This window comes from Macrotis lagotis, chromosome X (genome assembly GCF_037893015.1).
Source record: "Macrotis lagotis isolate mMagLag1 chromosome X, bilby.v1.9.chrom.fasta, whole genome shotgun sequence".
In the NCBI taxonomy this organism is placed as follows: domain Eukaryota; kingdom Metazoa; phylum Chordata; class Mammalia; order Peramelemorphia; family Peramelidae; genus Macrotis; species Macrotis lagotis.
Window position 1 is genome coordinate 14125446 of NC_133666.1, and position 72089 is coordinate 14197534.

At 38.1% G+C, this 72089-nt stretch overlaps 1 protein-coding gene and 1 pseudogene across 1 annotated transcript; both read left to right on the forward strand.

Moving 5' to 3' along the window:
* The first annotated feature begins 7899 nt into the window (after positions 1-7899).
* On the forward strand, positions 7900-35985 carry LOC141498609 (large ribosomal subunit protein eL31-like; annotated as a pseudogene).
* An 8506-nt stretch (positions 35986-44491) lies between these two features.
* On the forward strand, positions 44492-45640 carry LOC141500684 (ankyrin repeat domain-containing protein 54-like). The gene is given in 2 exon segments (XM_074204081.1): positions 44492-44509; positions 44512-45640. Coding segments are annotated over 2 exon segments (546 nt in total). The 3' UTR covers positions 45040-45640.
* The last annotated feature ends 26449 nt before the right edge of the window (positions 45641-72089 follow it).

Genomic DNA, 72089 nt, shown 5'->3' on the forward strand with positions numbered 1-72089 from the left:
TGTATACCAACAAGGTGGTTAAGGGCAGATTTGCTTCTGATTTCTACTTTGTCAGGTTTGTGTGTTCACGTTCTGATTTTAACATGAGATCTGACTCAGAGCTGAGATAATAGACGCTAATGGAAGGTGGAATATTTATGGAATATTTATGCTGAAGAGCTCTCAACATCATTGTTAATACTGGTTCCAATGTCTAAGTTACTTACGGAACATGCACCAGGTAAGCACCCTTGATAATAATCACTTTTGTTCACATTTACTCAGCCTGCCCACCTGCAACCTCCTTGTATCTTCCACAGTATCTAACAGGAAATCTGTACATGGCACAGATGCTCAGAAAATGTTTCCTGATGAACTGAATGAATCTTAATGAAAACAGAACAACTCAGTAAAAATTGTGAGAATGGAAATTTTATAGAGATGAAAATCATATTTTATTTTAAAATCATCATAAATAAAATCAGGCTAATACCAAAAAAAAACCCCACAATAAAATTCTCTGTGAGCAAGTATATGAAAGTATTCATTGACAATCAATCATTAAACATTTCTTAAGCACCTTACTATAAAACTGTGCATATTCTTTGACCTAGTGATACCACTACTATGTCTGTATCCGAAAGGGATAAAAAGCAAAAAATAAAAAGCACTTATCTATACAGAACTGTTTATGGTAGCTCTTTTATCAATGGAAAAGAATTAGAAATTGAGACAATGTTCATATATTGAGAAACAAGCTATTGTATGTAATTGTGATGAAGTACTATTTTCTATAAGGAATGATGAGCAGGATGCTCTTAGAAATACCTGTAAAAGGGGTGGCTAGGTGGCTTAGTGGATAAAGCATCGGCCCTAGAGTCAGGAGTACCTGGGTTCAAATCCGACCTCAGACACTTAATAATGACCTAGCCGTGTGGCCTTGGGCAAGCCACTTAACCCTGTTTGCCTTACAAAAAAACCCTAAAAAAAAGAAATACCTGTAAAGACTTACATGAATATCAGTAAAGTAAAATAAATAGAACAATGGCATTGTACACAATATAGTAATGTGATATGATGATCTACTGTGAATAACAGCTGTTCTCAGCCAAACAATAATCTAAGGCTATTAAGGAAGGATTTATATAAAAGCTACTGTCCATCTCCAGAGAAAGAACTGATAGTTTTCTTTATTTTTTCTGAGGTTGTTTTTGTCTGTCTTTTGTTAAAACAGGACTTACATGGAAATATACTTTGCATGACTACACATGTATAGCCTGTATTATCTTGCTTGCCTTCTCAATGGATGAAAGGGGAGGGAGGGAAAGAGTTTGAAACTCTACATTTGAACAAAGGAATGTTGAAATTATTTTATATGTAATTAGGAAAAACAAAATTTAATTTTTTAAAAATCAGTATTACTTGAGGTCTGGGGGAACGTAATTAATTATTAAAGTATCAAAGATTGCCTTATAAAAGAAATTATAGTTTATTGTTGGTTAAAGGATATTCATGAATTCAATAATATAAAGAAGGAAAAAATTCAGATACAGGGGAAAATGCAAAGACACAAAGGCAAGAGAGTTCAAGTTGTTTACCTAAGTCACAGAACAATTCCAATAATTCAGTGGAATACATGCTATGGAGTAGTGCTAGCCCAGTGAGCACCAAGGGTTAAGGAGCTACTAGAGATTTTTAAGTTATTGGGTTTTTTTTTAGATTTTTCAAGGCAATGGGGTTAAGTGGCTTGCCCAAGGCCACACGGCTAGGTAATTATTAAGTGTCTGAGGTCGGATTTGAACCCAGGTACTCCTGACTCCAGGGCCGGTGCTTTAACCACTATGGCATCTAGCTGCCCCTAAATAAAATCTTTAATTAAAAATAATATGCATATGCAATGCTAACCTGACTGCCACCAAGGGGAGTGGGAAGGGAGGGTGGAAGGAAATTTTGTAACTTAAAAATATACATGTATTTATGGATAAGGATAAATTAATTAATTAATTGAAAAGAAAAAAAGAAAAATGCTGGGTTCAAGTTTTTTTTTTTTAGGTTTTTGGCAAGGCCAATGGGGTTAAATGGCTTGCCCAAGGCCACAGGGCTCGGTAATTATTAAGTGTCTGAGGTTGGATTTGAACCCAGGGACTCCTGACTCCAAGGCCGGTGCTCTATTCACTGCGCCACCTAGCCTCCCCTAGAGATTTTTAAACAGAGGTGTAACCTGATTTTGATTGTTTTTCACTGATGTCAGGCTCATCATGACTCCAGTTTTTCTTGACAGAAATACTAGAGTAGTTTGCTATTTCCTTCTCCAACTCATTTTACAGATGAGAAGCTAAGGTGAACAGGATTAAAGGAAGAGACCAGGGTTACATGGCTAGTAAATGGCTAAGACCAGAAGATGAGTTTTCCTCATTGCGGGTCCATCCACTGCACCACCCAGCTGCCCTCATAATATGATTAGATCTACATAAAGGTAAGTAAATGCTTGCAATAGTGTAGCAGGTAGAATGAATCAGGGGTGCTTGGAGAGGTAGGAGAAGAGAGGGGAAAAATGCACTTAGATTTTTGTAATAATTGTCAGGTGGTGAAAAGGTCTATGATCACCATGAATAGTAAAAGGAACAGTTGTAAGAGATACTGTGAAAGTAAAGCAGAGGAGACAGTAACTGTTTGGATAACAAAATTGAGAGGAGAAGAATTCAAAAATTCTAAAATGATGGCAAGGTTCTTAATAGGGAAACCTAAATTAACTAACAGAAAAAGTAAAGTTGGACATAGAAACAAGTATGGAAGAAAGATACTAAGCACTTTCTCCAGGCCGGTAAATCATGATGGTGATGTTTGTCCTTAAACATGTGATGAGAGACCAAGTTATTTCAAACTTTCTTCTTTCACCAACAAAAGGCCTTATGAAATTATTGACAATGTACTATCAAGATTAGTTTTTCATTAAAACAAATCAGTTCATAGAATTTAATATATAAATGTCTTTCACACAACTCCTGGCAGTTTTTCTCTTTCCCAAAAGAAATCAGCAAATATTTCTGATAACGTAACTATTATATTTTTCTTCTTAATAACACATATAGATTCCCAAATTTGTTTCAGATTCAATAAATCCCAATTGCTACAGAACTTCCAAATAAATACCTTGAACTGAAAGGTGAGTCTACTGGTTTCAGACAGGAAAACCCGTCAGTCCCAGTTTTTTCTTATTAGATTACGAATTTTACTCTTTGAACACAAGGGGATCAAGAATTTTCCCTTCAAAAATCTCTCAGGTTCTCTCTTTTCACAGAGGAACTTTCAAGATGCATTCAGTGGCCTTTGCTATAGAAATGCACAAGTGAGTTCCAGGCCAATTCAAGGAAACTAGACTGCTTTGCAACACCTCAATTTATAGTTGATGCTTCCTCCATGAACTGGGCATTGGGAGTGTTAAAGTTTATTATTACAGAGATTGATTTGCTTTTTATGGTTGCTTTCAATGGAATACAGTTTCTCTGTTTATTATTTTTGAATATTTTCTTTTGCACTGTCAGATACAATATTTGCAATTTCTACCTTTTTTGGAATAACTGGATGGATGAATAGTAACTTTTTCCCATCTCCTCAAGTTTATTTAGTGTATGTCTTTGTATTTTAATTTTGTTTTCTTCTCTAATATATCACTTTCTCATTTTAGTTAGTCACAAATAATTCCTGGTACCTAAATTCAACTGGTCCCTGATTGAAGCAAGGCAATCTTTTCCCATCTCTAAAAGCAACTCAGTATCCCAATTACCGCACACCACTTTTCCCAAACTTTATCATCTCTCACCATATTTCACATAGGGTCCCCTCACCCCACTCTCTTAGCTTAGAATATTCTTTCATTTCATTGAGAAAACTGAGCCTATTCACTCAGAGTTCCCACTTCTCACTTCTCCCACATCTCCTATAGCTCACATGCCTTCCTCCATTATCTCCCCCTCCCTTGACTCTTACGATGATGTCATTCTTCAGATCTGGTGAGAGATGGGATGTTTGAAGTACAAATGGATTCTACCTAATCTTGGAGAAATGTCTTCTTTGTGGTTTTTAGTAATAAATGAATTAATTGAAAGTGCATTTTCCCTAATAAAGTAGAACATACAAACCTATGTACACCCAGTAGATCTCAGCCCCCTGCAAATGTATAACGGGCTATGGCTATTTGTTCTTGTTCCATTAGTTGTTTTAATGGACTAGCACTGATATATTCAATGGGTGTAAACAGAAAAGGAAAATATGGAGCATTCAGTACTCATTGGGCAGATGGGCACCAATTGTCCCATCTGTTTTTTAGCATGGGATTAAAAAAAGCAGGACTGTTCAAACAATGGAGAGCAGGAGGAGGGTCCAGATCAAAGGAGCCAGGCTGAATACTTCTTTTATACGGAAAATTTTGTGAAGATAGCAGTAACCAGTTCCCCAGCCCTAATCACTGGTCATGGTGACTAGTCCATCTCCAAAGAGACATCACATCCTGAATTGCCTGCATTCATTCTAGCTCCTTATCAGGTCTGTGTTATGATTCATATGTCAAGAGGAGGGGGAGCATTCTTCCCCATTTGTCTCTGGACACCAGGTGGCCATGATCATAAATCATTGAATATTACAAACCTGGATATTGGCACCCATGTAAAACACACCCAAGTATATCTATTGAGAGTGACAGGTAGAGAGACAGAGACATAGAGACTAGTGACATAGAGACCCCAATAAGTCTATATCCCTGAACCAAATGCATGAGGAACTATGCAAGTTGCCAGAATAGCTTCTGAACTTTAAGGTATATTTCCCATGCCAAGGCAAAGTGTTGTAAGGTTGAGCATCATCTTATTTTAAAATCTGAGCACTTTTACAAGCATCATCATCTCATTTTCATAAGACCAAAGTTCAAGAGGTACCATTTTAAAAGCAATATATTTGTTATCCCCCTTTTTCTTGCCCTGATCTTGCCATCTGCTCTTAGAGAGGTAGTGAGGTAGTACAGAACAGGACTGATATGGGAGTCATGGGTATAGTTAATCAGTACTTAAGTTAGACCTGTGTGACCTCCTCTCCAATGAATTAGAGAATTAAAACAAGTCACCTCCTCATTGAGAGCCTCAATCTTCTCAACTGTAAAATTATCTGAAGGTACTTACTTCACTAACTTCCAAGGTGACTGTGAGGTGAGAGTTTTCAAACCTTAAAGCTATATAAAAAAGAGCTTGAGGATGTTGAGGTATATGGGGTAAGAATTTACCAAACTCTTTTCAGGACTGCTCATCCACCTTTGGTGTACACCTGTTACCCAACTCTCACCTGTGGCTTCAAAAAGCTGTAACATGCAAAGTGGCCACACCTCCTTGGCAGACAGACAACCAGGTTGAGGATAACTGAGGGGTCTCAAACTTGACAGTGAGTTGGGGGGTACCTAACCACAAGTATGTAAAGACTTCCTCTGGTGGAATGGGCAGATGAGCATAATTTATTTCAATGTCCATGAAGGCAACTGAAGCAGGTGCTATGGAGCACTTACAGCTTGGTCAGACATCAAAGACTACAAGGGTATACAACTGTAGCCTGGACTATTGTCAAGTGGCAGGACTTTTGTTCTGCCACTAAACTTCAGTGACTGAAGGAGAGAGTGAGGATGACAACTTTGTGTAACTCTGCCTCACTTAAATCCAGTTCACAGGCAGGTCAAGACATAACCCATAATGATGTCAGAAAAGGAAGAATGAGCAGCAACAGCAATAAAAAGGAATTATGTCATTGAACACTCTAAGGCTTGCAAATCATGTTCTGTTTGTAAAGGAGGGAGTCAAACAATCACTTATTCTGGATACTTTTAACAAGTCAATGGAACAGAGGTTGACCCATGCCTTAAGGAGGCCAGGACATCTCTGGCATGTCAACTCCCATGTCAGAACATCAGTCCAGATTGGCTGAGAGACTTGGTCCTGCCCTGTGAGGTGTGGATAAAATCACTAGACTAGTCTGGCCAAGATCAGGGAAGGGAAGCATGGAGCAGAAAAAGACCTTGAAGGGAACAAAGGATTTGTGGACCTGTCGTTCACCATCCTAGCACTATGCATGATGACCAGCCCAGAAAGTCTGAATCAGGAGTTGAAGGCAGATGGGACACAAGGAAAAAAGGCAGATTCAAGGCTCCATAAGTAGCCCAGAAGAAAAGCTTCATTGTAAACAGGGGGAACAGCTTGAGGACTCCAATGAAAGAATGTCTTTTGCCACAAGTGTTTCCTGTGCTGGAATCCATTTTTCCCTGGGCCTTGCATAATCTGGGGTGGGGGGGGGGAGGCTGTGTTACTGAATCAGGGGACAGGGTGGGGTTGAAATTGGTTCCAACTCTATTCTTATAGTAAATACTCATGATTAAGCCACTTAAATGAAGTGATATCAAATGATTATCATTATGGAGCCACCTTGTTGGAAGCTTGTGAGCCATGATGCCATAACTCATTCCCTCAGAACTTTTTTCTATAAACCAGAACAGAGATGGAGTAGTTACCCTTTGGACACCTGAGTTGTCAGTGGAAGTGGGGGCACAGAGAGTAACTCCCTAGTTTGGACTAGGCATATGTGACCTCTCTTGATTCTCACAGTATTATTATTCCTTTTTTACAGGTGAGAAATCTGAAACTCCAAGAGCATAAATCATTTCCTAAGGCCACATAGTGTCAGAGGAAGGGTCCACACCCTGTTTCTTCAGCCTCCAAGTCTCTTATTCTGACCATATACCATTCTGCTGTACTTTGTATTTCCTTTTTGTAAAACAAAACAAAACAAGACCCTCAGAAAAGGTTTTTGCATCAGTCATTTGCAATATTCACCCTCTACAATACAACTATCAGTTGTAACAAAGAAATGAGTTATCCAAAATGAACTTACAATGTGACCATATCTAAAATTACATACAATATTCTGCAGGTACAGTCCCCGACTTCTGTCTAAAGAGTTTAGATGACCACAACATCTTGTGACAAAGTGTTAGGTATAGATATAATTCAAGGACTCATGATGGGACCATCTCCCACACCCTCTTTCTATGAAATCCTTCTAACTGCTCTAATAATTATACCATTCACGGGTTAACCTTGAATCCCTTATGATTTCTCTTTCATTTTTACCTTTTTGTGCTTCTCTTGAATCCTATAGGTGAAAGTCACATTTTCTCTTCAGCTGGTCTTTTCATCAGGAGTGCTTGCAAATCCTCTATTTCATTAAACATCTTTCCCCCCATTTCTTATCCGTTTTGGGAAAAAAGGTTATTCTGTTTTTGCTAGGTACGTTATTCTTGGTTATAATCGCAGTTGTTTGCCTTCCAGAATGACATATATCAAGGGCTCCACTCCTTTAACGTGATAGATGCTATCTTGTGTGATCCTGACTGTGGTTCTATTATATTTTCTAATGGTTTCTTTCTGGCTGTTTGAAGCATTTTCTCTGATCCAGGAGCTCTGAGATTTGGCTACAAGATTGCTGGAAGTTTTTGTTTGGAGATCTCTTTCAGGAGGTTGATTCTTTCAATTTCTATTTACCCTCTGGCTCTGGCACATCGAGGAGATGGAGGAATAGGCATATTCTCAGAGACATCGACTATCTTCTCCGAAGGTTCGGAGACTAGATGTGCTTCCACGGAGAGCAAGCCTGTAGCGACTGAAATGTTCTCAGAGACAGTGTCTCTAGTCCAAAGTAGCCTCTCTGCTGAGTAGGCCATAGTTGTACTAACTTTTTTCCCTCCCTACAACCAAAAAGAATACTATTTGTCGCATGGGATAGCTCTCAGGGAGCAGGAGAGGGCCGGGGAAGGTCGTGATGCCAAATCAGAAAACATTAATGAAAAAATGTAAAAAGAGGTGAAGAATCTGAAGGATGATAATAGAGATGGGGAGAAGCTTGGGATGTGCAGAAAGACCACCAGCCCCACCGCGGCCGCCAGCTCTGGGGTTTGATGTGAGACGCCAGGCGCTTGGCAGTCTTTTGCCTCTGCTCCACCCGGCTGCCTCTAGTCTGACATCGACTTCCATCCAGCATAGCTCAGGTACCTTCGGTCTGCCCCGGTCCTCCCCAGGCTTTGCCCGTGTCTAGTCCCCGCGTTTCTGCTCCGCCCCCGGGTGTTCTTGTTCTCCGTGGCTGGACCCGGGACCCATGTGGTCCTCCTCTGGCGGGCGCTGGGAGGGGGATGATGGAGGGGGTGGGGGAGGGGAAACAAAAAGGGTGAGGGGCTGGGGAAACAGCTGGAGAGGTGGAGAGAGCACTTACTTCACACACTCTGAGTGGAGGGAATAGAGGAGCCAACCCCGCCCCTAGAAGGCATCATAGACTTAAATCTCCAGCTCAAAGCATCCTCAGTCCACCTATTCTAATCTCCTTAGTCTTAAGAGAACAGTGAAGCCCACATAGGTAAAGAGACTTGGCCCAAATCACTTAGGCCCAGAGATTTAGACTTGGAAGAGACTTCAAACATCAACTAGTCGAACCTTCTAATTGTACAGAGGAAAAGACTGAACCCCAGAGGAGTGATGGGAATTGTCCGAGGCCACACAGCCAGCATCAGAGGAAGACTTTGAACCTAGCTCCTGCCTACTCAGAATTGAGAGGTCTATCCATTAGATTCAGCTTGCCCTTATACTTACAACTCACAACAGAGAAAGAAAATTACAGACCTATCTCCCTGATGAATATAAATGCAAAAATCTTAAATAAAATCTTAGCGAAATGATTGCAACAAGATATCACTAGAATAATATATTATGACCAAGTAGGATTTATCCCGGGAATGCAGGGTTGGTTCAATATTAGGTAAACTGTTAGTACAATTAATTATATCAACAACAAAGCTATCAAAAATCATATGATTGGGGCGGCTAGGTGGTGCAGTGCATATTTGGAGTCAGGAGGACCTGGGTTCAAATCCGGTCTCAGACACTTAATAATTACCTAACTGTGTGGCCTTGGGCAAACCACTTAACCCCATTTGCCTTGAAAAAAAATCATATGATTATATCAATAGATTTTGAAAAAGCTTTTGACAAAATACAGCACCCATTCCTGCTAAAAACACTAGAAATTGTAGGAATAAATGGACTGTTCCTTAGAATATTAAGCAGTGTCTATCTGAAACCATCAACAAACATTATATTCAATGGGGAGAGGCTAGAGGCATTCCAAGTAAGATCAGGGGTGAAACAAGGGTGCCCATTATCACCACTACTATTCAATATCATATTAGAAATGATAGCTTCAGCAGTTAGAGAAGAAAAAGTAATTGAAGGAATTCGAATTGGGAAGGAAGAGAGAAAACTCTCTTTGCAGATGACATGATGGTATACCTAGAGAATCCCCAAAAAATCATCTAAAAACTACTAGAAATAATTAGCAACTTTAGCAAAGTCACAGGATATAAAATAAACCCTCATAAATCCCCAACATTTTTATCTATATATGACTAGCAAGATGCAGCCGAAAGGGGGCTGCTAGGTGGCGCAGTGGATAGAGCACTGGCCCTGGAGTCAGGAGTACCTGAGTTCAAATCCGGACTCAGGTGCTTAATAATTACCTAGCTGTGTGGCCTTGAGTAAGCCACTTAACCCCACTGCCTTGCAAAAACTAAAAAAAAAAAAATAGATGCAGCAGAAAGAGCTAGAAAGAGAAATCCCATTCAAAGTAACTTCAGACAATATAAAATACCTAGGAGTCTATCTGCCAAGGAAGACTCAAAAACTTATTGAAAAAAATTACAAAACACTTCTTACACAAATAAAATCAGATTTAAATAACTAGATAAATCTTGACTGCTCATGGATAGGCCAAGTTAATAGAAGACTTTCAGTTCACTAGACTACCCTTATCTCTAGAAGTTCTCCGATTAGAAGGATGAAAACTCTGTCTTTTTTTTTAATGTCAAAAGAAAGTCATTTCCAAAAACTATCCGATTTCACCTTATAAACATTCAGTAACTACTTATTGGCCTGAAGTGAATTCTTTGGAAGAATTAGTGTCTATATGCTATTCTCTCTATCAATGGTGAGAAGTCCTTATCCCAATTTTACCTTTGGCTGCAATGATTTACACAACAGTTTAGTTTAAATGAAATATTAACAGATTTTAAAAGACTATTACTTCAACACCAAATACAATGAAAAACTCTCACTGTCCTCTCAGTAAACTACCCAATCTTGTAATAGTCACACATGCATGCATCAGAGAGACCCTGAGGGCATGTTAGCACAAACACCTTGTGGTTCTTCAAAAACATTACATCTGATACATCCAGATTCACACTGGTCATGACCACAGACAACAATGTATCATCAGCAAAAAGCAAAAAGACAGATACTCTATAAAACTTGAATCCAGGGAGATCACTTCCCCCAAAAATCTCATTCATCTTGTACCTGCTTTGCTATAACAGAATAATGATAGATACAGTCCAAGATACCATTTCATTTCCTTTTCCCAATCTAAAAATCATTGAAAGTGAATTTGTGAAGTACTGATGTGAAATTCACCAAGATACTGTTTTCATTTCAATCTCAAGTCCTGTGTTATAGGACTAAAGTCTACAGTATTTCTCCATAACATAGGTCTGGTCCATGAATTCTTGTTCCCTACTAAAACAGCAATCAGTTTTCCCCAAAAGGTAACAAAACTTTCCTGGAGCCTCATTTTATACCTCCCCTAATTAGCTCATTATCCCACTCACCATAGTGCCTCTTCAGAAATTTTTCATCCCTCCTCAGACCTCACATGGCTCCATCCCACACTCACCTACCCTCTCATCTGAGAAGCTTGCCTCATATTTTACTGAAAATATGGGTCATTTCTTAACAGCTTCTTCTCCTCTCCTCTTCTCTCACATAACTCATTTGCCTTCTGCCACTACCTCTCACACAGAAACGCTACCTCTCGCACAAAGAGATATGCTTACTCCTTATCAAACCAAACCCCTCTACATCCACAAATGGCCCCATTACATCCCACTTCCTCCAGCAGATTGGTCCTTCTATCATCCCTATTCTCTCACTTATCTTCAGTCCTTGCCTGAGTACTGATTGCTTCCCTATTGCCTACAGATATGTCCATGTCTCCTCCATCCACAAAAGCTATCCCTGAATTCATCTATCTCCTCCATCATGCTATATATCATGTCACTTTTGTGATTAAATTCCTTGAAAAAGTCATCTATAAGAGTGACTATATAGTCTGACTTCTTGCTTCATCATTCAACTGATACTCCTCTCTCCAATGTTATTAAAAATCTTTAAAATCTTAATCTAATGTCCTCTTCTCAAACCTCATTTTATTCTAACTACTCTGCAGCTTTTAAGATGGTGGCTGAGCCTCTTCTTCATACTTTTGTCTCTCTAGGTTTTCATAACTTTATTGTCTCCTGGTTCTCCTCATAATCAGTTAGTTAGTAAACATTTTAAGTGCTTATTATAAGCCAAGCTTAGTACTAGGCACTAGACATACAAAGAGAAGCAAAAAGTAGTACCTGTCCTCAAGCACCTCACCATGACCAGTCCTTAGTATCCGTAACTGTATCTTCATCCAGATTGCATCTGTTAACCATGAGTGGTGACCTGCTGGGCTCTGTCTTAAGTTGTCTTCTCTTCTTGCTCTATCCTATTTCACTTAGTAATCTCATCAGTTCCCATGGATTCAATTATCATCTCTATGCAGAAAATTCTCAAGTCGACTTCTCCAATTTTAACTTCTGTACCTGACCTCGTCTTTCTTCCCCAACTCACTTATTAGGCCTATCCAACTGCATGTTCTATAGACATCTGAAATTCATCATGTCAAAAACTGAAATCATTCTATTCTCTCTGCCCCTACTATTCCTCCCTTCCAAACTTCTTATTACTGTTTATGGTATCACCATCTTCCAGTGGTCAAGATTCACAATCTATTTGTCATCCTCCACTCCTTATTTTTTCACCACCCCCAACACAGTTTTACCTTTGCGCCGATAATATATAACCTCTTATCTCCTCTGACACTGCCACCCCCCACAGTGGGACTTCCCATAACTGAAACAGCCGTCTGGTTGGGGGTTTTGACATCCAGTAAATCCTCATTCCAGCCTATACTACACTCAGCTCTCAAAATCAACTTTCAAAACTTATGTGCTTTCTCTTTTCTGGCCGTCTATTCAATAAAATCCAAGTGGCTTCTTATCAACTGAAGTAACAAGTATAGGATACTCACTGGCATTCAAAACCTTTTGTAACCTCACCACCCTCATACTTGCAGTTTTCTCCCACTTTACACAACCCCCTCCCCACCACCATCATGTTCCCCTGAAACATTCTCCCTTCATCTCTGCAACCTGACTTCTCTGAATATCTATAATAGAATGAAATGAAAATTGAATTTGCTTTTTCTTCTGGCTCTGAGTTCTAGAGATGGGTGGTGGGTACATAGGTCAAAGAAATAAAGCATATAGATTCATTGTTCCAGAATCCAGAGCCTGGATTATTTTTTAAAAAAATAGCTCTATAATTTTATTTTTTAAAATAAAATTTTGTTTTTTTCAGTTACATGTAAAGACAATTTTACATTCATTTAAAAATGCTGAGTTGTGCTTAATTTATATTAAAATTACACAATCTATTGTGGGTGTGTGTGTAGTGTGGATATGCTACCATCACTCCAAATTTGTCTTGACAGAGTAGCTAGCAATTCTAAAGCTGGGGTTCTTTGTTTTTAAATTATTTTTATTGATTTATTTAAGGCAATGGGGTTCAGTGGCTCACCCAAGGTAACACAGCTAGGCAAATTATTAAGTATCTGAGGTCGGATTTGAACTCAGATCCTCCTGACTCCAGGGTCAGTGCTCTATCCACTGTGCCACCTAGTTGCCCCATTAAAGCAGGTGTTCTTGAACCAGTGTCTCTGCATTGATTTTAGTGGGGTTCTGTGAACTTGGGTGGGAAAATATATTTTTATTTCCAATGCCTTCTAACTGAAATTTACCATTTCTTTCAATTATTTAAAAACATTCTGAACACTTGCCCACAGACTTCAATAGATAGACCCAAAGGGCTCCATGACACACACACATGAAGAACTCCTGTATTGGGGGCAGCTGGGTGGCGTAGTGGATAAAGCACTGGCCTTGGAGTCAGGAGTGCCTGGGTTCAAATCCAGTCTCAAACACTTAATTGCCTAGCTGTGTGGCCTTGGGCAAGCCACTTAGCCCCATTTGCCTTGCAAAAAAAGAACTCCTGTATAAGAGATTCGAGAAGAAGAGCTAATGATTTTTAGTGTGATTGTGTCAGTTTGTGTTATTCCTGGTAAAAATAGAGTTTGACATTTTGACAGAAAACTCTTCTTTCATGTCACCAGACCACTGCCAATTCTACATAAGGGCTTCAGGCCCAAGAAGAAGTATGCCCAGGCCAACAACAGATTGCCCAGGCAATCCAATTCAACAAACCTTTTGTAATGGTTGACTGCTTAGTGACACTGGCCAGTCACAAAAACCTATTTACAAAACAAAATAAAATGAAACAACAACCAAAAATACACAGTCCCATCCTTTATGAATACAAAGAAGACACATGGCAAAGCCAACACAGTAATGAGGAAAATTAAGCTGAAGTTGATAAAGAACATTCTGTATTTAGAAGCCTAGGAAAATACAGTGGACGTATATATATGGTATCTGCTACATACAGAATTTTCTTTAACTTTTAAATTCCAGTAATTCATTTGACACATTTAACTATTATTTACATACTACTTCATGTTAGGTCAGCATGGTTATTCAAAATGTGTACTAAATATAAGCACTAAGAAATAGACAACATAGTAAATTATTTTTCCCTCCTTAATGTTTGAATGGAACCTCTCCTGTTCCATTGGCCAGAAGAAGAAGCAAAAGGATTAGGCAGGACCTGGCCGCAGCAATATTAAGGGACTGAAGGGCCTGGAATGAGATATTCCAAAAAGCAATGGATCTTGGAATACAGCCAAGAATCCACTATCTGGCAAAGCTGAGGCTTCGCTTCCAGGGGAAAAGATGGACATTTAATGAAATGGGAGACTTCCAAAATTTCATGATGAAAAGACAAGAGATAAACAGAAAATTTGGACATCAAACAGGAGGCTCAAGAGAAATATGAAAAGGTAAAAAAAAAAGGTAAAGGAAAAAGCTGCTATCCAATAAGATGAATCTGGCTATATACCCACTTGGGAGAAAGAGTCTCATAACTCTTGAGAATTGTAACTCCATTAGAAAGAATATGCTTAGCCAGAAGTGATGGACAATCATAATTTTTCTGTGACTCAGAATGATTTAAAAACAATACCTCTTTATAAAGGGGGACAGTAAGGAGATGGGAGGATGGAAGAGACTGAATGGGGTAAATCTCATTACATCAAGAGGTACAAAAGACCTATTGGAATTGAGGGGAAGAAAGGAGGAGAATAAGAACCATCTGAATCTTCATCTCATCACACTTGGTTTAAAGTTAACTTAGATGCACTCAATTAAGTTAAGAAACTTAACTTACCTTTCAAGCATTAAAAGGGGAAAGGGGGAGGGGTAGATGGGGAGGAGAGTAAAAGGGGAAACTAACAGAAGGAAGGGAAGAAGAGGAAAAGGGAAAAGGGAGGGAGTGTTGATATAAGAGGACCAACACACTGAAGGGGGTGCTACTCAGAAACAAAACACTGGGGAATATGGATAAAGGGGGGAAAGGGGGAAAAACACAAACAGAAAGAAGATAGCATGGAGGGCAATAAAGGGTTAGTCATTATAACTTTGAATGTGAATGGGACGAACTCTCCCTTAAAATGTAAACAAATAGCAGAATGGATTAAAAACCAGAATCCTACAATATGCTGGTTGCAAGAAACTCATTTGAAGCAGAGCGATACATGTACAGTTAAGGTAAAAGGCTGGAGCAAAATTTGTTTTGCTTCATCTGAAGTAAAAAAGCAGGGGTAGCAATCCTTATCTCAGACAAAGCAGCTGCAAAAATAGATAGCCTTAAAAGAGATAAGGAAGGGAACTATATCTTCCTAAAAGGTATCATAGACAATAAAGTAAATTCAATAATAAATATTTATGCACCCAATGGCAAAGCATCCAAATTCTTAGAGGGGAAATTGAAAGACACAGACAGCAAAACTCTAGCAGTGGGAGACTGCAACCTCCTACTCTTAGATTTGGATGAATCGAAACATAAAATAAACAAGAAAGAAGTTAAGGAGGTAAATAGATTGTTAGAAAAACTGCATAGGGTAAACATATGGAGGAAATTGAATGTGGATAGAAAGGAATATACCTTTTTCTCTACAGTACCTGATACTTATATAAAAACTGACCATGTACTAGGACATAAAAACCTAATGATCAACTGCAGAAAGGTAGAAATAGTGAATACATCTTTCTCCCATCATAATGCAATAAACATCATATGCAGTACTGGGCCAGGGAGATATAGACCCAGAACTAATTGGAAACTAAATAACCTCATTTTAAACAATGAGTGGATCAAGCAACAAATTATAGAAATAATTAATTATTTCATCCTAGAAAATGATAATAATGAAACAACATACCAAAACCTATGGGATACACTCCAGGAGGATGCCATGGCTGCCAGAGGATATATTATATCTTTAAATGATTACATGAATAAATTAGAGAAAGAAGAAAATAATGAACTAAATATGCAACTAAAAAAATTAGAGAAAGAACAAATTAAAAACCCCCAATTAAATACCAAATTAGAAATTCTAAAAATTAAAGGAGAAATTAATAAAATAGAAAGTAAGAAAACCATTGAACTAATAAGTAAAACCAAGAGCTGATTGTATGAAAAATCAATAAAATTGATAAACCTCTGGTCAATTTGATTAAAAAAAAATAAAGAAGAATACCAAATTACTAGTATCATAAATGAAAAAGGTGAACTTATTTATTTCTTTGCCAATAAATTTGACAATCTAAGTGAAACTGATGAATATTTAGAAAAAATATACATAGCCCAGGTAAAATGAAGAGGAAATTAAAAACCTAAATATCCCTATCTCAGAAAAAGCAATTCAACAAGGCATTATTAAACTCTCAGATTTAGATACATCTAATCATAAAGCCCTAAGAACACCCTAAGAAAAAACTCTCCAGGGCCAGATGGATTCACAAGTGAATTCCATCAAACATTTAAGGAACAATTGGTTCCAATTCTGTATAAACTCTTTGGAAAAACAGGGGAAGATGTAACTCTGCCTAACTCTTTCTATGATACCAATATTTTGCTGATACCAAACCATGAAGAGTTAGAGAAAGAAAATTATAGAGCTATCCCCCTGATGAACATAGATGCAAAAATCTTAAATAAAATTTTAGCTAAATGATTACAAGTGATCACTAGGATAATGCACTGTGACCAAGTAAGATCTATCCCAGGAATGCAGGGTTAGTTCAAAATTGGGAAAACTGTTAGTATAATTAATTATAACAATAATATACTTATCAGAAAACATATATCAATAGATGCTGAAAAAGCTTTTGACAAAATACAGCACCCATTCCTACTAAAAACCACTGGAGAGCATAGGAACAAATGGATTGTTCTTTAGAATAATAATAATGATGATAATAATAATAATAATAATAATAATAAATAAGCAGTATCTATCTGAATCCATCAACAAGCTTTATATGCAATGGGGAAAGGTTAGAGGCATTCCCAATAAGATCAGGGGTGAAACACAGAGGTCCATCATCACCACTACATTCAATATCATATTAGAAATTTTAGCCTCAGCAATAAGAGAGGAAAAAGAAATTGAAGGAATTAGAAATGGGAAGGAAGAGACTAAACTCTCATTCTTTGCAGATGATATGATGGTATACTGAGAGAATTCCATAAAATCATCTAAAAAACTACTAGAATTAATAAGCAACTTTAACATAGTAGCAGGATATAAAAAAGCCCTCATAAATTATCAACCTTTCTATACATATATGACTAGCAAGATACAGCAGAAAGAGCTAGAAAAAGAAATCCCAAGCAAAGTAACCTCCGACAATATAAAGTACCTGGGAGTCTGTCTGCCAAGGTAAACTCAACAACTTTTTGAAAACAATTAGAAAACACTTCTCACACAAATAAAATCAGTTTTAAATAACTGGGCAAATAACAACTGCTCATGGATAGGTAGAGCTAATATAATAACACCCTATACCAAGATAAGATCAACATGAATACAGGATTTAGACATAAAAACAATATTATAAGCAAACAAAAAGATCAAGGAGTAGTTTACCTGTCAGATCTATGGAAAGGGAAGCAGTTTATGACCAAGGAATAGATGGTGAACATCATTAAAAACAAACTAGATAATTTTGATTACATTAAACTAGAAAGCTTTTGTACATATAAAACTACTGTAACCAAGATCAAAAGAAATGTAGTAAATTGGGAAACCATTTTTACAGCTAGTATTTCTGACAATGGAATTATTTCTAAAATATACAGAGAACTGAGTCAAATTTTTTTAAAAAACAAGCCATTTCCCCAGTTGGCAAATGGTCAAAGATATGCAAAGGCAATTTACAGTTGAGGAAATGAAAGTGATCCATAGTCATATGAAAAATTGCTCTAAATAATTACTTATTAGACAAATGCAAATTAAAGCCTCTCTGAGGTACCACGTCACACCTGTCAGACTAGCCAATATCACCAGAGAGGAAAATGATCAATGTTGGATGGGATGTGGGAAATCTGGGACACTATTACATTGTTGGTGGAGCTGTGAACTTATCCAACCTTTCTGGAGAGCAATTTGGAATTATGCCTAAAGAGCAACAAAAATGTGCATACCCTTTGATCCAGCAATACCACTACTGGGTCTATACCCTGAAGAGATGGGATGATGAAAAAGGGAAAAACATCACTTGTACAAAAATATTCATAGTAAGGGGCGGCTAGGTGGCGTAGTGGATAAAGCCCCGGCCTTGGAGTCAGGAGTACCTGGGTTCAAATCCGGTCTTAATAATTACCTAGCTGTGTGGCCCTGGGCAAGCCACTTAACCCTGTTTGCCTTGCAAAAAACCTAAAAAAACTATTCATAGTGGCCCTATTTGGGAAGAATTGAAACTCAAATCAATGTCTTTCAATTGGGGAATGGCTTAACAAACTGTGGTACATGGATGTCTTGGAACACTATTGTTCTATTAGAAACCAGGAGAGATGGGAATTCAGGGAAGCCTGGAATGATTTACATGAACTGATGCTGAGCATGATGAGTAGAACCAGAAGAACATTGTACTCCCTAAGAGCAACATGGGGGTGAAGATCAACCTTGATGGATTTGCTCATTCCATCAATGCAACAATCAGGGACAATTTTGGACTATCTGCAATGGAGAATACCATGTGTATCCAGAGAAAGAATGGTGGAATTTGAATAAAGACCAAAGACCTTTAATTTAGGGAAAATTCCATTATCTTATCATGTAATTCTGCTACCTCTTATACTTTATTTTCTTCCTTAAGGATAGGATTTCTCTCTCATCACATTCAACTTAGATCAATGCATACCATGGAAACAATGTAAAGACTAACAGACTGCCTTCTGTATGTGTGTGGGGGAGGGAAGCAAGATATGGGGGGGGGAATGTAAAACTCAAAATAAATAAAATCTTTCTAAAAAAAAGTTTACAAGTTACTATGTAGTTCACAGGTCCCTACCAAATTCTCAAACTACCATACTAATTGACACATTAGGTCCTATGAAGAAGCATCTAGATAATAAATTTCTTAAAGGACAGACTGATTAGTAGAAGTTAGGGATAAAAGGGTTAAAAGTGCTTAAAAAGGAAAAAAATGGGAAAGAAGCTTAGAACAACATATATCCAGTCACTTGGAGTTAGGCTATATTGGTCCAAGTCAAGTGAAAAGGAAAAAAAAAAGAGAAGTTTAGATGAATAACTGATCCAGCCACATGGAGCTAGGCCCATATTGGTCAAGTCAGAAGGGAAAAGGCATAGGAAAAGAAGCTTAAAATAGCATACATCCAGCCACATGGAACTGATGCCATATTGTTCCAGCTTAGAGAGAAAAAAGAAAGAGGAAGCTCTGCTGGGAGTCAAAAGCAAAAAGAGAGCACTCTGCCTGGGTGGAAGTCAGGTCAAACACCTTTCCTGCAGGTGTGATAAGGGTGGTGTTTGAAGAGTGGTATAGAACCTGGCTCCAGGTATACTCTAATGTGTATGCCACAGGAATAGTCCCCAAAGAGTGGCTAAGACAACACTTACTGTACATGAGTGCATGCGTGAACTTGTCCTGCCCTAATGGGCATGACTAAAAAGTAATGGAAACAGCTATATCTAGAGTTCCTCTGCTACATATTCCCCTCTCAAATAATTTGGGCCCAGATTCATCTGGGAACTGAGATGGAGATCAGTCTTCTCTCACTTCTTCAAAGCTGAAAGGAGGTGTCACATTGGCCCTAGATATCTTAACAGAACCCATTCAGAGGAGAAATATATTGCAGTCAGAACTTGATTGAGGCAGAGTTTACAGGATGTGGACTGTCAGGATCAGGTACCAGTTGATTAGTATCAAGTAGAGGCCACTATTGAACATGCAGTGCTTGTAACCTGGAGAAACAAACCTCAGAAAAAGATTAAGAAAACAAAGCTAAAAATATCAGCTAATAGGGGTCATTAGGGACCAGTAAGGAGAAATGCCAGGAATCTTGAGACTTGAAAAAAATAGCAATGCAGAAAATTGTGGAAAATAAAAGTCATACTCCATGATCGCAAGAAATCCAGGTTTCCTCCATCTCAGGCTAATTTGAGAGATATTGGTGCCTAGAAAGAGGATATGTTAATACAATTCCTCTTGAGAAGAAATCAGGGTCATTATTTGAAAAAGAAATTTGGAACCTCCCTCTCAAACCAGGGAATCCATAATCTGTTGGCCATTACATACTCAAAACTCTGTTCTTTGTGTAGAGAAAACTCAGTTTTTATATGTAATATTATTCTATTTAAACCCAGTTTATATTTAGAGGTGAATTTCTACTAAATTAATATCAGAATACATTCATAAAAACATGTTTTGTAATATGAAAGTGAATTCATTAAAGGTTGCCACATCAACTTGAGTTGTTACCAAAAGTTAAAGGATGGTGTAAATAAACACATTGGATAATCATTTTAGTACAGCATATGTCCAGTAAGTGATTAGCAATAAATTATTCTTAAGTTTAACCATACTTAAGCTGAACAAAAATCTCTAACTGAAAAATGGATCTCTTTTTTAAGACAATTTTAAGACAATTTTACTTATTTTGTTTTACAATTTTTCCCCATTTTTGCTTCCCTCCGCCCACCCCCCACAGAAGACATTCTGTTAGTCTTTACATTGTTTCCATGGTATACACTGATCTCAGTTGAATGTGATGACAGAGAAATCATATCCTTAAGAAGAAAAATGAAGTATGAGACAGTAAAATTACATAGTAAGAGAATTTTTTTTTTCTAATTTGATCTTTTTCTAATTTGGTCTTTGTTCAAATTCCATGATTATTTCTCTGGATACAGATGGTATTCTCCATTGCAGATAGATCAAAATTGTCCTGGTGAGTCCATGGGAAGTCCATGGCAGGTCCATCAAGGTCAATCATCACCCCCATGTAGCTCTTAGGGTATACAATGTTTTCTGGTTCTGTTTATCTCATTCAGCTTCAATTCAAGCAAATTCTTCCAGGCTTCCCTGAATTCCCATCCCTCCTGGTTTCTGATAGAACAATAGTATTCCATGACATACATATACCACACTTTGCTAAGCCATTCCCCAGTTGAAGAACATTCACTTAATTTCCAATTCTTTGTCACCACAAACAGGGCCACTATGAATATTTTTATACAAGTGATGTTTTTACCCTTTTTCCTCATCTCTTCAGGGTATAGACCCAGTAGGTATTTCTGGATCAAGGGGTGTGCACATTTTTGTTGCCCTTTGGGCGTAATTTCAAACTGCTCTCCAGAAAGGTTGGAGGAGTTCACAGCTCCACCAAAAATGTATTAGTGTCTCAGATTTCCCGCATCACTTCCAACATTGATCATTGTCCTCTCTGGTCATGTTGGACAGGCTGAGAGGTGTGAGGTGGTATCTCAGAGATGCTTTAATTTGCATCTCTATAATAAATAAAGATTTGGAGCAATTTTTCATGTGACTGTTGGATTGCTTTGATTTCCTCAGCTGTAAATAGCCTTTACATATCCTTTGACCATTTGTCTATTTGGAAATGGCATGATATTTTGAAAATTTGACTCAGTTGTCTGCATATTATAGAAAGGAGGCCTTTGTCAGAAACTAGTTGCAAAAATTGTTTCCTAATTTGCTACATTTCTTTTGATCTTGGTGACAGTGGTCCTGTCTGTGAAAAAGCTTTTTAATTTAATGTAATCAAAATTATCTAGTTTGTTTTTAATGATGCTCTCCATCTCTTCTTGATCATAAACTCTTTCCCTTTACATAGATCTGACAGGTAAACTACTCCTTGATCTTTTAGTTTGCTTATAGTATTTTTATGCCTAAATCGTGTATTCATTTTGATCTTATCTTGGTATATAGGGTGTGAGGTGTTGGTCTAAGCTAAGTTTCTTCCATTCTAACTTGCAATTTTTCCAACAGTTTTGATTGTAGAGATAGTTTTTATCCCAGAAGATGGAATCTTTGGGTTTATAAAACAGTAGATTACTATAATCAATTCTTACTATTGCACCTAGTTTATTCCACTGGTCCACCACTCTATTTCTTAGCCAATACCAGACAGTTTTAATAACTGATGTTTTATAATACAATTTTACATGTGGTAAGGGTAAGCCACCTTATTTTGCAATTTTATCATTGAATCCAAATTCTTGACTTTTTTTTCTCCATATAAATTTACTTACAACTTTTTCTAACTCATTAAAGTAATTTTTTGGAATTTTGATTGGTAGGGCACTAAACAAATAGTTTAATTTTTGTAGAATTGTCATTTTTATTATATTAACTCGACCTATTCATGAACAGTTGATGTTTCTACAGGTAGTTAAATCTCATTTTATTTGTGTAAGAAGTGGTTAGTAATTGTTTTCAAAAAGCATATAGTAGGGTTCGGGTTTTTAATTCAGTCTGCTAATTGCTTATGTTTTAAGGGAGAGTTTGTCCCATTCACATTCAAAGTTATAATGACTAACCCTTTATTGCCTTCCCTGCTATCTTCCTTCTGTTTGTATTTTTCCCTTTTTTCTCCTTTATCCACATTCCCCATTGTTTTGTTTCTGAATACCGTCACCTTCAATGTGTTTGTCCTCTTATATCAAACCCCCTCCCCTATCCCTTTTCCCCTTCTTCCCTTCCTTCTGTTAGTTCCCCCTTCTCCTCTCCTCCCCAGCTCCCCCTCCCTTTTTCCCCTTTCAATGCTTGAAAGTTAAGTTAAGTTTCTTAACTTAACTGAGTGCATCTAAGTTAGCTTTAAACCAAGTGTGATGAGATGAAGATTCAGGTGGTTCTTATTTTCCTCCTTTCTTCCCCTCAATTACAATAGGTCCTTTGTACCTCTTGATGTAATGAGATTTATCCCATTCAGTCTCTTCCATCCTCCCATCTCCTTACTGTCCCCCTTTATAAGGAGGTATTGTTTTTAAATCATTCTGAGTCACAGAAAAATTATAATTGTCCATCACTTCTGGCTAAGCATATTCTTTCTAATGGAGTTACCATTCTCAGAGTTATGAGACTCTTTCTCCTAAGTGGGTATATAGCCAGTTTCATCTTATTGGATAGCAGTTGTTTTTCATTACCTATTTTTGACCTGTTCATGTGTCCCTTGAGCCTCCTGTTTGATGTGTAAATTTTCTATTTTCTCTGGACTTTTCACCATGAAATTTTGTAAGTCTCCCATATCATTAAATGTCCATCTTTTCTCCTGGAAGAGAAGGCTCAGCTTTGCTGGGTAGTGAATTCATGGCTGCATTTCTAGCTCCTTTGCTTTTTGGAATATCTCCTTCCAAGCACTTCAATCCCTTACTGTTGCTGTGGCTAGGTCGCACCTAATCCTTATTGTGGCTCCTTAGTATTTATTTTTTTTCTTTCTGGCTACTTGCAGGATGTTTTCTTTTATTTGATAGTTATGGAATTTGGCCACAACATTCCTTGGTGTTTTCATTTTAAAATCTCTTTCAGCAGGGGATTGATTTATTCTTTCAATAACTGTTTTGCCCTCTGGTTCCATGATATCAGGGATTTTTCATCACTAAATTCTATTATATTAAGTCCAGGCTTTTTTTCTCTTCAGTGTTTTCAGAAAGGCCTAGAATTCTCAGGTTCTCCCATCTCAATCTGTTCTTAAAGTCAATGGTTTTGCTGATGAGGATTTTTACATTTTCTTCTATCTTTTTGATCTTTTGGTTTTGTTTAACAAAATCTTGTTGTCTCATGAAGTCATTATTTTCCTTCTATTCCATTCTATTTTTTTAGAGAAGAAGATTTTCCTTCATTTATCTTTTGCCACTCTTTTTCCAGTTCATCAATTCTATTTTTGAAGGAGTTTTCCATTTGCCCAAGTGTAGTTTTCAAAGAATCATTTTCTTTTTGCATTTGCCCAAATGAAAATCTGAGAGAATTAGTCTCATTTTGTATTTGTCCAAATTGTTTTGTCCAAGGATTTGTTTTCTTGTTGTGAGATGTTAATTTTCTCTTGCAATGTGTTAATTTTATCTTGGTTTTCTTTTCCCAATTTTCCAACTAATTTTTAAATTATTTCCTGATTTCTTCAAGGAAGTCTTTCTGAGTTGGAGACTAATTCGTATTCTCCTAGGCAGTGCCAGATCTCTCTGGGTTAAAATCTGTTACTTATAAGTATTTCTCCATGGGTGCTAATTCTCTGGCCTTTTTTCATCTTTCTAGGATCTTGTGTTGGGGGGGGGGGCAGGCTGGCTCTCAGAAATTTGCTTTTGAATATCCTAGAAGGCTTTGTTCTCTTGGCTTAGTAATTCCAAGGGACAGCCAGTAGGGGGCACTGGTTGCTTTCTCTGGAGTGTCTGAGGTCCTCAGCAGCAGGGTCTAAGTTGACCTTGAACACTGGGTTGGGACCTAGGGGAGGTTGTTAATCTCTTTCTGTTGAGTGGACTCCATTGCCCTTTGGGTGTTTTTTTTGGGGGGGGGGGTGTTTATTGTTTGCTCTGGGCAAAGGGCTCTGCTAAAGGTATGGAGCTCAGGTCTCTGTCCCAGCTGGTTGTTCTCCAGGCATGCTGTGAGACTGTGCTGGAGCTCACTCTCCTGTAGCTCCTCTTACCCTGGCCAAAGACTCCACAGCTAAAGTTGGATCTCACACTGGTCACTCACCAAAGTCTCTATGGCTGAGGCTGGCCCTCTGGTTTCCCCAGCTGCTGTCCTCAAGCTGACCTTCTGCTCTTGTCTCCTGGTTCACCCATGGTCCCCTGAGACAGACTTTCTGGGTAGGTGTTCTCCTAGTTCCTCTTTCTGGGTTTTGTCAATAGAATTTCTGTTGAGGTTTCTCTCATGTTTTTTTTTTTTGAGGGGAAAGAGGAGAACTTATTACAGTGTTTGTCTTCTCTCCACCATCTTGGCCAGAAGTCTTTTAAGAAAATTTTAAAATAGAACACAGTCCATCCTTCTGATATAACTAGCTGTGCTGATATTTCTTCCTTAAAGCAAATGACTTGTGATAAAGAATCATATCTTAGTGTCACAAATTTTTGTTGTTTGCCTAAATAACCTTATAGTATTGTGAAAAGCTAAAGAATCTCAATTAACACAGGAATATGTGGTTAGTACAGAAGCCTAAACTAAACACTTGCTGGCTGTTAAGAATTTAGAGGATTGTAAGGGTGAAATGCCTCACATTCTTATACCTGATTAATTTTTTTTTTAAATTAATGATCACCTGGCATGATTATAGTAATTTTTTATAAAGAGCAAACAGGGCCAAAGAAGATCATATTCCCTTATGTATTTAGATGTTTGTTTCAGGGAGAGGTCATATAGACATAGTCCATTGCCATGAGCCAGGCGCCAGGTCTGCCTAATGACATTGTGAACAGCTCAGAGAAATTTACTTACCTGTGCTGATGGTTGTTCCCTCAATGAAATTTTCTCATGAATGTTCTATCTGCAGTTATGTATGTCAAAGCCCTGTAGAGTATCATTGGCACAGTGCTGTCCATTTGATCAACATACCTGATGTCAGACACAGACCAAATCAGTTAATAGGGCTTCATAGCAATTTCCTAAACTCAGAATTTCAGGCAGATTCAGTTTTAATGAATCAGAATTGGGGCAGCTAGGTGGTGCTGGAGTCAGGAGGACGCGAGTTCAAATGTGACTTCAGACACTTAATAATTACCTAGCTGTGTGACTTTTGTCAAGTCACTTAACCTCACTGCTTTGAAAAAAGAAACAACAGCAACAACAAAAAGAATCTGAATGTGCCATGTGGTGATTATCATCATTGTCAACAAGGAGGTCCAGAAGAAATTGCAACTGGTTATACCAACTGCTGCACACCCACATAAGGACTGGGCTTTGAATCACATATAATAAACAAGAACTTGGCATGCAAAAATACAATAGTGCCAAACCCCAATAATCCCCAGAACTAGGCTTTAAAAAAAAACAAACGAATTTTTATAGTAGAATATGTTCAGTTATTAACCATGTTTAAAATCGACATAAATACAAATCATTCCTTTTAGAACCCTTTTAAATAATTCAATCACCTGAGGCAACTTTAAAATTTCAACAATTGTTACTAATTTCAAATGTAATAAAGCAGTCATAAGAACAATCAGTTTGCTAAATAAGGTAACACATGAATTCTTACTCAAATCTTATTCCTTATACAACAATCAAAACAGTTAACTTTAATAACCTTGTATATTATTTTATAAATCCATTTCTAACCAAATATCATTCTCAAAAAGAAAATGAGATTCTTTGGGAATTTGAGTTATATACTTGTCATAAATTCAAGACATTAACATACTTATTACCTATATCATGAAAATGGCAACAAATTCATATCAAAAACTTTCTATTGACAATAATTTAGATGCTTTTGACTAATAACAAAATGTTTCCCAAATAGTAAATTCTTACTTTTAGTACCTTGAAAATGGAGATAATGGAGATAATAATGAGATGAGATAATAAGGAGATGAGATAATAAGTCATCACCAGTTAACAAAATTTCAAATAGATATATTATGCTCACCTTATCTTATGGTCAAATAAAAAAAAAATATGAAATAAGTTATCCTAATACAAAGTGACATGTCCAAAGTATCTGAGGCCAGAATTGAATTCAGGAAGAAGCACCAGACCCAGAACTCGATTCACGACAGCACCATCTAGCTGCCCTTTCTCTCCTATAAAATGAGACTAATAATTTGCCTGCAGTTTCAAGAATAAAACACAAACATAGGCAGCTCTACCCCCCACACACCAATTAAAGTTTGGAATGTACCTTCATCATAATAAAACTAGCTGCCAAGGTCCTGAGAGGAGCAACCTATTGAAATTGGGAAGTTAAAGAGCAACTTGGCCTGAGGGAATCTTGTTGCTCTGGTTTTTTTTATTGCAAAAACCTTCAATAATCCAGAACTAATGGGATTCTTGACAAAGCGGCTACCAATACTCATATGGGGGAAGATAATAATCATGGAAACGCAAGAGAGAAAAGAGAACTGAGCACTTGAAACAGGTATTATTGGACTGAGTATCTAACGAAAACCTTCACCTTGTGATTCATCCTGTGTATTCATTAATGGGTCAAACAGAACGTCAGGCATGCAATCACTACAATAAGCATCTAATAAAATTAGATAACTAGGAAATAATAAGACGAAACCTCACCTTCTCGCTATCCACGATTTTCACCCAAATACATAGAGATGCACAAACAATTCATTGAGGCAAATACTTTTTATACATCATCTAGTATGTGCAAAGAAATGTGTATGCTGGTGATACAAAGATAGATGTGGCCTATGTTCACAAATAGCTTGTAGCCTAACAGGGAGGAAAATAGAAATTCTACATTATAGTACAGATATGTAATAATAATATGAAGGAGAATGTGGAACAATCAAAATGCTACAGAGAAATTGGATGAGAGAGATGACTTTCACTTTGAGTGTAATGGCGAGGTGAGAAGGAGGTTTCACGGAGAAGGCATATGAGTGGGGACTTGAAGAAAAGGATCAACTTTAATAGATGGAGATTTGAGGATGAGGAGAGCAGAGCCACAACAAGAACCAAGGCTTAGAGGTACAGAATAGGAATAAGTGTCTTGTTGAACCAGTTCCACAACTAGGCTGATCAGAAATTGAGATTGTTCCCCTCTATGACTTCAACACACATAATCTAAACTCTGCCTCCTTCTCATTCTCTTCCTTTTTGGCACCTGTCCGACATCTACTCTAATCTTCCAAGTCCAAGTATCTAAATACCAAACTCTTCTTAGCCATGAATGGATTTGGGTCAATGGAACATAGTTCGATTTAATAGAGCCAAAACTTACTGGCCTTTGCTAATTCTAGTGAAGCCCAAAATTGGACAAGAGACTCCTCCACTACACACGTACCAAAAGGTACCATAGCCAAATCATGAGAAAAAATGAACAACTATATAACAGCACAAGATAGTACATGAGTGGCACAGATTTTCAGTACTATAATTCAGAAACGGGAGTAATGACTACCAGCTAGAAAAAATTGGAAAATGCAATTCAACTTTTTGTCAAATGGCTGCTCTGTTCAAGACTTTTTGCAGTGTTAAAAAAAGGTAGCAAAGTTTAGAAATTGAGATTTTACCCTCACAGTCTATAAATCTCCATTAAACTTTAGAATACCTGCAACAAGGCAATGAAACGATGCTCAAATTTCCTTTTTCTAGTGGGTTATACAGAGGATGCAAAGATACCCTCTGTTTGATTCTTATTGATTAGCCTTAAGCTAATGCTGGCTGTGGACAAAGGCTTGCCCTGTGTAAAAATGTGATGATGAAGCGTTTTACTGGTCCACAAGAGCTTATGGCTCAGACGTTATACAAAAGAAAGCATATGAATTCTTGTCCAAACCAAATCCTTAGGGCAGATTTAGAGAAACAGGTCAAGAGGTTTATGTCTGAGAGCCCATACCTTCTTTTGTTTTTGTGTTTGTTATTTTTCTGATTTTAAGAGACTCAGTATCATGCAGTAGAAGTTATCTGAGTAATCCTGTGAGTTCTCAAAGATTTCACTCTCTCGGAAAGACTGCAAGAAGATCACATCAATATTCATTGATAAGGTTGTTTGCAGAGGAAGTTTGCATCTGGAACAGAGAGATATACTATAGATACATAGATGTGGAAAAATAGTCATCCAAATTAGGAGGTAGCTTCAGAGACCAGAATTCTCCACAATGGGGAAGTGTGTTGAATACAAGGTGCCTAAATGCAATGTGAGACTGGTTTGAAGAGAGGAAAGACTTCCAAGTTCTTAAGTGTCAGAAATTATGAGTAATTCTTTGCCACATGTGTTTTTTTTTCTTTTTTTTTTAAATTTCTTTATTTATTTTTAATTTTACAATTTTCTCCCAATCTTACTTCCTCCCCCCACAGAAGGCAATTTGCCAGTCTTTACATTGTCTCCATGGTATACATTGATCCAAGTTGAATGTGATGAGAGAGAAATCATATCCTTAAGGAAGAAAATAAAGTATAAAAGCAAAATTACATAAGATAATGCTTTTCTTCTAAATTAAAAGTCTTTGGTCTTTGCTCCTTGTTCAAACTCCACAATTCTCTCTCTGGATATAGATGGTATTCTTCATCCCAGATATCCCAATATTGTGCCTGATTGTTGCACTGATGGAACGATCAAGTCCATCAAGGTCGATCATCACCCCCATGTTGCTTCCTATAATTTGTTGTTTGATACAATCATTAGCTTCCAAATAGTTTTGGGTCTATATCTCCCTGGCCCAATATTGCATGTGATTTTTATTGCATTATGATCTGAGATGGATGTATTCACTATTTCTACCTTTCTACAATTGATTATTAGGCTTTTATGCCTTAGTACACAGTCAATTTTTGTGTAAGTGCCGTGTACCGCAGGAAAAAAAGTATATTCCTATCTATCCCCATTCAGTTTCCTCCATAGTCCTTATCATGTCAAGGTTTTCTAAGATTTTATTTACCTCCTTAACTTATTTCTTGTTTATTTTATGGTTAGATTTATCTAAATCTGAGAGTGAGAAGTTTAGATCTCCTACAAGTAGAGTTTTGCCGTCTGTGTCTTCCTGTAACTCCTTCAACTTCTCCTCTAAGAATCTGAATGCTATACCATTTGGTACATACATATTCAGTACTGAAATTACTTTATTGTTTATAGTACCTTTTAGGAGGATAGAGTTTCCTTCCTTATGTCTTGTAACAATATTTATTTTTGCAGCTACTTTGTCTGAGATAAGCGTTGCTACCCCTGCTTTTTTCACTTCAGTGGAAGCAATATATTTTGCTCCAACCTTTTACCTTTACTCTATATGTATCTCTCTGCTTCAAATGAGTTTCTTGGAAGCAGCATATTGTAGGATTTTGGTTTTTAATCCACTCTGCTATTCGCTTATATTTTAAGAGAGAGTTCATGTCATTCACATTCAAAGTTAGAATTAATAACTCTTTGTTGCCCTCCATGCTACCTTCCCTCTGTTTTTATTTTCCCCTTTTTTCACTTTATCCATATTCCCCAGTATTTTGTTTCTGAATATCACCACCTTCAGTGTTTTCCTTCCTATATCCAACCCCTCACCCCTTTCTTTCCCCTTTCCCATTGTCACTTCTTCCTTCCCTTGCTTTTTTAGTTACCCTTTTCCTCCCCCTCCCCTTTTCTCTTTTTTAATATTTGAAAGGTAAGATAAGTTTCTTAACTTAATTGAATGTGTGTAAGTTAAGTTTAAGCCAAGTCTGATGAGAGCAAGATTCATATGGTTCTTACCTCCTCCCTTCTTCCCCTCTATTGAAACATGTCCTTTGTACCTCTTAATGCAATGAGACTTACCCCATTCAATCTCCTCCATCCTCCCATCTCTTTACTGTCTCCCCTTTTAAGGAGGTATTCTTTTTAAATCATTCTATACATGTCACAGAAAATTCATGATTTTCCATCACTTCCTGCTAAATATATTCTCTCTAAAAGAGATATAATTCTCTATAGTTATGAGAGTCCTTCTCCCAGGTAGGTATATAGCCAGTTTCATCTTATTGGATAGTAGTTTTTTTTCCCTTATCCCCTTTTTCCCTTTTTCTGTGTTTCTTCAGTCTCCTATTTGAAGTCCAAATTTTCTATTAAATTCTGGTCTTTTCATCCATAAAAGTTGGAAGTCTCCTATTTCACTAAATTTCCATCTTTTCCTCTGGAAGAAAAGGTTCAGTTTTGATGGATAAGTGAATCCTTGGCTGTATTCCAAGCTCCCTAGCTTTACAGAATATCACATTCCAGGCCCTTCCCTTCGATCCCTTAATGCTTTTTTTGAAACATAGTTTTGGTTTATTTATTTTATATTATAACAATAATCTTATAAGAGTAAATATAAATCCCCCCTAACAAGATGAGAAACCTCAAGAGTAGTGAAACAGAAAGAAAAAGTACTTCAGTCTGCATTCAGGTTCTAATGGTTCTATCTATGGGTTGAGTAGTCTTCTTTATCATAAGTCCACCAGAGCAGTTGCTTCAATATTTTTTCCATAGTTGCTGTTACTAACTGTATTTCTCTCCACTCTATTCCTCCCCACTCTCATTTATTCTAATCTCTCTCACCTTTCATCCTGGCCCTGTTCAAAAATGTGTTTTATCTGAGTACCTGCTCCCACAATCTTCCCTCTATTCTATCACCTATTCCTCCCATTCTCTCTTATCCCATTCCTTTCTCCTCATTTTTCCTCCAGGGTAAGATAGATTTCTATACCCTATTAAGTATGTATGTAATTTCCTCTCTGAGTCATTTCTCATGAGAAAGAAGGCTCACTCATTCCCCCTTGCCTTCCCTCATTCCACTCCATTGAAAAAGCTTTTTATTGACTCTTATGTGAAATATTTTAGCCACTTCTTCCTTTCCTTTATCTTTATTCTAGTACTTTCCTTTATCACCTGTTGATGCCAACTTTTTACTATATTATACCATTATATTCCGCTCCTTCCTGTGCCCTATCCGTATATGCCCCATCTAACAGTTCTATGAGAAAGTTCATGTGAGTTATCAGTATCTTCTTCCCACGCAGGAATACAAACAGTTCTCTTCCACCCCTTCTATGGTTCACCAGAGTCCTGTACTTGAAGAGCAAACTTTCTGTTTAGCTCTGGTTATTTCAATAGGAAAGTCTGAAAATCCCCTGTTTCATTGAAAGTCCATCTTTTGCCCTGAAAGAGGATGTTCAGTTTTGCTGGGTAGTTGATTCTCAGTTGTAAAGCAAGGTCTTTTGCCTTCTGGAATATCATATTTCAATTGCTATGAACCCTTAATGTAGATGCTGCCAGATCCTGACTACAGAGCCACAGTAGTTAAATTATTTGTTTCTGCCAGCTTTTAGTATTTTCTCTTTTACTTGGGAGTTTTGGAATTTGGCTATGATATTCCTGGAAGATTTTCAGTTGGAATCTCTTTCAGGCGATAACCAGTAAATTCCATCAATTTCTCTTTTACTCTCTCCTTCTAGGATCTCAGGGCAATTTTGCTATATTATTTCTTGAAAAAATGAGGTCTAAGCTCTCTTCCTGGTCATGACTTTCAAGTAGCCCAATAATTTTTAAATTATTTCTTCTGGATCTATTTTCAAGGTCAGTAGTTTTCCCAGTGAGATAGTTCACATTTTCCTCTTAAAAATTTAGGGCTTTTTTGGAAGAGTTTTATTTCTTCCTGATTTCTTGCAAAGTTATCAGCTTTCTTTAATTCCATTCTGTATTTGAAGGAGATATTTTCTTCAGAGAACTTTTTTGTCTCCTTTTCCAGCTGGCCAGTTCTTCTTTTTAAAGCATTCTTCTTCTAATTTGCCTTTTTGTTTTGCTTTTTTCCATTTGGTCTGTACTAGTTTTTAACATATTATTTTCTTCCGCATTTTTTGTATTTCTTTCACCAAGCTGCTGATTTGGTTTTCATGATTTATCTGCATCTCTCTCATTTCTCCATGATTTGAGGCCCTTTCCCTTGGCCTGGAGGGGGTTGTGCTGTGGGCTATTCCCTAGGGCAAGGTAATTACTCTCTCTATTCAACTGAAGGAGCTCTGCTGCCCATGCCTGAGCCTGGCGGGGGGGAGCTATTACTGTGTTTGTTCTGGGAAGAGGACTCAGCTGAAGTGAAAGTATAGAGTCTGAGGTCCTCCAGACCAGAGAAGCCAGTGGATCGATGTCTGCAACTCTCCACACTGGAATTCACCCTCCAGCCCTGCCAGAGCATCCCAAACCATTAGTACCATAGCCAAAACCTCTGCGTCCCATTTGGCTCTTGGATCATGGCTCCCACAGTCAGTGCCTCCACAGCTGCTCCCAGGCTAGTCCACCTGTCATCGCACCCCCATTGGCTCTTTGTTCTCTGCCCCTGACTCATACACAATCCCCGAAGACAGACCTTGAGGTAGACGTTCTCCTAGCTTTTTTTCTGAGTTTTGTAGATTGAGTTTCTGTTAAGAGGTTTGTTATATTGTATATGAGGGAAGATCAGGAGACCTTAGCACAGTGTCTGTCTTCTCTCCACCATCTTGGCTGGAAGTCCCCATGTGTTTTCAACATTCGTCCTTCACTACTACTATACTTGAAGGATAAGTCCACTCTTCTTGTCGATGCTGTTCTTGTGGAAGAGAACAATTCTGGTGTATTTTTTTTAGAGAAGGGAATTTTTTGAAGCCAACTGTATAAAGATGCCTATACCATCTTTATAATGCCTTTGGTAACTTTATTAGAGAATTGTTAAGGGAAAGTAAACCATTGGGAATTTGGGAGCCACAGCATTATGAATGTAAGGGATTTGCCCACTGAAACCCAAAGTGACAGTGAATTAGGAAACCCAAATGTTTAAGTGTGAGTTCAACTGGAGAGAGTGCCCCAAAGAGTATTGGCTTCACATGATGATTCTCTAGGTGCAGGAGTAGAGGAAAGGGAAAAGTTGCTTTTAAAAGTCTTAGGGGAAAGGAAAAATGTACAAGATGAGGTGAGATTTGAGTAGAGGAATAGAATTTGAACAGATAGAAAAGAGGAAAGTCTAGGTGGCAAAGTAGTTTAAGCAAACATGTGAAAATAACAATGTGAGTGAGTTCAGAAGAAAGAGAATAGATTGATTTTATTGGAATTATGACGATATTCTAGAGGAAGATCATGCTACAAAGGTAGATAGGGTCCTTTCCAATCTGGTCCCCAGTAGGATACTTCCTGCAAAGAAAGGTGGAGAGGAAAAGAAGGGATATCCTGCAATCAAAGAGCATACCATCAACATTCACAAAATAATTCATGGAACAGGCTTCAAAAAGCGAACTCCTTGGGCTCTAAAGGAAATTATCAAATTATTGACTCCAAACTCAACAAAGTTGTTTGGATCAAAGGAATAAGGAATGCCCCATACTGAATCTGAGTGTGTTTGTTCAGGAAATACAATGAGGATGAAAATTCACCAAACAAGCTGTATACATTGATTACTTATGTACCTTTCACCACTTTGAAAAGCTTACAGTCAATGTGGATGAAAACTACATTGAACTTCATTTAAATAACGTTATAAAATGTCAAAAAAAAGAAAGGTATATAGGGTCAAGATTGTGAAAGGTTTTGAATGGCACACTAAGTTTTCTGTATGTACAGATGGGAGTCATTCAAGATTTTTGAATAGGTTTTGTTTTAATCACAATAGGGATCTTCTTCCTGAGAAGAACCAAACTGGGAGCTAGGAGAGATATAAAAATAATTAGGCCATAGTGCCTTTTCTCAAGAAGCTTAACCTAGGAGTGACCAGACATGAACACAACAGATAAAATGAAAATTAGAAGATATCAAGTGCGTGAAAAGAGTACAAAATACTTTGAGGCCAGAAAAAGAAATTGAGTGGCATCAGAGAAGGCTTCATGGAGCCATTTTGAAATTTAGAAACTAAAAAGGTGTCGCATTTTATTCCAAAACACTCTTCATTCCAATCATTGATATTGTTTAGATTTAGATATTTTTGAGTCTGTTGGTATGGTGGGATACTCTGAAGTGCAAAAAAAGTGATGGAATGATACTGAGCAAAAGGAAAATTAGATTCAAGATCAGAAATCTTTGTTTCTAGTTAATTTTTTTTTTTAAAAAAGACCCAATCTCCCAAAGGAATTATGGTGAGTCACTTGAATTACATTAAATGAAATGGGTCAAGCTCATCTAATAATAAATTGTGGAGAATAATTGTAAGAGGAGAGCTAGAAAAATTAGATGACCTAATTGGGCTTTTTCATCTCTCTCTCTAATAAGTTATCTTTTGTTGCAGGATTAGTGTAATTTGGGACTCTGCTGACACTCTTTGTTAAAATCAAGTTCCTAGTGATAATTAGCTCTTTTTCATCTGTCATTTCAGATTTAACGATGAGCAGACTGTAGAAGGGGTCCTGAGTATCTGTATAACTTATTTGCTCACATGAAGCCCTGGAATTACTGCTGTGAAGTGATTTCAAATGGCTTATGGTGAGGTGGGCTTCATTAAACTTGTATTACACTTCAGAGTAGTTTGAGAAAAGAGCTATGCTAATGTAAAAGCTTAATATAATATTAATACATTAAATTTATTAAATATAAACTATTAATATATTACAAGTTTAATATATAAAAAGAGTTTATTTTATTTCTAGTATTAATCAGTAAGAAATCATTTATTAGGCACCTACCATGTGCTAGGTGTGTTCTAGGTATTGGGGATCCAAAGAACAAAAAAAAAATGAATCCCTTGACTTCAAGGAATTCATATTCTTTTTTTTAAGGTATTGCAAGGCAATGAGGTTAAGTGGCTTGCCCAAGACCACACATTTAGGTAATTATTAAGTGTCAGAGGCCAGATTTGAACTCAGGTCCTCCTCACTCCAGGGCTGGTGCTCTATCTACTGCTCAAACTAGCTACCCCAAGGAATTCATAGTCTATCATAGGAGTCACGTGTCTATAGAAATAAGTATATGGACAATGTGTGCAAAAATATATAAATAAAGGATATTAGGGAGTAGAGAAGGTGCTAGTGTGCTAGGGCATCAGGAAAGGCTTCATGTAAAAAAGTGGGCAGTTGAGATAATCTTGAAGACGACTAAGGATTCTAAAAGGTGGAGGGGAGACAGGAGAGAATATCAGGTACAGTACAAGGGCACAGAAGTGAGAGATAATATTGCTGACATATTATGATCAAAATTTCACACATCAATATAACTAATTATGCTTAATTGAAACTAATTTATATATATATATATATATATATGTATATATATATATATATATATATAAAATTTATTCCCCCAAAGTCATAACTTTTTCTTCTTTTTTCCTAAAGTTCCATCAAGATTCTTTGTCTACTCATTCAACATATAGAGTTCCAGGTCAGATAAAAAAACAAGATGGTGGACCTCACATTTTCTACAACTCCTACAATCTCTCAAACCACTCCAAAATAGAAATTATGCAATAAAGATAAAGCAATTTCAGTTGTTTCCATGTTCAAAGGCACCAATGAGATTAAAAAAAATACCCAGTAACAGCTCACTGACCCTGAGCTCACTTAGCATGTTCCCTCCATTTCCTTATGATACCATCAGTAGAACAGTAAGGTCAGAAGCCATATTATAAGGGGTTAAGAGAGAGGAGGAGAGGAAATAGAGACACCAATTGTAGACAGCCTTTTCAAAGAGTTAAGGCAGAAATGTAGAAAAAAACATAAATGATCAAAATTAGCCCAGATAGATGGATCAAGTGAGGGCTTTGAGGAAGGAGGAGGCATCTTGTAGGGAGTAGGGAAGTAGTACTTGATATCACAAAAGACTGAACTATTGATAGGGACTAAAGTGGTTGAATTATGATCATCAGTGCAATGTGCCAAGGTGAACACTATAAAAAATGTGAACTCCTTGAAGCTGAAGCTCCATAAAATCTCTTAGAAACAAGTAATATGAAAAGTGATTTGTGTTTTTCCTCATCAAAAAAAGACTTTTTTTTTAGATTCCTCAAGATTTAGTTATTTCATGATTACTATCAATTTAGAATATTGTTCTCTGTCCATGAAAAACAATGAACTTTTGCCTTTTTTTTGAGTCTGCTGCCTAGAGGAGGATTCATGATATTTTAGAAAATCAAACTATAGCCATGCTCTAGAAAGCAAAACACACATGAATTACCAATACCTTATTGGTATCAACAAGTGTTATGTTACTCAATTGCTTGTGTCTCTATTGGGCTTATATTGTCCTCAGTTCATGGAACAGGTTATTGGACAATAAAGCAATAGCGTACCATTCCAGGAAAACAAGATATGAAGTCTCATTACATCTTTGGAAGATATTCATCTAATAGGATTTGGAGACCTTCCATGGATATCACACTGACATTGCCATTGAGAAAAATGCCAACTCCATCACAAAAAGAATAATTATTTTTCTAAGAATTCGTGTGCTTCATAGACTCCCCAGCCAGTCCTTTAATAAACTATATTGTGTTTATTCCTTGTCCTTTTCTCCAGCATGCTTGTTGCTGTTGTTGTTGTATTTAGATGAAGTCAGTCTGTAAGAATGTAAAACTGTGATCAGTGATTTGGGGCATTTCTTGTCAAAGAAACTTTGCTTAAAGTCCTTATGGAATGATTTTGTGTCTATTCCACAGAATTTAAAATTTTGTTTCTTTTCTATGGAAAATAAAGAAGACTTGTCTTCAGTGAGTCTGGTAACTAGTATCTGAAGATTTGTGATATTTTAGCAAATAAAACTTTGTTTCTTTTTAGATATTAAGATACACATTTACATAATCATACTATGCTGCTGTCAAGATTAAATGTCATAGAACATCACTGCTTATGCTTATAATGGATTTATATTGTTCTCAATTCATGGGATAGGTTAATTCAATATAAAGAAATTGCATACTGCTTGAAGAAAGCAAGATACTGAAATCTCATTTGGTGTTTGAAAGACTTTCTCTAATAGGAAATAGAGACCTCTGCAGATGTCACATTTATGTCAATATTGTGAAAAAGACAACCCTTAGAAAGTAAGGGTGGGGGCAGCTAGGTGGCTCAGTGAACAGAGCATCAGCCCTGGAGTCAGGAGAAGCCATTGCCTTACCAAAAAAAATCTAAAAAAAAAGGAAAAATATTCTGTTATTTTGTTTAACGACACACAAGACCATTCCTTGAGTAAATTAGGCACATTCTTCATTCTTTTCTTGAGTGTAGTGGTTGTTAAATAGTTCAATGAAGTCAACCTTGTCTTTCGATTCAGAGCAATTAAATTTTGCTTTCTGTTGTTCAAGATACTTGGTGTTTTAATGAACAAAATATTGTGATATCTCTTGGAAGCTTAATGGAAAATTGCAAATTGGAATGTTTCTTTGAATCAGATAAATGTTCTAGAACTAATACAATTCTTTCCCTTTGTTCTCAATTGATGGACAGCTTGCATCAATATAAAGTTAAGACAAAGTATAAGAAGTTAAGATATTTAATTCTCCTCTATTTTCAGGAAGAAGTAGGGACAAGAAAACAATATATACATTAACCAAAACAATGGAAATGGAAAGCAACACATTAAAAATATCAAAAGAAAACAAAACAAAATTATAAAAATCAAACAACTTAAAGAGACATGAAGGAAATACCACAACCCATTCTTTTGTGGAAGTAAGAGGTCCATAGGTGTTACTCATTGCACATGTTTTAGGACTTTTTTCAATGTGTTCATCAATTGTGTTAATATTTCTCTCTCTCTAAAATATACTATTGTTGGTATGGGATGGTCCTCTGGGAGGGAGAGGGGCAGGGATTCCTAGGAAAAATGATGAGAGAAGAAACAGAAGATATCAAAAAAAAAAAAAACTTTTTTAAAAAAACAAAGAGCAACTCAGTCCATTTTCATTGATAAATTCCTTTCTGTTATAAAACCCATTCACCCAGTGCCTGTTTAATAGGCTATAAACAACAATAGGAGGAAAATACTTCATTCTGGCACAAATATTGTTGCTGGAATAGCAATAGAAATGGCTAGAACAATGAGTGAACATTGACTTTTGCAAAATCCCTAATGTCATGAATGCAAATGAGCAGGAGAAGTCACCCTTACAGCTGATACTGGATGAGTTTGGAGAAAATTTTTCCACCATCATCTCCTTTAATTTTATTTCAATCTAGGTAAACATCAGGTTTGGTAAAAGGGAATGAATGATAGATATGTTTTCATAATGACAAGACTTGAATATTAGCTATCGATACTGGGGGGTGAAAGATAATTAAGATCACTATATAGATGATTAGCTATATAGATGATAAACAGATGGGTAGATAAGCAACTTCAACAGGCATTTGTTAATCACTTGCTATATTGTAGGCATTGAACAAATTCTGGGGGTACACAGAAAGGTGAAAGGGAATCTCTGCTCTCAAGAAACTTACATTGGGTATAGCAGGGAAACAATGTAAAGACTGACAAATTGCCTTCTGTAGGGTGAGTGGGGGAGGGAAGTAAGATTAGGGGGAAAAACTGTAAAAGTCAAAATAAATAAAATCTTTAATAAAAAACCTTACATTTGAATGTCAGAGACAGCATATTTAAAACTATGTACAAATAATATATATGTAGTATTATTACATGTGATTTATAATATTTGGCTACATTCTATATCTAGATATATCTAGATATAGATCTATAATCTATAGATATAAATTGGAGATAATAAAGCAAGGGCATTAGCATTTAGGAAGATCAGCAAAGTGGAATTTTAACTGAGACTTGAAGTCAGGAAAGCTCAGATAATTTCAGGAATGGGAAACAGGAAGCAAAAATGCCCAGATCAGAAAATAGTGTCTATTATGAGGAACATCAAGATGACCAGTTTCATTGAATCAGAGAGTCCATAGAGAATAGATATTTGATTGATAAATGATTGAGGATAGAAAGTGAGATGGAAGAGTGATAGAGAGATAGAAAATGAATAAAACATTTATTAAGAACTTGTTACGTGCCAAGTGCTGTGCTAAGGGATGAGCCTAGAAATATAAGCAAGAAGGACGTTCCCTACCAATGAGCTTACCTCTGAGTGAGAGGAGAAAACATAAGTGGGAGCTGAAAGGGATGTGAAAGGACATGGTTTACAGTTCGTAACCCTCATCCCATTAAGAAAAATGAAAAGATGTTTAAATCTGGGGGTGTAAATTTGTCAAAGACCACAGAATACTTCAATAAATATAGTTAAAAAACTGCCCTCAAAGAGAAAATAAAATTTAATTAATTAAACTTTAATCCCTAGAGGACTATTCATTATTTATGGTTAGGTCTTATAGATATAATAAAAATGACATTATTCCCAGAGTTAATTGATTGAATGTTATGTCGATGACAGAATCATAGGCAAACTTCACAAAACTTATTGAAATGTTATCAAACTCATTTGACAAAACAAAAGATCTAGAATAGCAAAGGAAATAATGAAAAAATTAGAAATGAAAGAGAAATTGCATAGTTGGAGTTTAAACTCTATTATGAAACAGAAATGATGAAAAACACTGATTAACAATGATGAAATAGATCAATGGAACAGACTAGGCAAGTGAGAAGCAGAAACAAACAATTCCATAATCCTGTTTGATAAACTTGAAAATATAAATTGCTGGGGCAGCTAGGTGGCAAAGTGGCTAGACCATTGACCCTGGAGTCAGGAAGACCTGAGTTCAAACTCTACCTCAGACACTTAATAATTACCTAGCTGTGTAGCATTTGGCAAGTCACTTAACCCCACTGCCTTGCAAAAAAATATATCAATTGCTTAAGTGTGAAGCCCCTGCTTGATATAAATTTCTGGGACAACTTGAAAAGAGTCAGGAAGAAATTAGGCTTGTCATATTTCACATTAAATTTTCAATGTATACATGACAAAGTAGGTTTCCAGTAGGAGGGCAGTTTTTTTCATATTTCTTATAGATTAAAATGGCACTAAAGAGTTGCCATTCCTTCAGGTCACAATTGAATTTATGTGAAATTAAAAATAGTCATTAAAATATGTTCAATCTGTTTTCACATCCAGCATACAGTGCCATACCTTGATATGAGTGAATGCATCCAAAAATTGGTTCCCAACATCAGTTGAAATGTGATAGTTTGGTTCTGGCTTATGTACAATTGCATAAAAAGCAGTACTAGGTTCAAATCTTTCTTTAAAATATTCCTGCAAATAAAATTGAAATCTGGCACAATGGTGAAGACTCAGTCATTTCTGGAAAAGCACAAAGGAAATGAATCCTATGCAGTGACTGTAATAGGCTACTTCTTTCTTAGCATTTAATTTGTACTTTAAAGTCTTCTGGACATCCTTATGTCTAAAATTCTCTTGCATTTTCATTTAAAATTCCCCATTCTTATCTGAAAATCCTGCTTTCTTTCTCTAGTTAATTAAATATATAATTCGTTCCTTTTTGCAGTTCCATTGTGAAGATTTGAACCTAATTTCTCCAGCATTTTGTACAGTTCATTTTTTTTCCCATTTGCTATTAACTTTCTGTTAGACTTAGCCAAACTCAAGGAGGGATACAGAAGTGTCTTATTGTGTTACTGTCTATGTCTTCATGACCTCAGGTAATATTTCCTTTATCAATTTGGATAGTAAGATAGACCATATCAATTTATTGCTGACAGTTTGTTGTACATGGTACCTTTCATCATAATGTAGTTTCCTTGTTTGTGCCTTTTCATTTTTCTTGAATATGTTTTAGAAATAATTTTATCGGGGTGGCTAGGTGGTGCAGTGGATAAAGCACCGGCCCTGGAGTCAGGAGTACCTGGATTCAAATCCGGTCTCAGACAGTTAATAATGACCTAGCTGTGTGGCCTTGGGCAAGCCACTTAACCCCATTTGCCTTACAAAAAAAAAAACCTAAAAAAAAAGAAATAATTTTATCTCATTACTTATGAATTTTATGTAAAAAAATTTAACATTTAAAAAAAAATTGAATACCAAATTCTTTCCCTCCCTTCCTCTACTCTCTCCTCCTTGAGAACACTAGTAATTTGATGTTTATTATACATGTGAAGTCATGCAAAACATTTCCATGTTAGTTATGTGTAAAAAAATATAAACAAAATAAAACAATAACAGAAAAGAATTTTTAGAGATCGTGCTTCAAATTGCATTCAGAGTTCATCAGTTCTCTCTATGGAGGTGGGTATCATTTTTCATCATTTGTCCTTTTATATAATTGTCTTGGGTTATTGTTTTGATCAGATCAGCTACGTTTTGTTCACAGTTTATTATCCTTACAACATTACTGTTACAGTGCCCTCCCAATTTTGCTCACTTCACTTCGCATGAGCTTGTATATGTTTTTTCAGGTTTTTTTGAAGCCATCCTGCTCATTATTTCTTAGAGTACAGTAGTATTTGTAGCTGTTTGAGTATATAGGATACTCAAGATTCTGAACAGTTTATAAAACTGGATCTATTCAAGTAAAAGTCAAGCTCTATTCAGAAAAATAACAGCAAAGCATTTTCAAGTCATTTTCATAAATGAACTCATTTTGTGTGAGTTAGGAGCAAGACATTTCTTGAGATTCAAATACATGAATTTATGATAAACTGAAGAGGAATCTCATATAATTTTTATCAAGATTTCCAATGGCAAAGTACACATGCCAATTCAAAAAGTTTTAGATAATCCAATCAAAGTCAATGACCTTTTGGTTATGCTCTGGTACACATAGACACACACACACAGACACACACACACACACACACACGCACACGCACAGACGATTCCCCCTTTTTCATGATCCAGGAAAGGGTTAAGCGTCATTCTAATTCCAATGTACAGGCCTTGAAACTTTCTCTGACACAATCCACAGTCTGTCTATCAGTGAAATGAACTTCTTCTCTTAGCTGTAAAACAATAAGGCAGTCATTCCAGATAGTGGTGATGGTGGTGTTGGACAAAACCTGACTGCAGTTACAAAATGTAAAGGAAAAGAAAAGAATCTTTCTCAAAACGTAAATTAGCTTAAAAGACACAGATAGATATATAACATAGATAAAAGAATCACAGAGCAACAGCTTAGCATTGCTGAAAATCCCTTGCTAGTCTAGGCTTTAGATCTACAAATCAAATTAAAATGCACAGCCTTGCCAATTACAGGTTTCAGAGCCATAGAGCTATAAAATTTAGCCCCTAACAGTTCCCTTAGGGGAACAAAGGAAAGTTATGCAATTCAGAATTTCAAATCCATTTTGGCTGGAATACCCTTAAAAAAGGCCTTGCCTTTACTCTCTTAACTTCTAACAACGTGATTTCTCTTGTAATACGAACTCAACCCAAAGAGAGTAGATATGAATGAAGAAGTTAAATTCCCCAATCCAAAGATCTTCATACAGGTGGAGAAGGAAAAAACAATCCTGCCAAAGGTGAAAGAACCAGCAGAATAAACCTGGAAGGAGAGGGGGTTGATGCATTCAGCCTCTAGACATAGCAGGCAGGGACCTTGAATTAAATCAGAGTTAATTTAAATTGAATAGTGCTTAAATTTGGAATTCTAAAATAATTAACAGTTCATTGGTAAATATTGTGAACTTAACTTAGAACTGCAACTATTGAGCTGTAGCTCCTCTTTTCAGAGCATGAACTACATATTGGAGATGTACCTTTTGAGAGGCTATGCCAACTTGTATTGAGATCTGTTGCTCCTCCCCTTCAGCCCCCTCCCAAGCCATGTCCTTTTAGGTGGAAATTTGTGTTTCCTCCTCCTTCCTGTGTCTTGCTGTTAAAAGTATGCAAACTTCTGTAGGGGGTGTGAATTTGGGGTTCTAGAAGCATGTTCATTTGTCTTGTAATATACATATTTTATATGTTTTGTGAAATTGTGATTGTTTATTACCACATGAAAGCAGAGTGTATTATATATGTAATATATATATATATATGTGCAAATATGTATGTGTAAAATCTGTAGTCTGGAATTATTTCGTTTTTATAAATATTCCACAGCTGGCCTTTCTAAGTAATTACAAGCTGGGCTTCCTTTCACATATATATATATATGTATATATATATATATATATATATACACATATATATACGTATGTATTGAAATTTCCGTGAGCAAAGCCACACAGGTGCACCTGTTTATCGGAAGCGATGTCATGTTCCCTTTGTTTCCACACCTTGCAGAACTCTCCAACTTGCCACCACTCCCCATTGTGTCTCCTCTGTGTTGAAGAGTTTCTGACCTGCCTTCATGCCAATGTCCTCTTTGCTTTATCCTGGGCCTTCCGTAACAGAGTCCAAGTCTCGGGCCTCCCCTTGCCTTCAGGGTCTTGCCCGCCCCCCCCCCCCCGCCCCCACCCCACTACATCCCAGGGCGTCTCCACTGCCCGAACTGCGCGCTCCTCTTCTTTGCAGTGGTGAGCGCTGGGAGAAGCAGTTCCACACTGGTGCCCTCCCTGGAACTCAGAGCCCTCCGGGCGCTTCCCCGGGTCCCCCACAGTCAAGCCTCCCTGGCGGACCATGGCCTTCGCCTTAGCTCCCGCGGCAGCTTGTTGGAAGCAGGAGGCGGGCATCCCTGAGCCCTCCTCGGAGGGGGCCGCTCCCCGTTGCCTGGTGACGCCTGGGTACCCGCCCGAGCAGGTTCCGATGCCCCCATCCCCAGCGGCTTTCACCTGCCCCCCCCCCTCCCCGCCTCCCGGCCAGCCTGGGCGGGGGCAGAGGGTGGTGCAAAGGCGGCCCCGACCCAGGCTGCCGTGACGTCAATGCTGACGTCGCCCAGCCTGCCCAAAGGAGTCGGAGGTGACTTAGCGCGCCCACTCTCCCGCAGCTGCTGCAGCCCGGGGCCGGCTGCCGCTGGCCGCTATGGCATCTTCGGATAAAGGCGAGGGAGACGCGTCGGGAACCGGGCCCGACGCCAAGGAGGACGCCGCGGCCAAGACATGGGAAGCCCCGCCGGCCGCCGACCCCGCCAGGCCCGAGAACAGCTTCTCGTTCGGCGAGTTCGCGGCGGTGCTGGGAGGCCTAGGCTCCGCCGCGGCGGCCGCTGAGGCCCCCGCCCCCGCGCCGCCCCCGCTGCGGGTCCTGCACGAGCTGTGGCAGCACGACCCCAGTCCCAGCGAATTACGGAAGGGCAAGCTGCGGCCCGGCCGCCTGCGCCTGGCGTCCCGGCCGCACCGTCGCCTGGGGCCCACGGGCCGCGACGTGCACGCCGTGAAAAAGCTGCGGGACGCGGCCAATGCGAATGATGTGGAAGCGGTGCGGCAGCTGCTGGAAGACGGGGCCGACCCAGGCGCGACGGATGACAAAGGCCGCACGGCCCTGCATTTGGCGGCCTGCAATGGCCACGACCAGATCGTGCAGCTGCTCCTCAGCCACGGCGCCGACCCCGACCTCAAGGACGGGCTGGGCAACTCGCCCCTGCACTTGGCCGCCTGCACCAACCACATCCCCGTGGTGACCACGCTGCTGCGAAGAGGCGCCCGGGTGGAGGGGCTGGACCTAGCCGGCAGGACCCCCCTGCACCTCGCCAAGGCCAAGCTGACCCTGCTGCAAGAGAGCCACCCCCAGTGTTTGGAGGCCGTCCGCGTGGAGGTGAAGCACGTGATCCAGATGCTCCGCGAGTACCTGGAGCGCCTGGGCCAGCACGAGCACCGGGCCCGCCTCGATGACCTCTGCAGCCGCCTGCAGAGCACCAGCACCAAGGAGCAGATGGACGAGGTGACCGAGCTCCTGGCCACTTTCACCTCCCTCAACGTGCAGATTCAGAAGCAGGAGAAGAGGTAGCCGCCTCCGAAGGCCCCTCCCGCCCCCACCCCCCCGCCCCCAAGTCCTTTCCATGACTTTTGCCTGCCTAGCCTTCATCATCACCGTCTCAAAACGGGGAGAAGCCAAACTTATTCTGCTACCCTTCCACCGCACCCACGCCTGCTCGGTGAGGACTTCATCTCCACTGGAAGAACACGGTACACAGAGGGGCCCCTCCTGCCCAGCCTCCCCCACGGCAGGACCTGTTGCTTTCTCTTTGGACCTCCGTCAGCCAGAGCCCCCATCACCCCTCCTTGCTGCGTGGCTGATAAAGCACGGCCCATACCGTCGGCCGTGCCCTGGTGACTTGCCAGCTTTAGGCGTTCCTGCTGCTGCTGCTGGGCTGTGTCTCTGAGGCCGCTTCGGCCTGCCCTTCTCTGGCAGCAGGAAGCACCTGCTTTCTCCGGACCTCGCTCTCCCTCCTCACAGTACCAGGGTTCCACTCCTCTACTTGGCATTCGCACCTGACCCTCCTCTCCAAGCTCTCTGCTGGGCTTTCGAACAGCACACTTTCAAATTCATCTGGGAACAGAGACGCCGGGACTAGAGGGCACCACAGACTGAGGAGGACGCAACCTCTTTTCCAAGTCTTTTTTTGGGGGGGAGGGAGGGGAAGAAACAGAGGTTCTGGTGGTAAACATTGCATCTTTCACCAGCACTTAAATTTCAGACTTGAGACCTCAATGGAGTTGTGGTAAGCTGAATGGGGCTTTTCTTTCAATATGGGAAATTCGGGGTGGGCCCAGGAATTTGTGAGGCCAATTCTAAGGAGGGGGGGGGGGATTGAGGAGGGCACAGTTTTGAACCAAAGCATAACATCCGTACCCTTATCTTTATAAGTGTTGGTTCATGACAAGCCGCAGGACCCTCTTTCACCTCCTCTTGTGGGTACAGTTGAACCCTTGGAGGGAAGGGATGGTAAGAAGCTTCAGGGACTGTAAGGGGAGCCTCAGCAAGCTGCCTTCCTCCTCGCAGTGTCTCTGCTCCTGTCTACAAAGGCATCACTACCACTCACCTTTTTACAATGGTCTTGGACCTCGCCTGGAAAAGATTATTATTGTCAGGTGACGATTTCTTATCTTTTTTTTTTCTTTCCTCCCTCTCCCTCCCTTCTTTTTTTTTTTTTTTTTTTTTTGACTCAAATCACCACATGGGAGTAACTCTACTATTTGGCTGGGGTAGGCAGGGCACTTGGGACAGGTTGTCACCCAAAGTGGAGAAGCTGAAACCTGGAGAATGGCAGTATTGAATAATTTTTGTCACGAATTATTCTATTATTTCAGAAATTCTATATCAGCAGAAGCTTTGTAAGAATGGTATATATTTTAACATCAATCTATTTAGAGAAATGATCTAGTTTCATTCATTTTGATAATGCCTTCATATATCAGCAACAAGTCTTCAATACATATCTTTGGTATTTTTTAAAAACTAAAAAGGCAGGGGTTTAGGAGTAGGGGGACAAAAACCTCAAGACAACGAGATTGCAGACCCAGGGTGATGGCTGTGTCCATGAGGCAGGAATGAAATATGTGGTATCTGCAGAGTTCCCGAGAAACCTGGGCAACTGGTCCTCTCAGCTAAATGAGGCATCACAGCACAAATTTGTTCAGTGCTAAGAAAGAGACACTTCACTCTCATTGGTTCCCACTGTGGTCTTGGCCACTGTTCTTTGTCTCTGGGCCCCTTTACCAGAGAGCCCATTGAGGTGGGACCTCCTTTTGGGGTCCCTCTCAGTAAATACATCTGTCCCTTTCACCTGGACTATTGCCCTGCTTACTGAGTGTGGGAGGACCCATCCTCCATTCAGCCACCCTCTGGTTTTCCTCACTTGCAGATATGACCATTGCCTTTGCAGAGCTTACTCAATGAACTCCGGTATCGCCCTTTCGCCTCCAGAATTGAAAATAAAAATCCTGTTTGGCATTAAAAATTCTTCACAACTAACCTTACCTCTGTTTCTTTCCAGTCATCTTACAGCTCATTCCCTCTTGTGTACTCTTTGATCCAGTGATCCTGCCTTCGTTACTGTTCCAGGAACAAGACACTCCATCTCTCAGGTCTGGCAATTTTTCTGGCTCTCCCCACTGTGTGAAATGCTCTCCCCTCTCATCTCTGGGTCCTAACTTCATTCAGTTCCAAGTTGATATCCCACCTTTTATGGGATGACTTTCCCCAACTCTTTACTCTAATACCTTCTTTCTATTAATTATGTCCTATTTATAGTGAATGTAGCTTATTTGTATATACTTGTTTACTCATCTCCTCCATTAGATTGTGAGCTCCTGGAGGGCAGAGACTGTCTTTTTGCTTCTTTTTGCATTCCCAGAACTTAACAACAGTGCCTGGTGCATGGTAAGCAGTTCATGTGCTTATCGAGTGCCTGGCTCACATTGATACCTAAATGTAGATAGAAGTATGCTCATTGAGAACAAGACCTGTCTTATTTCTGTCTCTGCAACCCTTGCAGCTAGGAAGGGGCCTGACATATATACTAAGGCTTTATTTAAGAGATGCATTTTGACCAGTTCATTGCCACTGGAAAACACAATGTGGTGTTTGGGTGACACCTCCTGGCTACACTCGGTATTGCAGTTTAGGCAAGTCTTGAAATCAATTCGAGGTTTTTATATTTTCCCTGCTCTAGCCCCACTCCAGAAACAGAGAATCTCACAACTGGAGAGGATTTTCAAGGCCTCTGTTCCAACTTAAGAACCCCCTTTATTGTATCTCATAATCAGTTTTCAAATAGTTTAAGTGTGAAGACCTTGAATTGTGGAAATGGAGTGAACCACACTGACTCCCACCTTGTGACTGAATTCTGGAGTTCCCTTTCTATTCAATTATGTACAATTTCTGTCTTGTGAGAAAACGATCATGGGAATTGTGAGCTAACTTGATTACATTGTTTGAACCTATCCTCCTGCCTGGTTTGGATGTTAGACCACTTCTGCCTGTTGCTTAGAAACACTTTACTAAGGGCCTAGGTAAACCTGCTGACCAGAACCACAATCAGATCAAAAGACTGATGTAAGAAATTTTCTCAAAATTATACATCTCAAGCAAATCATGTTTTATCTGAAAACTATCCTTGTACTGGTTAATCAGTTACTCTTTCCACATTCCTTCGATTGAATACAGCTTCTTAGGGGTAGTGGCGTGAGCCTTTTTCTGATTTGAGGGAATTGTACCTGTTCATTCTACTCCTACTTGGAAATTCGCTAATCCTCCAATTAGAAATCAGATTATCTAATTATATAGCCTGTAATTGTCCTGTTCATTGTTTTCTTTTAATGAGTAAAAACCTGTCTTCCCCTCTGTTTAGGGTCCAGTTCCAAACTGAGGTGATCTGGTTCTGATTTGTTATGCAATTGACATGCATTAGTTAATAAATGGATATGAGAGTGATATACTCCAGTGATAATAAAATACCAAAGAGATACTCTCTTTAAGGGGACAATGGCTTTTGGTAATAAGGAAATACCAAAGAATTCCTCCTTTGATGAAATTTATTTGGACACGAGACCAAGCGAGATGGTTGTTAGATTGATACTCCCTTTGGAAACTTCTTATTGGCCTGGAAACAGGGAGAGCTTCCCATACATAGGAGTGAAGGGGGTAAGTCAAAGATAGTATGTTCAAATATAGGAAAATCAAAATGGGTCTCAAAATTGGCCTGAAGAATGTAGTTTTAATTACGACAAATTCAAGGCTTTGAGATCAGACTTTCAGTTGGAGGTAAGGAGGCTAACTAGTATGTGATTGTTTTATAGTTTTGTCTTTTTGGTTTCTTTGTAAAATGGAAAAAAAAAATCTTTGTCTTGTGTCACGTTTAAATGTAAATTCTGCTACCCTGAAAGATTTCTAAGGGGAAAAATGCAGCCCAGCCAGAAGGACTGCCAAAAAGCTGCAGCCAAAGAGTTTAGTATCCTGGGGAAAGAAGATTAATGAAGTTTCATACTTGAAGCGGTTCTTCTAGCTTTCTGTAATCTGATGCTAAACTCTCTATGCCAGGAAACAAGACTAACTGCCACTTTTGACTTTCATCCAGAGATTGGGTTTATAAAAAAAAAACAAAAAACAACACTTGCAAGATACTTTCTGTCATTTCATCCCTGGATACATTGGGATTATAGAAATAAAATCAGATGATCGAAGAAAAAGAAACTTTTTTCCTGGTTTCTAAGAATTTTGGTATCGTGAATGAATTACAAATTCCAATTTACGGGAACTGTGAAAAACATCTTAGTAGATTTTGGAGGTTTGGAGATTAATCATTAAGGAGTTTGAAGATAAAATCATTTTAAGATCGCAGGACTGAATGCCTGAGACTTTGGATAATTTCAGGAACTCACCCTCTTCTCTTTGTTCTGTCTGAAAAGGCACTTATAGAAACAATATATGCTGAAATATCTTACTGAGTTTTGAGGTACTCTCTATAAAATTTCTTTTAAGGAAAAATAAAAATTAAATTCTGTTTTGGGGTAAAAAGCACTTAAATCACCTTTTCTCTGCAGTTGGATAGAGTTATTGTTTTAGTGTAATGAAGAAAGGCAGTTAGTTTGATAGTAAATCCCAAAGGAAAGAAAAACAAATAAGCATGCAGTTCCCATTTTAAATTTATCTGGAAATTGGTAGCTGCCTCTTATTAATTCTTTCTTCATCATGAAAACAGAAAAACTAGTTTAAACCAAGGAGAACCTGAAAAATGCATAAAATTTAATTGAGCAATGGAAAGGTGATTTAAATCACAGAGGGGTCTGTGAGAAGGAACTGCTCCCCTCCTCACCAAAGAAAATTAAAAAGGAAGCTGGCAATTTGTAAGCACTTAGGAACTCCAAATGTTAACAGTATTGCAATTAATTCAGGTTCTGTAAAATTTTGTACTAAGTTTCAAAGGAAAACTTCTATGGAATAAAGATTGGTTATTTAGATACTTTGGGATGTGATTAGGAAGTCACAATTCTCTGCCATTGGAATACCATTCTCAGCAGGACATATTATCCAATCTTTAGATTGTGAGCTCTAAAGCAAGGGGATAGGAATGTGAGACTGCTACTTGGAAACTCTCTCTATGGAAAGGGAAAATGCTAAATGCTGAAACTAAATGCTTGAACTTTTACAAAAGCTAATTGTTAACTCTGGGCTGTACAATTTAAAGCACAGGTGCCTAAGAGTCTTGGAAGATTGAGATTTTGATTTTATGATTGTTAATCTAGATTTGCTTTTGTTACGATTTGTCTTAAATTAAATTAAGATGTAATGAAATGTGTTCTATTAATTGTGGCTTCAAATGCAAAAGAAAAAATGCTAGAAAAATACATGGATCGGGGAAACCTGAGTGACACTCCAGCCTCAGAAATTTATTGGCTGTGTTATGTGTTTACCTGTTTCTGGATCAGTAAAAAGGAAAAATAATAAAGGATACCCTCCAGGGTAGTTGTGAGGATCAAGTGATATAATGAAGTGCTTGGCATATGGTAAGCACTATATAAATGTTGACCATTCTTTATAGCTTCTCTGATTGTATATTGTGATCATTCTATACCAGGTTTTAGATGTGATTAGTATAAAATGCCAAAAGATGATAAAATGAATGATTTTTTTTTATGTGAAATAATTTGGAAATGCATTTGGCTGAATTGATGTCCTTTGGTAATCAGTTTTATTTCATGTTTTTTAAATACATGGTATTGTGTATGTTATGTGTTTCTAAAAGCTTTTCTTATATTGTGAAATGCTGTGAGAAATCATTGTATCAGAAATGCTATTAGATAAATAACTTCACTTTTAATCTGGATGCTGTTAAAAGAATGTGATTAAAAATAGATATTTGAAAACTGTTATATTTAATGGTGTATATTTTGTCTTAAATAAATGACAATAATTTTAATAACAATAATAATTTACTGTCCTTATCTGTGAGGTGCCCTGAGACTTTGTATTTAAACTGAATCATAAGATTTTATGAGCCCCTCTTATCACAGGTTGAAAAATCTGAAGTTTGAGAACCTAGAACCAAGAAGATGGGATCCCCTCTCCCACTCCTTCTTAAAGGGACAGGAGAAGAAATGCACAATTTCACTATCATAGGATTTCCACTGAGAATTTTTGGCTATTACTTAGAAAAATTACAAAAAATGTAAAGGGTAGCTTCAAGATGTGACTTTAATACATTAATATTATTGAGTCAAGTCTCAAATATTTGCTGTAATTTGAAATCCCAGAATGCAGAATGTAGTTTTATAAAGGATAAATGAGTTAGGGACACATAAGAAACCTAATAATATTCAAACCCTAAACTGTGATGAATGAAATTTTGCTGTTTGAGGTAAAAAATCTTGAGATTATAATTTGATATTTTTGAGATATATATATATATATATATATGAAACAGGGATGGTTCTCTGAATTATTATCTTTCCTCAAATTCAGAATCACATTATCTAGTCATTTATCCTGGTTTATATTCTAATTGTTTTCTTTTAATGCATAAAAATGGCTCCCTCTGCTGTAGTTGTGGTACAGTACCAAGCAGAGGAAGTCTGCTTCCCATTTGTTATGCAATTGGCATGCATGAGTTAATAAAGTTAATTTACTCAAAAGCTTAAACCTTTGTTTTGTTTTTTACCTTTCACGCAAACCACAGGAAACCTCTCAAGGTTTCTCCATTCTACTCTGGGGCAATTTCTAGTGTAAGAGATTAAGTCTGTATATGGAGACAGAATTTGCCCTTAATACTTTCATCTATTGTTCCTAATTCTGTTTTTGCTAGGGCCAAATTTAATCTTTCCCAAGCTATACCTCTAAAATTGAAAGACAGCCCTTTTGCCCCCCAGGTTTATTTGGCCAGGGGAGATGTCCCAGGCCTTCCCTATGCCTCTATCCCTCCCGACAATCGTGTTAGCTCTCTTGGGAGTCAAAGCCTGAAGGGATTTTGGATTATTTGATCTTTCCTTTCTCCTTGATGAAAATGTTTAGAAAGATCTATTTCACCTTAAATATTTTTTGCCTGAATCCCCACATTATGTGTGGTAGGGTTTTTTTTTTCATTTTTGCCATTTTGTTTGGAAAAAAAATGCTGTCGTTTCTCTGTTTGCAACTTGCCCCAGCAATACTCCGGGGTGGCATTATTTGGTCTCTGAAGTTGGCATTCTTGATTGCGCCATGGTCCCTAACAGCTGGCCGGCGTTTTTGACATTGGTTTCCGTGCCGTCTCTGCCCCAGTGTCTCCTCCATCTCTGTGTGTTTCTTTCCGCCCTCCTTCTCTGTGTGCCCTCTGCCCGTGTCAGACCACTCCCTGGTTCCTCGAGAACCCTTCGGCCAGGGCCGGGGCATCCTTCCATGCACAATAGCCTTCCTGCCTGTAAGGGCTGGAAAAGGAGAGGAGCCTGCAGGGGAGGGCAGGGGAGGGCGCTGGGGAAGAGGGGCCGGGCGGGGAGGGGAAAGGGAGGCAGCAAAGGCATAGGCAGAGGGAAGAAACAAGGTCCCTTCTTCCCGTGCTGCGCAGGATGGGGAGGGTCTCCCCGGAACTGGGAGTGGGAGCGCACGCCACCCCAGGGAGGCGGGGGGGGGCAGGGAAAGAAGGCTGGAGGCAGGTGTCAGGAGCTCCCCAAGGAGACGAAAAGAAGCAGAGCAAAGCCCCGCCCCCATCTCCGCCCCCCCCCCCCCGCCCTCCAGCCCCATGCCGGGTCTTGGGGGCAGAGGGAGGCAGAGAGAGGCAATGTCGGCCTCTCCTTGAAGGGCTCCGCCTCCGCCTCCATCTCCCCTCCTTTGCCCATGCCACCCCCAGACCCCTGTCCAAGGTCCCTTCTCCCCCGGGAAGGCAGAGGAGAAGGCGGGGGGGGGGGACTGCGGCTCTTTTTTTGCCTTATTCTCTGCGGCTGTGTCTCGGGGGGAGGCTGCTCGGAGCTCCTGCCGCCTCCCGCCCTCCCCTCCTGGCTTCCCGGGCTCCTTGACCTGCTCCCCCTGTGCCCTCCGGTCGGTGACGTCTGTGACTTCGGGCCGTGGCTAAGGGCGTTGCGGGGCCCGCTCGCCGCACTGGAGGTCCTGCGCCGTTGTCGTCATCGGATGCCTCGTGGCCCCCACCCCGGCCCCTTCTCCAGGGGGGTCACTGCCCGGCCCGCCTGCCCCCCATTGCCCAACCTTTGTTTCCTGACCGGCAGGAAATGACGTCATGACGCTCCAGACCACGCCCTTTCCTCACTGAGTCCTTTCTGCCTAGCGCAGGGCCAGTCCCTGAAGGCGGGGCCCCGGGTGACACCCGCAATCCGAGGGCCCGACTCCCACCCCCAGATGCCCAGGTGTGAGTGTAAGTGCGACATGAAGCAGCCTCTAGTCAATGCCCTCCCTCCCACCCCCTTGCAGTCCTGCCCCTCAGGCTTCCTCGTATCCCTCCTCCCCTTCTCCGGAGCCCCCCAAGTCTGCTGGTGCTCAGCAGGGCACGGGGACATGGGGACTGCACCCCAGAAAGGCCATCTCAGCCTTCCTTCTTCCTTCCCTACAAATAATTATGATTTTCCTATTATTCACTAAGGCATGTACGTTAACATAGCCATTACACGCGTAGCAATCAATATGAAAACCATAATTTTTTCCATACTTCCTCTGTCCCTTCCTCCCTTTCTTCTTCTCTTCCAGTATGGCCTCTAGGCAGGGGTCCTGCCTTTCAGACCCAGGGACCTCTGCAGGGGAAGAATTCAGTGCCCCTGAACATGATGTAAACTCGTCTCAATTGCTGGGCACAACAGCGACCGCATTGTTTTCCGGTAACCCCCCAATCCTGCTAGCCCTCATGCTACCTCCTGATGAGCCCTGCATTATGTGACCCCTCAGCCAGGAGGAGAGGCAGAATGCCTCCCCATTTTGACGAGCCAGGAGGCCACAGGCCCAGCTCCCACAGGTGCAATAAAACACCAGGAGACATGCACATAGACCAGTAAATGCACAAAGACAGACTGAGGCAGGCTCAGAGTGAGATTTTTAATAAAGAGGCTGGCTGCAGAAGAGGAGCTCTGGAATCCAATTGTAGGGGCAAGAACTGAGTCAAGAGCAGGAACAAGCCTGCCATCCATCCTGCCAGTAAGTCTGTCCTTCCATGGCCCAGTAATCAAATTTCTCATCAAAGTCTCTGAACCCTAAGGACATCAAGAATCATAAGCACCAAGAGACAAGATCCACAAAAGAGCCACATCGAAGCAGTTTACAAGGAACCCTAAACAGGTAACCCAGAAGTTTTAATTCGATGAAGAATACAGACAATAAAATATTCTATTGTCTCTTGTTACAGAGGCAGTGAACCTAGAAAGCAGAATGAGCCTTACATTTTTGGACATGGTCAGAATGAGAATTTGTTATGCCACTTAGTCAATAAATGTCAGGTAAGGAAAGCTGCAGGCTATTGAAATTCTAGAATCACTTCTGAACCTTCTCTCCACTCCCATTCACAATTCCCAGGCTAAATCTCTCAGCCTTCAGCAAAGGGTTGGCTACAAGATTCCAGGAAGGAAGACTCTTTGTCTCTCCTCACTGTTGGTCAAATTGCAGGCAGGCAGGCAGCATGGGGCAGAGGGAAACCACCTTGGCCCCACCCTTGCAGCCATGGCATAGGCCATGGGAACTGGGGAAGATAAGGCACTAATTTGCCCTGGAAAAAGTGAGAAAAGAATGAGCCCAGACTGGGGCAGGCTTTTCTCCCTGAAGACAGAAAGCACAGACAATAATGAGAACACTCTGGACTCCCTATCAAGCCAGAAGAGGCAAACTCTTGGGCTAGTTGGTCCCCTATCCCAAACCAGGAAGCTGCCACCTGAATATTCAAATCTACTCCATCTAGGAAGCAGTATAGACTATGAAAGCCTACTACTCTCTGATCCAAGACATTGCCATTTCTTTACAAAACTGTCTCATTGTATGTCTGTCTTATGTAAAAGTCAGTCTTCAGTTCACCTAATCAATGTAATTCTTTTTTTTAATGTTTTAAGTTTTTAAATACATATAAACATTTTTGACATCCTTTTTTTAAAAAATTGAGTTGCAAATTCTCTCCTTCCCCCTCCTCAAGAAACCAAGCAATTTGATATAGATTTGTACATGTATAATCATGAAAAATATTTTCCCGTACTAATTATGTTGTGAAAGAAAACACAAATTTAAAAAACCAGCAGAATAAAAAAAAATTTTTAATTATTCTTCCATCTGTATCTAAACTCCATCAAGTCTCTCCCTAAAAATGAATAGCATTTTTCATCCTAAGTTCATTGGAGGAGCAACTAGGTGGCACAGTGGATAAAGCACCAGCCCTGGAGTCAGGAGTACCTGGGTTCAAATCCAGTCTCAGACACTTAATAATTATCTAGCCATGTGGCCTTGGGCAAGCCACTTAACCCCATTGCCTTGAAAAAAAAATAAGTTCATTGGAATTATCTTGCATCATTATATTGCTGAAAAGCTCCAGTTTGGACTATTCTTCTCACCTTCCCCTTGGACTGGAATCTTGGACCTACAAGGCTATGAATTGGACATGTATCAGTCATGTAGCCGTGTCCCCATTGTTCTCTGCTCAGTGTGCCTTCTTTTGGTTTACATTAATCTTGTTTTCGATTATTCATGGCTTTCACTGATAATGATAAAAGGCAGCTTTCATATTACTATTATTATAACTTTCACCAATGGGAACCCCATCTTCCATCCCTGAAAACTGCCTATATATTCTTTAGGAATATCTTTTGTAGAGTCCCTGGGATGGTTCTATAATGGGTTTATAGAGCCTTTTTGGTACAGTCAAAAGGAATGATCCCATTTGTATACATAAACCACAAAAGTAATACAAACAGTAATAAAGAGAGATAATAAAATAGTACCCTGGCAAAGATTGGAGCCATTCAGTTATTAGATCAGTTTATCTGGTATGCATCTTGTGGTACTTCCCCAACCTGGATAGTATCATTCTTTTTAACAAATAGGGAAACACTGTGTGGTAGCAGAATATATTGTGGATGCAGCCATGTCTTCTGCTGGCCACTTGCTCAGCTTGTAGAAAATTGCTATAAAGGGAAAAAGCTGGTATATGATTTATAACAGCATCAAACTAGTCCTAATGACTCAACACATATGGCAGAATAAAGCATCTTTCTCTGACTTCAAGGAAGAGTCACATTTGACAACCAGTCATGCAGTAATTCCATCTCATAGTCAGATTAAGGAATAGCCAGGTTCCTTTTCGAAAGGAACACAATGGTGAAAGTGAGCCAGAAGAATCACAGTTCAGGATCATATTCCCCTCTGACTAGATTGTGGCATTTCTCTTGAATGGTAAGTAATGATCCATCGGACAATTATACCTGAATTCAAACCTCAAAACAAAATCAGAGTCCCAAGAGTTTTTTCCTCAAATAGCAAATTTTACCAAGCACAGTTTAGGGCTAAATATAGTTATTTGTCATCTCATAGAACTGCAATAAGCAATAAAAGTTTACCAGGACTCAAAATGTATGAGATTTCTCTTCATTTGTTCTTCTTTTCTTCTCAAGTGTAAATTTGTCCTGGTGTAAAAATCAATCTTTAGAAATCAATTCTATATTATTTATAAAAATTGAAAGTCTTCAGTAAGCCAAGCTCATTGTTTGGGAATTCCATAACCCAAACTAGCTCATTTTCCAGGGCTGATGACCTTTCCCACACAGAACAACCCTGTTGTGAGTTGTGCTCTTTGACACCATCATCCCTGTTTTCTACACATACAGTGGTCAATTTCCAATTTGGGGTTTTGGCATTATGACAACAACTTCAAATAGCTTACACTTTCATAAGTGATAATCAAAGAGTTGTGGATGTATCTTTCTCCTAACTTCAAGCTAATGTACAAATATCTGGGTCCTTACATGGCAGTTACAAAACATAAAAACAGTGTTAGCAAAGCTGATAAAATCACATAACTGGTTTTGCATAATTTTTCTCCCATCTTTTAGTTTCTTTGAACTCGTGCCCTAATAACATCCAAGTCATAAAAAAATGGCATCAACATAAGTAATACAAAATTTTACCACTTTGCACAATATAACAAAAAAGTTATTATGTATTTGAAATTTGAGTCAAACCTATCACTGATAATGTGTCTCCACTTGAATGTATTTCCAAATTACCTTGCACAGAATGTCAGGCATCTCATCACCATTGACATTGTATACTGTTCCCATCTAAAACCCCATATGAAATTATCAAATATAAAGCAATTACCCCCTAATTAAGGAATTGATAATAACAGTTAATATTTATACTGTTTTCTGTATCTAGGCAGTGTGTTAGCCCCTTTACAATTATATGAAGTAAACTAAAATAAATATCTTAAATCACCTGTTCCTTTTTATATATATCTCTTATGGTTCAAAAATCCAAACTTTTCATTTTTTCTTCAGATTTTTGTTATTTCTCTTTTCAAGTCTTCCAAACCAATTATTCAGACTATACAATTTTTTGTTGTTCAACCATATTTCAGACTGTATTTATTCTTTTGAATATTATCTTTTATAATTTCAGCACGTATTGTTATTAAACAATACCAATGACTTATTAAAACCTTATTTTTGCTGTATAGTTCATTTAAATTCAAGTAACTTTTTCTTTCTAATTTGTCTATCAAACCATAATTCTTTCTTTTGATTTATCACAATTCAGTTATTCCCTAAATGATGGTGAAGTACAATACCAATGTTTGTGAAATTCCTGTATAGAAAGGGGTCCCTGACATCCTTTTGGGTTCTAAGAAACTCCTTAGAAATATAACTTTGGCTAGGTGCCTTTGGGTCTGAAAATAACCAGACAGGACCCAAGTGTTTGACCCCGGTGGTCACGGATATACCATGAAATTGTCTAAAGATTTACAAAGCACCTTTGTTAGCCTAATTATTTTGCTGTATCTGTGAAATTCCAGGACTGCCTCCCCTTCCCCAGATGCAGCTGGAACCATAAGATAGTAAATTCCACTCCCTCAAACCTGTGGGAAGCCCATGAATACGTGACTCCCTCCATCTCAGAAAATATGTTCAAACATTACAAAAAGACCCTGACCCTTTCCCACCACTATCTATACAGAACCCTATGTTTACATATGTTTATGACAAGACAATATTTCTAACTGCTGTCTTTGCTTCTGTATCCTGCTTGCCCCCCGCCAAACACTATAAAAACCCTATCCCCTGAGCACTCAGGTACTGTCTGATTTGGGCACTCTTCATCCCCACGGAATCGCTGGGAAATAACGATCTCCAAACTTATCAAATTCTGGTCTCCGTCTCGCTCTTTGGGTTCAGCATTTCGAGGCCCTAGTGAGATGTTGGTGTTTTGTGTGACCAAAGGAGACCACTGGAACCTCTTGTTTAGGTTCAAACGGAATGTCTCTCCCTTTCCTCGAGGAACTGGCCCTGATGATATTCCAGGGCCCCAGGACCAGGTAGACCTAGTCTTAGTATGAACCTCTCCTCGACTGCAATCCTCCATTCAGCCTAAGTGGAGATCCTGCTCCACCTCCGGAGGTAAGCTTGTTCTGGTTCTGGGTCTAGACATTTGGTTGTAGGGGAATTCCATATCAGACATATCTGAAAGCAGGAAACACATCTAATCGGGCTTTGGGAGGGAGAGATTGTCGGACACGACACTGAAATCTCCCCTCACGGTATTCCTGAGACGTCAGGAATTTGCCATTGACCTGTGTTTGTTGATATGTGTTGAGATTGTCAGTTTGTAAAATTCTTTTGCATTTGCGTGATCTGTTCTTGTATCTCATCTGTCTTTATGTGTTTAGATTGTCTAATTACATGTGGTTTGGGTTCTTCTATTGATTTGTTAGATCGGGAGAAAAGTTCCCCTAAAAATTTCCTTGGGTCACCTCATTTAAATTGCTGCTCTTTGATATTTTGGGCACCTAGATTTTTAAACATCTAATGCCCTCACTGGCTCTCCCCTTGAGCCTGCTTTCTGCCTGTGTTACGTTGGGTAATATGATCCCTCCTTCCTCACCCCTGTGTTTTCCCTTGAGCACTTCCAAGAGGGATTTTTTATTTTTATTTAAAAAAGCAATGGATTTTGGTGTTAAATTGACTGAGGCCAAACTATCACCCTGTTATTTTACTATTATGAGAAGCCCCCCCCCCCCCATTCCTTGTTTATGTTCCCTTCTCTTTCCCATTCTCCTTGATTCTGTGCTGCCAGAGTGTTTCCCCTCCCTCCCCCTTTCAGGAGAAAAAGTTACTTCAGGAAGAATTAGTAAAGTAAGTGTTAAAAGGGACCTTATTTTGAAGTTAAAGCAACAAAACAGCAAATATTACCAAATATATTAAACAAAGAAATCATAGAAAGAAATGCTATTTTAACTTGAAAATAGGGAAAATGTATTTCAGGAAGACAAGAGAGTTAGGTTAATCCTAAAGTGTATAATGTGGTTACTAAGATTTGTCTGTATAGGGGAAACTAAATAGTTAATCTTTTCACAGAATGATATGGCATCATTAGAGCTTCAGGAGTTTATCAATATAGATTCAGATATTGTTAGTTATTACAGAAAATTATGGGACATGTAAGGGTTGAAGAATAGAAGATCAACCCCTCCAGAAAGAATCTAGGACAGTTTCTCTATAAAAGTTATTCAGTTTACTCTATTTAAAGAAGGGGGGCAGGGAATATTCTAATTAGGCTAAGGGATTTTTGAATGACTGCTTTCTCCAGGATTTTAGCAGTTATAATCAAGAAATGTTAAATATTAAAAACTTGGAATGGAAAATGTATTGTGAAAAGTGGAATCATATCTGTGGTTTATATATGACTCTAGTTCAGAATAGTATGAAAAGGAATGGTGGAAATATATATATATATGAAAATGTGAGTTGCATAGTTTGAGGAAGAGATTCTGAAAGTAAGTACTGGAAAGAAAATCCAGACAAAGAGACAACTGGGGTTTCTTTTGAACCATTTGTTAAGTATGGAAAGTGGTAAAAGCATGTAGACAGAAGGTTTGAGCTTTGTACACCAAAGATGGATTTTGAAAACTTTGGAAAATGGTTTACAAATCATTGTAAGAAAAGAAGAAAGTATAGAACTATAAATCTAGAGGGAGATATGTGTTTATATGAGGTTGGGGTGTTTTAAAATTGCATTAAGGTGGTATTTTTTGCAATGTTTGGCAATGAATTGATTGGAAAAGTAATAAAGCCCATAAAGTGAAAAGTTTGATATGAAAGCAATTGCTAGGTAAATGGTAATTTTATTATGTTATTACTGATCCTATAATGTGCTAATATAAAAAGACATGTAAATTGAATTAAGGGATTTGTAAAAAATATGTTTGAGTTTGGATTCTGATGTTTTATGGCCCCTCCAGAGTCATGGGAGTCAGGACAGACTTGTGAGTTAACTTTAGAATAACTAAACAAGGGGAAGGTAATATTTTACACTGATTGGAATGTAGATCATGTATTTGGGAAAAATCTGGAGTGAATGAGTAATGATAAATAATAAAAGTAAAGAATTAGTACATATTACTTTGATATCTTAAATTCTGGTGAATCTCCAATTCCCAGAACATAGAATGTTCTAATATTAAGAAATGTTGGTCAGTGAGGATAGAAAGTCCTTATAAGTGAGAGCACTGAGAAGTTAGAATTGCATTGATAAAGATAAAAAGAATTTACAAACGTTTTAGGTTTTTGAAAAGAGAATGATTTAAGGCTAATTTGAATATGACTTTTGGAATTTAAGAGAAATGTGAAGAAAAGCTTGTAGTCATAAGAAGGGATATTTTTAGCAACAATTGGTCTTAATTCTTTGTATTTTAAAGTTTTAGGGAGTAAAGAAAACATACATGTAACTGAAATATGCTGTTTACAATTAGTTAACTTTGTATAACCACAATTTAAGCTATATTTTTCAGATTTTAAAATTGTTTTATAATAAATAACAAATGAATTGAAGTTTCATCTATCACATCTGTATGAGAAAAAAAAATTGAGGGGCGGCTAGGTGGCACAGTGGATAGGGAACTGGCCTTGGAGTCAGGAGTACCTGGGTTCAAATCCAACCTTAGACACTTAAAAATTATCCAGCCGTGTGGCCTTGGGCAAGCCACTTAACCCCATTGCCTTGAAAAAAATCTAAAAAAACCCACAAAAAAACCACTAGAGAATACCTTGCCAAGGGGTTATAGTTCTCAAGGTCTTTTTCGCCCAGAAAATTTGTGAAAGGCTTTGTTTTTCACCTCATGTTTATGAAACAAAATATTAATATGTGAGATCAATGCAGCTTATTTATTATCTGTTAAAAAGAGGAAATTATACATATAACTGTAACACTGTCATGGGTAATAAGTGTACATTAGGCTTTTGAAATTATTGTATAAAACTAACATTGATAGATGATCTTATTTCCTTTGAAAATAGAAGTGTATTTGGAAGAAGAGATTAAATTATAAAGCAAAAATTCAGAAGAAGATTGCATGTAAAAGATACTTAATTATAAGCTTAACTTTAAGAGAACCTGTTGTTTTATGTTGCTTTAAGAGAATGAGATGTCAGCATGTTGTGTTTCATGTAGGTTAAGAATTTAATGTTTGCATTATATCTTAAATGCCAGATACCCTTTCCAATGATATTGAATAAATGTGGAAATCATTAGAAAATGATGAGGAAATTGAAAATTATGTAACCCTAATTAGATGACTTATCAATAAGTAAGATTGAAGGGTGTTATCAAACATGTGATCTGCTTTTGGAAATGTAAACTATTTTATTATAATGATGTCAAAGCTGGAATTAATGATTGTTAAGGAGGGAAATTATCAACGCATGACCCTCTGGGTTCCCTGAAATTTTAAATGATATGTTGAACCTTGCTCTAGATCTGGAGGTCCAGGTAGGATGTAATAATGTAATAATGGAAAGATTATTTTGTGAAATCTAGTTCTTAATGTGTTACACTTATTACTGTTTTGTTAAATTTAGAGATCTCAGCCCCTGAATTTCCAAACCCCATCCCCCCACCCTGTCACCAGGTCCCATCTGTTCCCCCTTGGAAGATTCCTTTGCTAGATCAAAAGGGGGGGATACAAGAGCAGGGAAGGTAATGAACATTCCAAAACAGAAAAATCCTGTTCTGTCTCCCTTTCTCCCTGAACCAGCCTACTTCCCCCTTGGAAGATTCCTTTGCTGAATAAAAAGGGGAGAAGGCAGCAGGAGGATGGTGGGGAACTGGCAGAAAAATTCTTATCTCAAAAACAGTAGAGACACAGTAAAAAGGCCTGCATGAAAACACCTGCAACAGGTTTTGAGTATCTGTTGGTTTTTATTGACACATTTTCAGAATGGGTAGAAGGTAATGAAACAGCCTTGGAAGTAGTTTAAAAAATTCTGAATGAGGCCCTTCCCAATTTGACCTCCTGCTAGGAATCAAGTCAGACAATGGACCTGCCTTTACAGCTAAAATCTCTCAAGGAATACGCCAGATACTGGGAGAACTTGACTGCTTTTTGAATGTTTATTGAATGTATTCTGATGAGAGGCACACTCAGAGTATATATATGTGATATATGAATAAGGAAGGGAGCTGATTGACACCCCCCCACCCCCCCACCCCGCAATCTGAATTGTGAAGTGGATTCACTTGGAGATCTAATTAGCTAAAACAACTATTTTAGATCATGGGATTTTAATCAATTTTCTTTTTAAGTCAGACATCAGGATGGTCAGCAAAAGGAAATGCTACTGGGTAAACGTCACGTTCTTGCAGCCAAAGAACCCAAGATGTCAGGTGACTTGGATGGGCAGCCAAAGGGGTGGCTTCTCAGTATGGCCAAAGTTGGACCCCTTTGACTTGATTTCCCCAAAATGACATTTGGATAATATCTCATCTAGCCTAAGACATTTGACTTACCCATGTGACCTCTGCCTGGACACTGACATTCAATACTTATATCTACAAAGGAATTTTCCTTTAATGTCCTGGACCTTTATACTTAGTTACTAAGCAAACTAGAAAAAGAAATTTTAGGGGAATTGGATCCAATTGCCAGAGATAAGGTGTATTAGGTGTGTGTCTCTGACACCTGCTAACAGCTACATGTTAAGATAGGAATTAATTTTCTTTAATTTTTAGAAGGAATATTTAGGTAAGAAGAAGAATGGGGAAATTCTTAGGATAATTACAGTTTTAAGGCCTAGCTTAAGGAAAGGAATGTGAGTCAGATAAGTATATCAAGAAAAGGAAAATAAATGGTAGATTTGAGAATATTTTGAAAGTCTTTAAGGATGTTTGAGACATTATTGTAATAAGAGCAAAGGCTAAGATTGTTTTATTTTTAAACCAGACGCTGGATACTCTGAACTAAGATGACTGTTGAATGTATGTTACAAACTTAGGTCATTATGATAATTCTCATTGGGAGGTTGCTCATACAGTAAAACACTAATGAAAGTTTATTATGTTAAAGTTAAATATGTGCATCAATATGGCAATAAGGCAAAATGTAAATTGTAATAAACTCCAAAATCTCATTGTCTTATGATGAAAATATGTGTTTTGATCTGAGTAAAATGTTAAGCAGTTTCTTTACCAGAAGACAAAGTCTCAACTAGTCACCTGAGCTGGAGAGGCTTTTTTGGAACAGATTCAGAAGATGCAGAAGGACATTGAAGGTCTCCAGGAGAGAAGAGAAGAGAGACGAGACAATGAACCAGTTCATCTATATCATTTCTCACCTATGTATACATTGTATAGTCAAGGGATCTGTTTTTGTAACCGCCCCTTGATAATGTAAGTGTGACACCCCTACTTATGCCCTTCTCCCTATGAAAAGGAGGAGGGGCAGTGTGCATATGTTTCTCCATTGAAAGAAAAGGAGGGAGACTATTGGGTGGTATGTTTATATATCCTGTCTAAGGAGAGTCTTATCTCTGATGTAGCTGGCCTGTACAACTTAAAGAGAAAGGTGGATTGAGATGTAATGATGATACCTGGATCCTTTGTAAAGATGCTTGTAGTTCATGCTTTTCCAGGTTATGAAGATGAAAACTCAAGGGTGTGATTCATTTTGAAAAAAAAAGTGGGGAATGAAGTACAATATCAATGTTTGTGAAATTGCTGTATAGAAAGGGGTCCCTGACATCCTTCTGGGCTCTGAGAAACTCCTTAGAAATATAACTTTGGCTAGGCACCTTTGAGTCTGAAAATAACCAGACAGGACCCAAGTGTTTGACCCTGGGGGTAACGGATATTCCATAAAATTATCTAAAGATTTACAAAGCACCCGTGTTAGCCTAATTATTTTGCTGTATCTGTTAACTTCCAGAACTACTTACCCTTCCCCAGATGTGGCTGGAACCATAACATAGTAAATTCCACTCACTCAAACCTGTGGGAAGCCCATGAATATGTGATTCCCTCCTTCTCAGAAAATATGTTCAAACATTACACAAAGACCCTGACCCTTTCCCACCCCATCTATACAGAAACCTATGTTTACATATGTTTATGACAAGACAATATATCTAACTGCTGTCTTTGCTTCTGTATCCTGCTTCCTCTCAGTACCCCCCCTCCCAAAACACTATAAAAACCCTATTCCCTGAGCACTCAGGTACTGTCTGATTTGGGTACTCTTCATCCCCAGGCAGTCCCCAGGAAATAAAGATCTCCAAGCAACAAATTCTGGTCTTCATCTTGCTCTTTGGATTCAGCAATGGAGGCACTTTAAAAATATTTTTAACGCTGATAAAAATCTTTAACAGTTCACAAAACTTGGTCTATTCAAGTTATAATCAAATTCTCATGTACAATTCACAGAAGTAGAAACAAAACATTTTCAAATTACTTTCTTAAATAAATTCCTCTTGCATGGTAAGGAGCAAGGCATTTCTTAAGAGTCAAACAGAAATCTATGATGAAATGAATAGGAATCTCATATAATTTATAACACAATAGTTACATTTACAAGGATCAATGATTAATTTTACTATCCCTAAATACCCAACTAGATATTCCAGTCAAACTCATTACCTTTTGGTTGTTTCCCAAATTCACAAAAGACTCCCTTTTGGGGATAGCTAGGTGGTACAGTGGATAGAGCACTCAGGAGTAGCTGAGTTCAAATGCAGCCTCAGACACTTAATAATTACCTAGCTGTGTGACCTTGGGCAAGTCACTTAAACCTATTGCCTTGCAAAAAATCCCCCCCCAAAAAAAGACTTTCCCTTTTTTCATGAGCCAGAAAAGGGTTATTCTACTATTCATTTCATTTTATGGGTAAATTTATCTCATTCAATTTCTAAGTTAGAAAGAATTTCTCATTGATAAAGGAATGACTTTTTGGCTCCACTATCTTCCTCTGAATATGGGCCCAGATCTCTCTCCCCCTATAGTAATTATCTATAGTTGGGTTCTTTATCCTTGCTTACTCATTTTATTTTTATTTTGTTTTGATCACTTATTACTATAATTAAGTACTAATCCTGTGGTGAGGTCTTTCTTACTATTATTTTCAGAGATTTGTACTGGCTTCCAACACTGTCAAGGCCCCCAGCCATGGTGCAAATGCTCTTGTTCCCTGTCCCTCTGGTGGCTTCAAACTACAGTTGCCTTCTCTACTGTGAAATTGAAGCCAGGAATTCTGCTCTCCTTCAAGTGCCTACAGCCAGCCCCTCTCCTACTGTACTCATCAGGTGTATGCTAGCTCCTTTTACTTGGGAGCCTCAGCCAGGGTCATGTCAAGTCAGAATACTTATCCTTGGTGTCCCTCGAGAATAGAAACTCCTTCAGTCTTTTCCTGCTTAGCCTTTGGACCCCCACACTGATCCATGAGGTAGAAGTTTCTGAGGCTGAGGCTGCCTCCCTACCCAGCTGCCCCAGGGCATGTTGTTTATTGATTCTACACAGTTGGCCCAGTTTGCACTTCATTCACACTTAGAACTCTGCCCCTGGAGTTTGGGTCTTTCCTGGGGTCTTTACAAATTTGAAGGATAACTGCTTTAACCTGACTCCTATTTATTTCTGCTGCTCTACATTCACTCTGAGGTGATGTTCTGCCTATTTTTTGTGGAGGAAATTTGGAGAGCCAAAAGCTTTCTGAACTACTGCACCATCTTCCCAGAATCCTCTCTGGCCTATTTTTTAAAGTGTTATTTTCTTTAATATTTTTTCTGCCTCCTTTAGCAAGCATTATTCATTTTTCATGATTTTTCTTGCATCACTCATTTCTTTACCCAATTTTTCCTCTCCCTCTCTTATTTATTTTTTAAATCCTTTTGATCTCTCCCAGGAATACATTTTTAAAATCTGAAACTAATTCATATTTTTGAAGCTTTGAATATAGCTGCTTTGACTTTGTTGTCTCTTCTTCTGAGCTTGTGCTTTGTCCTTTCCTGTCACCATGGTAACTTTCTATGGTCATTATTTTTTTTGTTGTTTGCTCATTTTTTCCAGCCTCCTTTTTGACTTTTAAGTTGATTTTAAAGTTTGGCTCTATTCCTGGTGAGGAGGGGGAACCATCCCAAGTTTTTTTGTTTTTCAAGCTGCTCTTTTCAGAGCTAATTTGGAGAAGAGGAGGTGTCTGAAGGTTTTGGTTCTTCCAAGGTGGAATGATCTAAGTAGAGACGTGATCACTGCTCTCATGGCCTGTGCTCTGATCTGTGAGATACCACAAATAGTCTTTTCTGTTACGGTACACTAGCCAAGATCCCTGCTCTGCCACTTTTCCTTGATCTAGGACCATAACCCCAAACTTCATATGAACTATGCAACAGAGTCCTGTTCCCAGTATTGGTAAATTCCTTCTGACTAGCTGTCCAACACCCCTTTCTGTGTCTGAGAGCTTCAGAAGCCTCTATTGCCAAGTCAGTTGTCCCTAAGACCTGCTGCTAGCTTGTCACGGTGAAGCCAGCATAGGACTATGTTCCACTCTTACACCAGACCTTTTCTGCTGACCATCTAAGTTGTTTTTTGTTGCTTCTGCATCTCCAGAGTTTGTTTTGAGGTGTTATTTTAAAGTCACTTGGAGGAAAACTTGGAATAGTTCAGGTGAGTACCTATCTTTACTCTGCTATCTTGGTCTCATTCCTTGTAATATATTTTTAATTGACAACTGATTAAAAAAATTTAATAAGCTCCAATAATTAAGCCAAATCCTATGCCAAGTGCTGGGTTTATAAAGGCAAAAATAGACAGATTCTGTTCTCAAGGAGCATTTGTCCTCTTGCTGCTCTCAAAGAACTCACAATTTAATAATGGAATTAAATTCAAATATATACAAATATTGAAGTGTCATGTGTCCTGAAGAACTATATTTTGTAGGACAACAGCATAGTAAGCCAGCAGGGCAGGCTCCAACATAAGTACACCACATTCTTTGTGTAGCCAGTACAATTGGGCTGGAAGGGCAAGCCCAGTAAGCAAGGTATTAGTGTTCTCAATGTGAAAAGACTTAGTCCAGTGACCAGGCACTAGCATTCTCAATGCAGTAGGTCTGCATTTAGTGGCAAAAGCCACTAAACAAGACACTAGCATTCTCAAAATGAAAAGTCTGTGAACAGGCCCTTCCTCCACCACAAGAAGCTTGAGACAATTCCTCTGTGGCCCAGGAGAAGAGCTTAAAATGAGTAAATCAGAGAAAAACTGGGATTATAGATCTCGGAAGAAGATGGAAGAAAAAGTACTACATTCCTACATGAAGAATGATACTCATAACTCTTGAAAACAATATCTCTATTAGAGGGAGTATACTTAGAAGGTATGAGCATAAGTTAATTTTGATGAAATCATTAAAAATATTAAGACATTAAAAAAGGGATTGTACTGGGACAGGAGGGGGCACAAAATGGGGTAATTACATCACATGAATTGGTGCAAAGGACATATTAAAGGAGAGGATGAGAATTGCCTGAGTCTTATTTTCATCTGTTTTGACTCAAAGAGGGAATAACATATACACTTAGTTGGGTTTAGAAATTTATCTTACCCTACAGGGAAATGGGAACAGAAAGGGGGGGAAGGGAAGGAGGGAGCTAATAGAAAGAAGGGAAAAAGGAAGGAAAAAAGTAAATTGGGAAAGGGGAAAGAAACAAGATGGGGGACTGATGGAAGGGAGAGATGATTGAGGGAGGTGGTGGTAAGAAGCAAAAGTTAGGTTGAAAGGAGACTGAAAAGTACAAATGCAGGGGAAATAGGATGGAAGGAAATACAGACTTAGTAATTATTATAACTGTGAAGGTGAATAGGATGAACTGTCGCATAAAACAGAAGCTGATAACAAAGTGGATTAAAAACCAGAATCCTTCAATATGTTGTTTACAAGGAACACATTTGTAGCAGGGAGATATACACAGAATAAAGGTAAAAGGCTGGAGCAGAATATAATATGATTCAGTTGGAGTGAAAAAATATCTCAGACAAAGCAAAAGCAAAAATAGATCTCATTAAAAGAGATAAGGAAGGAAACCACATCTTTGCAAAAGGTACCATATGTACCTTAGAGGAGAAGCTAAATGAGTTACAGAAAAACACAGACAGCAAAATTTTACTAGTGGGGGCCTTCAATCTCCCTCTCTCAGAATAAAATAAATCTAGCCACTAAATAAACAAGAAGGAAGTTAAGGAAATGCTAGAATTTTAGAAAAGTTAGATAGACATCTGAAGAAAATTGAAAGGGGGTAGAAAGGAATATACCTTTTTCTCAGTGACACATGACACCTACACAAAGGTAAAAAATCTTCACAATCAAATGCAGAAAAGCAGAAATATTAAATGTGTCATTTATAGATCATGATGCAATAAAAATCATGTGTCATAAAGGGTCATGTAAAGAGAGAGAGAGAGAGAGAGAGAGAGAGAGAGAGAGAGAGAGACTAAAAATTAATTGAAAATTAAAATTACCTAACTTTAAAGAATGAGGGAATTAAACAATAAATCAAAGAAATAATGATTTCATCCAAGAAAATGACAATAATAAGAAAACATACCAAAAGTTGTGGGATACAGTCAAGGCAGGTATTAGGGGAAATTTTATATCTCTAGATGCTTACATAAATAAAATAAAGAAGATATTAAAGGGCTTGAGCATGCAACTAAAAATCTAGAAAAAGGAGAAATTAAAAAAATTCCCAATTAAATGCCAAATTAGAAATTCTAAAAACCACAAGAGAGATTATTATAATTTAAATTAAGAAAACTATTGAACTAATAAAGCTAATAGTTAGTTTTATAGGGGGAGAAATACAATAAAAATAGATAAATCTTTAGTTCATTTCATTTTTAAAAGAAGGAAGAAAAGGAAATTCTCAGTATCAAAAATGAAAAGGGTGAATACACCAAAAAATGAGGAGAAAATTAAGGTAATAATCCAGAGGTATTTTTGCCCAACTGTAGGCCAATAAATTTTACAATCTAAGTGAAATGAATGTATATTTATAAAAATGTAAATGTAAATTGCCCAGATTAACAGAAGAGAAACTTAAATACTTAAATAACCCCATTTCAAAAGAAAGAATTTGAAAAAGCCATCAACAAACTCCCTAAGGAAAAAATCTCCAGTGCAGAATGGATTCACAAATGAACTCGACCAAACATTTAAAGAACAATTCATTCCAATTCTATACAAACTATTTGAAAAATTAAGTGAAAAAGGAGTTCTACCAAATTCCTTCTCTATATGATGCTGATACCTAAACCAGAAAAAGTAAAAACAGAGAAAGTATATTATAAACAGATAAAGTATCAATTTCACTAATTGATGCAAAAATTTAAAAAATATATATTAGCGAAAAGATTACAGCAAGTTATCACTAGGATAATGCACTATGATCAAGTAAGATCTATACCAGGAATGCAGGATTGGTTCAATAGTGGGAAAACTATCAGCATAAACTTTTGATAAAATACAGTACCCATTCCTGTTAAAACATTAGATAGCATAGAAATAAATGACATTTTCCTTAAAGTGATCAGTAGCATCTAGCTAAAACCATCAGCAAGGATTAAATGTAATGTCAATAAAGCTATAAATATTCCAATTACATCAGGGGTGGAACAACCCATTATCACTGTTATTATTTATTATTGTATTAAATATGCCACCTTTATCAATAAGAAAAGAAAAAAAGAAATCAAAATAATTAAAATAGGCAATGAGTAAACAAAACTCTCACTCTTTATAGATGATATGATGGTGTACTTAGAGAATCCTAGAAAATTAACTAAAAAACTACTTGACACAATTAGCAACTGTAGAAAAGTTGAAGGATATAAAATCAACTCACACAAGTCATCATCATTTCTATATATTACAAACAAAGAACAGCAGCAAGATATAAAAAGAGAGATTCTATTTAAACTGACTGTAGGGGGTAGGGCAGCTAGGTGGTGCAGTGGATAGAGCACTGGACTTGGAGTCAAGAGTACCTGGGTTCAAATCTGGCCTCAGACACTTAATAATTACCTAGCTGTGTGGCATTGGGCAAGCCACTTAACCCCATTTGCATTTGAAAAAACTAAAAAAATTAAATAAAATAAAAAAATTAAAATAAAGTAAGTGTAGACAACATAAAATATTTGCAAGTCTACCTGCCAGACAATCCCAGAAACTATATTAAAACAATTACAAAACATTTTTCACACAAATAAAATCATATCTACATAATTGGACAAATGTCAATTGCTCATGCATAGACCAAACTAATATAACAATTCTTCCTAAATTAAATGACTTATTAGTGCCATACCAATCAAACTACCAAATATTTCTTTTATTGAGCTAGAAAAGTAGTTAACAAAATACATATGGAGGAACAAAACATCAAGAATATCAAGGGAATTAATGAATAAAATGCAAAGCAAGGTGGCCTAGCTGTACCAGAGCTATAATTATATTATAAAACAACAATCAGCAAAACTATAGAGTTGATATAAAAGAAACAGTAGTAAATGACTATAGTAATCTCCTTTATGATAAACCCAAATACTCTAGCTTATGAAATAAGAACTCACTCAAACAAAATGCTTGGAAAATTGGAAAGCTGTTTAACAGAAACTAAGCATAGACTAACATCTCACACCCTATACCAAGATAAGGAGGAAATGGGTACAGGTTTTAGACATAAAAGATGACACCATAAGCCAGTTAGGAGAATAAGGAATAGTTTATATAATTTTAGAAAGGGGAGTATTTTGTGACCAAAGAAGAGATAGAAACATAAAATACAAGTTGGAAAATTTTTATTTATATTTGAAAGATTTTGCACAAATAAAACTATTGCAACCACTATCATATCTAGGTTTTGTAACATTCAAATTACCTCCTTACCCTCCTTTTTGTTTATTTTATGATTAGATTTATCTAAATCTAAGAGCGGTAGTTTGAGGTCTCCTACTACTAGAGTTTTGCTGTCTATGTCTTTGTTGCAACTCACTATCAAATTGATCGATATGATAAAAACAGAAAATGATCAATGTTGGAGGGGATAAGGGAAAACTGGAACACTGGACTTTTGATCCGAGCCAGTCTTTCTGGAGAGCAATTTGGAACTACACCTAAAGAGCAATAAAACCATGTGTATTTTTTTTGATCTAGCAATAGCACTTACCAGGTCTATATCCCAAAGAAATCAAAGGAAAGGAAAAAACTCCACATGTACAAAAATATTTATATCAGTTCTTTCATTATCAAAGAATTGAAAATTAAGGGGATACCCATCAATTGGGGAATGACTGAACAAATTGCAGTATATGAAGGTAATAGAATACTATTGTTCTATAAGAAATCCTGAGGGTCCAAACTTGAGAAAGACATGGAAACATTTGCATGAACTGATGCTGAGTGAAATAAGGAGAATCAGAATAGCATTTCAAACATTAATATTAACATTGAATGATGATCTACTATATTGAACTTGCACATCCTAGCAGTACAATGATCAAAGGTAATTCTAAAGGTCTTGTAATAAAAATACCATCCATATCTAGAGAAAGAACTATGGAGTCTGAATGCAGAACAAAACAAACGA